Source organism: Aegilops tauschii, chromosome 7, assembly GCF_002575655.3.
Source record: "Aegilops tauschii subsp. strangulata cultivar AL8/78 chromosome 7, Aet v6.0, whole genome shotgun sequence".
In the NCBI taxonomy this organism is placed as follows: Eukaryota; Viridiplantae; Streptophyta; class Magnoliopsida; order Poales; family Poaceae; genus Aegilops; species Aegilops tauschii.
In genome coordinates, this window is record NC_053041.3 from 76974259 (window position 1) to 77045765 (window position 71507).

The 71507-nt window shown below is 46.6% G+C and overlaps 3 protein-coding genes, 1 non-coding gene and 1 pseudogene across 6 annotated transcripts in view; 3 read left to right on the plus strand and 2 right to left on the minus strand.

Annotated features, from left to right (window-relative positions):
* Positions 1 to 1523, minus strand: part of LOC109752977 (ABC transporter C family member 10) — a 10731-nt gene extending 9208 nt beyond the window's left edge. Inside the window, exons 1-3 of the mRNA XM_073504525.1 lie at positions 865 to 1523; positions 564 to 633; positions 1 to 482 (exon numbers count right to left, since the gene is read on the minus strand). The exon at positions 1 to 482 is cut by the window's left edge and continues 903 nt beyond it. Of these exons, the coding sequence (XP_073360626.1) occupies positions 1 to 482; positions 564 to 579 (498 nt within the window). The 5' untranslated portion in view covers positions 580 to 633; positions 865 to 1523. The remainder of the gene's footprint in view (positions 483 to 563; positions 634 to 864) is intronic.
* Positions 1524 to 15040: 13517 nt separating this feature from the next.
* Positions 15041 to 19813, minus strand: LOC109752980 (ABC transporter C family member 10-like). Of its 2 annotated transcripts, XM_073503135.1 has the most exons (6): positions 19009 to 19428; positions 18651 to 18935; positions 16153 to 17585; positions 15519 to 15839; positions 15356 to 15442; positions 15041 to 15231 (listed from the first exon to the last, which is right to left on the minus strand). In XM_073503135.1, the coding sequence occupies exons 1-6, from the start codon at positions 19349 to 19351 to the stop codon at positions 15139 to 15141; spliced, it is 2562 nt and encodes an 853-aa protein (XP_073359236.1). In that variant the 5' UTR covers positions 19352 to 19428; the 3' UTR covers positions 15041 to 15138. The 2 variants fall into 2 exon arrangements, 1 of the variants encoding a protein (XP_073359236.1); XR_005763703.2 differs by lacking the exons at positions 15041 to 15231; positions 15356 to 15442; positions 15519 to 15839; positions 16153 to 17585; positions 19009 to 19428 and adding an exon at positions 19453 to 19813 and having other exon boundaries at positions 18824 to 18935.
* Positions 19814 to 19968: 155 nt separating this feature from the next.
* Positions 19969 to 28010, plus strand: LOC109752976 (ABC transporter C family member 10). 2 transcript variants are annotated; one of them, XM_020311905.3, is made up of 13 exons: positions 19975 to 20249; positions 21023 to 21089; positions 21178 to 22565; positions 22771 to 23091; positions 23167 to 23253; positions 23379 to 23978; positions 24086 to 24250; positions 24734 to 25028; positions 25295 to 25509; positions 25596 to 25901; positions 26462 to 26525; positions 26847 to 27086; positions 27255 to 28010. In XM_020311905.3, the coding sequence occupies exons 2-13, from the start codon at positions 21074 to 21076 to the stop codon at positions 27362 to 27364; spliced, it is 3807 nt and encodes a 1268-aa protein (XP_020167494.1). In that variant the 5' UTR covers positions 19975 to 20249; positions 21023 to 21073; the 3' UTR covers positions 27365 to 28010. The 2 variants fall into 2 exon arrangements, with proteins under 2 accessions (XP_040252624.1, XP_020167494.1); XM_040396690.3 differs by lacking the exons at positions 26462 to 26525; positions 26847 to 27086; positions 27255 to 28010 and having other exon boundaries at positions 19969 to 20249; positions 25601 to 25813.
* A 3390-nt stretch (positions 28011 to 31400) lies between these two features.
* On the plus strand, positions 31401 to 41738 carry LOC109752981 (ABC transporter C family member 10-like; annotated as a pseudogene).
* LOC120970126 (small nucleolar RNA Z247) lies at positions 35122 to 35259 on the plus strand. The gene has a single exon (XR_005764872.1). It is a non-coding gene; the product is annotated as a small nucleolar RNA Z247 (small nucleolar RNA).
* Positions 41739 to 71507: the final 29769 nt, after the last annotated feature.

Consider the following 71507-nt stretch of genomic DNA (forward strand, 5'->3'; position numbering starts at 1 on the left):
CCTCACCTGCAGTCCTAATCTCCGAGTGCGGAAATTCCACTGTCTCTGTGACAGGGATTCACAGAATTTGCAGATGAACATTAACGCAGCTAGCACATAGCCTTCGTGTTTAAAGGTCCCTTTCCCAAGTGATACATTGATGAACGCCTTGAGGATTACTGGGCCAGCAGATAAGGTGAGAACCTTGAGCAAAGCAAAGAATCCTGAGACCAAGATTGCACGCCTGTGACAAGAAACAATAGTCCAGAAGAATGATGGTGTGGCGTGTGATAGCGACTCCTTGCCATTCATCTTCTCCATGACCATCGAGTACTGGTTGCATGCTCGATCTGTGGCACCTAAAAGTGGCATGTCTTTGTCCTCAAGGGGTTTCTTGTAGCCCATCTTCATTAGAGGATTCAACCACCAAAATGACATCTTGCTGAAAAACCCAGCTTTAGCAAAGGGAGTCACCTGAGTCTCAGAATCAGCAACCTCACCGTCTGAAAAAACCAGCTTCAGCAAAGGCAGCAGAAGTGATGCGGCTAGCTATGTAACATGAGGAAGTTGAGGAGAGGATTTACTTGTGAGGGAACCCATCTACGTGCACAATCTCTGTTGCTTCCAAATGGATCAGCTCCTGTTGCAGCCCTGCTGCCAATCATGAACAAGAAACTAGTTAGGACAAAGAACAGATACTCTTTCTTTATGAAGGAGCAGACAAAGAACAGATACTATAAATACTGGCACTGGAGCAACATCAGAGTCCAAATCCCATGAAACTATCCAGAAATTTGAATGTTTGCTCAGAACACAAAGATCACAGTGCCGCATGAGAATCATCATGGAAACCCAAAGCTGAACACGTCGGTCATCATCAAGTACCTTGTTAAGCCAGAGGAGAAGACGCTGCAAGAACTGTTTTCCTTGGCTAGAAAGGATCGACAGGGAAAGCTACAGAGATGCCATTGCTGACCTCTCTAGGCTGCTGCTAGCTGGTGAGTCCGTCCAAGCTTAGGCTGCAGGGTCTGGCGCCGCAAGCTCTTTTATTACTACGAGTACGGCGCTGTTAACGTGCCATATGTTTTGGAATCTCCTGTCGTATGCTGAGAACGTAGCCTGAGTCAAATCTTCTGTACCGGATTCCGGTGGCCTGCCATTTAAATACACGCCGCACCTGTCACCATTACCGCTATTCAGCACATATCTCAAAGTATTAAGTTCATACAAACAGAGTAACACATTAAACAAGATAATATAATGTAGATAGAATAAGATCAATTAATATGAGACCAAACCCCCTCATTTTACCACAAATAGCAACAATACAATACGTGCCTTATCACCCCTCTTGTCACATTGCAAGGTCACCGCAAGATTGAACCTACTACCAAGCACCTCTCCCATTGAATATAAATCAATCTACTTGACCAAAGAAGACAGATAGATCAGATAGAAATACATGGATATTAAATTACACAATCACCGCATGACTCTTGCCTCTCTTCTCCAGCTTCCAGGACGTAAGTACCTTCCAATTTCAAAAAAAAAATCCAAAAGCATCACATATGGGCTAGAGTAATAACTTAGTACCACCACTAGTAGAAAACAGGGCTTTGGTCCAGGCCTGGCCAGCCCATTAGTCCCGGTTCAGTCATGAACCGGGACCCCATGGGGGCATACGCCCCGGTTCGTGAGCTCAGGGGGCCGGCCGGGCCTCATGGGCATTGGTCCCGGTTCGTCTGGACCCTTTGGCCCCGGTTCCAGACACGAACCGGGACCAATGGGCCTCGCTCCTGGCCCACATCCATTGGTCCCGAATCGTGGCTGGAACCGAGACAAAAGGGGGGCCTTTAGTCCCGGTTCCAGCCACGAACCGGGACCATGAGGTGGCTATATTGTTGGGGAACGTAGTATTTCAAAAAAAAATCCTACGATCATGCAAGATCTATCTAGGAGAAGCATAGCAACAAGCGGGGAGAGTGTGTCCACGTACCCTCGTAGAACGAAAGAGGAAGCATTTAGTAACGCGGTTGTAGTCGAATGTCTTCGCGATCCAACCGATCCAAGCACCGAACATACGGCACCTCCGCGTTCAGCACACGTTCAGCTCGATGACGTCCCTCGAGCTCTTGATCCAGTTGAGGCCGAGGGAGAGTTTCATCAGCACGACGGCGTGGTGACGGTGATGATGAAGTTAGCGGCGCGGGGCTTCGCCTAATTAAGCACTGCGACGATATGACCGAGGTGTGTAACTGTGGAGGGGGGCACCGCCCATGGCTAGGAACAATTGATGTGTGTTCTAGGGGTGCCCTCCCCACGTATATAAAGGAGGGAGAGGGAGGGAGGCAGCCTAGGGCGCGCCCAAGTAGGAGAAATCCTACTTGGGCCCCTAGTCCAATTCGGCTCCCCCACCTTACCATATTTGGACAAGGGGGAAAGGAAGGAGGGGGAAGGGGAAGGAAGTAGGAGTCCTACTTCATACTTTCCTTTTCCTCCTCTCCTTTCCCTTTCTCCCCACGTGGCTGGCCCTATAGGGGGCGCACCAGCCCCTTGTGGGCTGGTGTGTTCCCTTACTTGGCCCATTAAGCCCATATCTTTGCCGGGGTTTGCCCGGAACCCCGTCCAGTGACCCGGTATCACCCGGAACACTTCCGATGTCAAAATACCATCGTCCTATATATGAATCTTTACCTCTCGACCATTTCGAGACTCCTCGTCATGTCCGTGATCTCATCCGGGACTCCGAACAAACTTCGGTCATCAAATCACATAACTCATAATACAAATCATCATCGAACGTTAAGCGTGCGTACCCGACGGGTTCGAGAACTATGTAGACATGACCGAGACACATCTCCCGTCAACAACCAATAGCGGAACCTGGATGCTCATATTGGCTCCTACATATTCTACGAATATCTTTATCGGTCAAACCGCATAACAACATACGTTGTTCCCTTTGTCATCGGTGTGTAACTTGCCCGAGATTCGATCGTCGGTATCATCATACCTAGTTCAATCTTGTTACCGGCAAGTCCCTTTACTCGTTCCGTAATGCATCATCCCATGACTAACTCATTAGTCACATTGCTTGCAAGGCTTATAGTAATGTGCATTACCGAGAGGGCCTAGAGATACCTCTCCGATACACGGAGTGACAAATCCTAATCTCGATCTATGCCAACCCAACAAACACCTTCAGAGACATATGTAGAGCATCTTTATAATCACCCAGTTACGTTGTGACGTTTGATAGCACACAAGGTGTTCCTCCGGTATTCGGGAGTTGCATAATCTCATAGTCAGAGGAACATGTATAAGTCATCATGAAAGCAATAGCAATAAAACTAAACGACCATTATGCTAAACTAACAAATGGGTCTTGTCCATCACATCATTCTCTAATGATGTGATCCCGTTCATCAAATCACAACACATGTCTATGGTCAGGAAACATAACCATCTTTGATTAACGAGCTAGTCAAGTAGAGGCATACTAGGGACACTCTGTTTTGTCTATGTATTCACACATGTACTAAGTTTCCGGTTAATACAATTCTAGCATGAATAATAAACATTTAACATGATATAAGGAAATATAAATAACAACTTTATTATTGCCTCTAGGGCATATTTCCTTCAGTCTCCCACTTGCACTAGAGTCAATAATCTAGTTCATATCGCCATGTGATTTAACACCAATAGTTCACATCACCATGTGATTAGTTCACATCGCCATGTGACTAATACCCAAAGGGTTTTACTAGAGTCAATAATCTAGTTCACATTGCTATGTGATTAACACCCAAAGTGTACTAAGGTGTGATCATGTTTTGCTTGTGAGAGAAGCTTAGTCAATGGGTCTGTCACATTCAGAGCCGTATGTATTTTGCAAATTTTTCTATGTCTACAATGCTCTGCATGGAGCTACTCTAGCTAATTGCTCGCACTTTCAATATGCATCCAGATTGAGACTCAGAGTCATCCAGATCGGTGTAAAAGCTTGCATCGGCGTAACTCTTTACGACGAACTCTTTATCACCTCCATAACCGAGAAATATTTCCTTAGTCCTCTAAGGATAATTTTGACTGCTGTCCAGTGATCTACTCCTTGATCACTATTGTACCCTCTTGCCAAACTCATGGTGAGGTACACAATAGGTCTGGTATACAGCATAGAATACTTTATAGAACCTATGACTGAGGCATAGGGAATGACTTTTCATTCTCTTTCTATTTTCTGTCGTGGTCGGGTTTTGAGTCTTACTCAACTTCACACCTTTGCAGCACAGGCAAGAACTCTTTCTTTGACTGTTCCATTTTGAACCACTTCAAAATCTTGTCAAGGTATGCACTCATTGAAAATCTTATCAAGCGTCTTGATCTATCTCTATAGATCTTGATGCCCAATATGTAAGCAGCTTCACCGAGGTCTTTCTTTGAAAAACTCCTTTCAATCACTCATTTATGCTTTCCAGAAAATTCTACATTATTTCCGATCAACAATATGTCATTCACATATACTTATCAGAAATGTTGTAGTGCTCCCACTCACTTTCTTGTAAATACAGGCTTCACCGCAAGACTGTATAAAACTATATGCTTTGATCAACTCATCAAAGTGTATATTCCAACTCTGAGATGCTTGCACCAGTCCATAGATGGATCGCTGGAGCTTGCACACTTTGTTAGCACCTTTAGGATTGATAAAACCTTCTTGTTTTATCATATACAACTCTTCTTTAAGAAATCCATTAAGGAATGCAGTTTTGACATCCATTTGCCAGATTTCATAAAATGTGGCAATTGCTAACATGATTCGGACAGACTTAAGCATCACTACGAGTGAGAAAATCTCATCGTAGTCAACACCTTGAACTTGTCGAAAACTTTTTGCGACAATTCGAGCTTTGTAGATAGTAACACTACTATCAGCGTCCGTCTTCCTCTTGAAGATCCATTTATTCTCAATGGCTCGCCGATCATCGGGAAAGTCAATCGAAGTCCATACTTTGTTCTCATACCTGGATCCCATCTCAGATTTTATGGCCTCAAGCCATTTCGCGGAATCTGGGCTCATCATCGCTTCCTCATAGTTCGTAGCTTTGTCATGGTCCAGTAACATGACTTCCAGAACAGGATTACCATACCACTTGGTGCGGAACATACTCTGGTTGACCTACGAGGTTCGGTAGTAACTTGATCCGAAGTTTCATGATCATCGTCATTAACTTCATCACTAATTGGTGTAGGCATCACTGTAACTGATTTCTGTGATGAACTACTTTCCAATTCAGGAGAAGGTACAATTACCTCATCAAGTTCTACTTTCCTCCCACTCACTTCTTTTGAGAGAAACTCCTTCTGTAGAAAGGATCCATTCTTAGCAACGAATATCTTGCCTTCGGATCTGTGATAGAAGGTGTACCCAACAGTCTCCTTTGGGTATCCTATGAAGACATATTTCTCCGATTTGGGTTCAAGCTTATCAGGTTGAAGCTTTTCCACATAAGCATCGCAGCCCCAAACTTTAAGAAACGACAGCTTAGGTTTCTTGCCAAACCATAGTTCATACAGTGTCGTCTCAAAGGATTTAGATGGTGCCCTATTTAACGCTAATACAGCTGTCTCTAATGCATAACCCCAAAACGATAGTGGTAAATAGGTAAGAGACATCATAAATCGCACCATATCTCATAAAGTAAGGTTACGACGTTCGGACACACCATTACGCTATGGTGTTCCTGGTGGCGTGAGTTGTGAAACAATTCCACAGTTTTAAATGAAGGCCAAACTCGTAACTCAAATATTTGCCTCCGCGATCAGATCGTAGAAACTTTATTTTTTTGTTACGATGATTTTCCACTTCACTCTGATATTCTTTGAACTTTTCAAATGTTTCAGACTTGTGTTTCATCAAGTAGATATACCCACATCTGCTCAAATCATCTGTGAAGGTCAGAAAATAATGATACCCGCCGCGAGCCTCAACACTCATTGGACCGCATACATCGGTATGTATTATTTCCAATAAGTCAGTGGCTCGTTCCATTGTTCCGGAGAACGGAGTCTTAGTCATCTTGCCCATGAGGCATGGTTCGCAAGCATCAAGTGATTCATAATCAAGTGATTCCAAAAGCCCATCAGCATGGAGTTTCTTCATGCGCTTTACACCAATATGACCTAAATGGCAGTGCCACAAATATGTTGCATTATCATTATCAACTTTGCATCTTTTGGCATCAATATTATGAATATGTGTATCACTGCGATCGAGATTCAGTAAACCATTTACACTGGATGTAAGACCATTCATGTCAACAGAACAACGATTATTCTCTGACTTAAAAGAATAACCGTATCGCAATAAACATGATCTAATCACATTCATGCTCAAAGCAAACACCAAATAACATTTATTTAGTTCCAATATTAATCCCGAAAGTAAAGGGAGTGTGCGATGGTGATCTTATCAACCTTGGAATCACTTCCAACACACATCGTCACCTCGCCCTCAACTAGTCTGTGTTCATTTTGTAACTCCTGTTTCAAGTTACTAATCATAGCAACTGAACCAGTATCAAATACCCAGGGGTTACTATGAATACTAGTAAACTACACATCAATAACATGTATATCATATATAGTTTTGTTCACTTTGCCATCCTTCTTATCCGCCAAATACTTGGGGCAGTACCGCTTCCAGTGGCCAGTCCCTTTGCAATAGAAGCACTCAGTCTCAGGCTTAGGTCTAGCTTTGGGCATCTTCATGGGAGTGGCAACTTGCTTGCCATTCTTCTTGAAGTTCCCTTTCTTTCCCTTGCCCTTTTACTTGAAACTAGTGGTCTTGTCAACCATCAACACTTGATGCTTTTTCTTGATTTCTACCTTTGTCGATTTCAGCATCGCGAAGAGCTCGGGGAATTGTTTTCATCATCCCTTGCATATTATAGTTCATCACAAAGTTCCAGTAACTTGGTGACAGTGACTAGAGAACTCTGTCAATCACTATCTTATCTGGAAGATTAACTCTCACTTGATTCAAGCGAGTGTAGTACTCAGATATTCTGAGCACATGCTCACTGGTTGAGCTATTCTCCTCCATCTTGTAGGCAAAGTACTTGTCAGAGGTCTCATACCTCTCGACTCGGGCATGAGTCTGAAATACCAATTTCAGCTCTTGGAACATCTCATATGCTCCGTGACATTTCAAAACATTTTTGAAGTCCCAGTTCTAAGCCGCAAAGCATGGTGCACTAAACTATCAAGTAGTCATCATACCGAGCTTGTCAAACGTTCATAACGTCTGCATCTGCTCCTGCAATAGTTCTGGCACCTAGCAGTGCATCAAGGACATAATTCTTCTTTGCAGCAATGAGGATAATCCTCAGATCACGGGCCTAGTCCGCATCATTGCTACTATCAACTTTCAACTTAGTTTTCTCTAGGAACATATCATAAATAAAACAGGGAAGCTATATGCGAGCAATTGATCTACAACATAGATATGCAAATACTATGAGGACTAAGTTCATGATAAATTTAAGTTCAATTAATCATATTACTTAAGAACTCCCACTTAGATAGACATCCCTCTAGTCATCTAAATGATCACGTGATCCATATCAACTAAACCATGTCCGATCATCACGTGAGATGGAGTAGCTTTCGATGGTGAACATCACTATGTTGATCATATCTACTATATGATTCACGTTCGACCTTTCGGTCTCAGCGTTCCGAGGCCATATCTGCATATGCTAGGCTCGTCAAGTTTAACCCGAGTATTCTGCATGTGCAAAACTGGCTTGCACCCGTTGTATGTGAACATAGAGCTTATCACACCCGATCATCACGTGGTGTCTCAGCACGAAAAACTGTCGCAACGGTGCATACTCAGGGAGAACACTTATACCTTGAAATTTTAGTAAGGGATCATCTCATAATGCTACCGTCGTACTAAGCAAAATAAGATGCATAAAAGATAAACATCACATGCAATCAAAATATGTGACATGATATGGTCATCATCATCTTGTGCCTTTGATCTCCATCTCCAAAGTACCGTCATGATCTCCATCGTCACCGGCATGACACCATGATCTCCATCATCTTGATCTTTATCAACATGTCGTCACACGGTCATCTCACCAACTATTTCTTTTGCAGCTATTGCTATCGCATAGCGATACAGTAAAGCAATTATATGGCGCTTGCATCTTATGCAATAAAGAGACAACCATAAGGCTCCTGCCAGTTGCCGATAACTTTAACAAAACATGATCATCTCATACAACAATTTATATATCATCACGTCTTGACCATATCACATCACAACATGCCCTGCAAAAACAAGTTAGACGTCCTCTACTTTGTTGTTGCAGGTTTTACGTGGCTACTACGGGCTTCTAGCAAGAACCGTTCTTACCTACGCATCAAAACCACAATGATTTTTCGTCAAGTGTGCTGTTTTAACCTTCAACAAGGACCGGGCGTAGTCAAACTTGATTCAACTTAAGTTGGAGAAACTGACACCTGCTATTATCGCCCACAGCTCATTGTGTTCTACTCGTGCATATAACATCTACGTATAGACCTGGCTCGAATGCCACTATTGGGGAACGTAGTATTTCAAAAAAATCCCTACGATCACGCAAGATCTATCTAGGAGAAGCATAGCAACGAGTGGGGAGAGTGTGTCCACATACCCTCGTAGACCGAAAGCAGAAGCGTTTAGTAACGCGGTTGATGTAGTCGAATGTCTTCGCGATCCAACCGATCCAAGCACCGACACTTCCGCGTTCAGCACACATTCAGCTCGATGACGTCCCTCGAGCTCTTGATCCAGTTGAGGCAGAGGGAGAGTTTCGTCAGCACGACGGCATGGTGATGGTGATGATGAAGTTAGCGGCGCAGGGCTTTGCCTAAGCACTACGACGATATGACCGAGGTGTGTAACTGTGGAGGGGGCACCGCACACGGCTAGAAACAATTGATGTGTGTTCTAGCGGTGCCCTCCCCACGTATATAAAGGAGGGAGAGGGAGGGAGGCAGCCTAGGGCGCGCCCAAATAGGAGGAATCCTACTTGGGCCCCTAGTCCAATTCGCCCCCCCTACCACATTTGGACAAGGGGGAAAGGAAGGAGGGGTGAGAGGAAGGAAGTAGGAGTCCTACTTCATACTTTCCTTTTCCTCCTCTCCTTTCCCTTTCTCCACACGCGGCTGGCCTTATAGGGGGCACACCAGCCCCTTGTGGGCTGGTGTGTTCCCTTACTTGGCCCATTAAGCCCATATCTTTGCCGGGGTTTGCCTGGAACCCCTTCCGGTGGCCCGATATCAAGTGGAACACTTCCGGTGTCAAAATACCATCGTCCTATATATGAATCTTTATTTCTCGACCATTTCGAGACTCCTCGTCATGTCCGTGATCTCATCCGGGACTCCGAACAAACTTCGGTCATCAAATCACATAACTCATAATACAAATCGTCATCGAACGTTAAGCATGCGGACCCTATGAGTTTGACAACTATGTAGACATGACCGAGACACATCTCCGGTCAATAACCAATAGCGGAACCTGGATGCTCATATTGGCTCCTACATATTCTACGAATATCTTTATCGGTCAAACCGCAAAACAACATACGTTGTTCCCTTTGTCATCGGTGTGTTACTTGCCCGAGATTCGATCATCGGTATCATCATACCTAGTTCAATCTCGTTACCGGCAAGTCTCTTTACTCGTTCCGTAATGCATCATCCCATGACTAACTCATTAGTCACATTGCTTGCAAGGCTTATAGTGATGTGCATTATCGAGAGGGCCCAGAGATACCTCTCCGATACACGGAGTGACAAATCCTAATCTCGATCTATGCCAACCCAACAAACACCTTCGGAGACATCTGTAGAGCATCTTTATAATCACCCAGTTACGTTGTGACGTTTGATAGCACACAAGGTGTTCCTCCGGTATTCGGGAGTTGCATAATCTCATAGTCAGAGGAACATGTATAAGTCATCATGAAAGCAATAGCAATAAAACTAAATGATCATTATGCTAAGCTAACGAATGGTTCTTGTCCATCACATCATTCTCTAATGATGTGATCCCGTTCATCAAATCACAACACATGTCTATGGTCAGGAAACATAACCATCTTTGATTAACGAGCTAGTCAAGTAGAGGCATACTAGGGACACTCGGTTTTGTCTATGTATTCACACATGTACTAAGTTTCCGGTTAATACAATCCTAGCATGAATAATAAACATTTATCATGATATAAGGAAATATAAATAACAACTTTATTATTGCCTCTAGGGCATATTTCCTTCATATATATACCCCTCGCCCGCGGTCAGAGCACTCCACTGTCTGTTTCTCCGGCCGGCGAGGGGAGAGCTTTGTGGTGCTCTAGCTCACCTCCTATGCACATGAGGTGTTTGATGAAATGCCCGAGCCACACTACTTAAGCTTTCTCCTCTCCAAGCTCGACCTCCTCAAGATTTGTCTAGGTTTAGCGGTCTGTCACGTCCCGTCCCTGTCTTCATCGCCATCGATCGCCTGCGCCGATCTCGTCGCCGGCACCACCATGGTGAGCCTCTTTTTCTTATCTTCTTTCTAAAAGAATTTTTTTTCTTACTTGTATGATTAGATAGATAATTGTCTAATTTTCTTACTTTTATTATTGCTTGTTATTATATAGTGCTTTGGTTTTGGTATCCGCCCCCGTCGGCCCTCGTCCTATCTAGGATTCGGATGTGGTATATATTATCTTTTATAACTATTTGGTTCATTTATTGTTTATGACAATTATGCCGACCAACGTGACATAGATTTTATTTATCTAGGAGGTATGTGAACCGGAAATTCCAACCGACCCTATTGTCAAGAGGTTAAATTTAGTTGAAGAAGAAAACAATTACTTGAAGGAAAAAAATAATAAAAATTAAGGAGGAGAAGATGATATTGGAGTTGCATGTTGCGGATGTCGTCGATGATCATAAGATCAAGATGGATGCAATGCGCTTGAAGATTAGAAAGATTAGAAAATATGCCATTCATACCGAGGCTTGGTATCATTATGTCGTTGGATCAATTGTTACCTTGGTTGCGATTATGATCGCATTTGTTGTTGCATTAAAATATTTTACATAGTTTCAATGTATGGTTTAATTAGATGCTCTGGAGAGCTATATGTTGTTCAATGAGAACTATCTATGTACTTTGGTTTTAATGTGATGATGAACTTCTATTAATTTGGTCACTTATCTATTCATGATGTTCTGTAATGGTTTTTGACACGCTTAATTATATATAATGCACGCAGATGAACCGACAATGGATGTACGGTGACAGACACACCTCCGAGTACATTAAGGGCATGCATAATTTTCTCGAAGTGGCTGAGGCAAACAAGCAGAATGGTTTTATGTGCTATCCATGCCCTATATGTGGGAATACGAAGTCTTACTCTGACCGAAAAATCCTTCACACCCACCTGCTTTATAAGGGTTTCATGCCACACTATAATGTTTGGACCAAGCACGGAGAAATAGGGGTTATGATGGAAGACAGCGAAGAAGAAGAGGACGATGACAACTATGTGCCCCCTGAATACGGTGATGCTAAAACGGGGGAAGCTGAAGATCAAGAGAAACCAGACGATGTGCCCGATGATGATCTCCGCCAGGTCATTGTTGATGCAAGGAGACAACGCGAAAGTCAAAAGGAGAAGCTGAAGTTCGATCGCATGTTAGAGGATCACAAAAAAAGGGTTGTACCCCAATTGCGAAGATGGCAACACAAAGCTCGATACCGTACTGGAATTGCTGCAGTGGAAGGCAGAGAATGTTGTGCCTGACAAAGGATTCGAGAAGCTACTGAAAATATTGAAGAAGAAGCTTCGAAAGGATAATGAATTGCCCGACAGTATGTACGCAACAAAGAAGGTCGTATGCCCTCTAGGATTGAAGGTGCAGAACATACATGCATGCCCCAAATGACTGCATCCTCTTATCGCGGTGCGTACGAGGATTTGAACGCATGCCCGGTATGCGGTGCATTGCGGTATAAGATCAGACGAGATGACCCTGGTGATGTTGACGGCGAGCCCCCCAGGAAGAGGGTTCCTGCCAAGGTGATGTGGTATGCTCCTATAATACCACGGTTGAAACGTCTGTTCAAAAACAAAGAGCATGCCAAGTTGATGCGATGGCATAGAGAGGACCGTAAGAAAGACGGGAAGTTGAGAGCACCCGCTGACGGGTCGTAGTGGAGAAAAATCGAGAGAAAGTACCGGGCTGAGTTTGCAGGTGACCCAAGGAACGTATGGTTTGGTTTAAGCGCGGATGGCATTAATCCTTTCGGGGAGCAGAGCAGCAATCACAGCACCTGGCCCGTGACTCTATGTATGTATGACCTTCCTCCTTGGATGTGCATGAAGCGGAAGTTCATTATGATACCAGTTCTCATCCAAGGCCCTAAGAAACCCGGCAACGACATTGATGCGTACCTAAGGCCATTAGTTGAAGAACTTTTATAGTTGTGGAATGGAAACGGTGTACGTGTTCGGGATGAGCACAAACAGGAGGAATTTAACCTGCATGCGTTGTTGTTTGTAACCATCAATGATTGGCCTGCTCTCAGTAACTTTTCAGGACAGACAAACAAGGGATACCACGCATGCACGCACTGTTTAGCTGACATCAAAAGTATATACCTGGACAAATGCAGGAAGAATGTGTACCTGGGGCATCGTCGATTTCTTCCGACCAACCATCAATGTCGAAAGAAAGGCAAGCATTTCAAAGGCGGGGCAGATCACTGGAAGAAGCCCCGCCATGCGTATCGGTGATCACGTACTTGCTATGGTCAATGATTTACACGTAATCTTTGGAAAGGGTCCCGGCGGACTATTTTGTTTCGAATGACGCTGAGGGACGCGCACCCATGTGGAAGAAGAAATCTATATTTTGGGACCTACCCTACTGGAAAGACCTAGAGGTCCGCTCTTCAATCGACGTGATGCACGTGACGAAGAACCTTTGCGTGAACCTGCTAGGCTTCTTGGGCGTGTATGGGAAGACAAAAGATACACCGAAGGCACGGGAGGACCTACAACATTTGCACGAAAAAGACGGCATGCCTCCAAAGCAGTATGAAGGTCCTGCCAGCTACGCTCTTACTAAAGAAGAGAAGGAAATCTTCTTTGAATGCCTGCTCAGTATGAAGGTCCCGTCTGGCTTCTCGTCGAATATTAAGGGAATAATAAATATGCCAGAGAAAAAGTTCCAGAACCTAAAGTCTCATGACTGCCACGTGATCATGACACAACTGCTTCCGATTGCATTGAGGAGGCTTCTACCGGAAAACGTTCGATTGGCCATTGTGAAGCTATGTGCATTCCTCAATGCAATCTCTCAGAAGGTGATCGATCCAGAAATCCTACCAAGGCTAAGGAGTGATGTGGCGCAATGTCTTCTCAGTTTCGAGCTGGTGTTCCCACCATCCTTCTTCAATATCATGACACATGTCCTAGTTCATCTAGTCGACGAGATTGTCATTCTGGGCCCCGTATTTCTACACAATATGTTCCCCTTTGAGAGGTTCATGGAAGTCCTAAAGAAATATGTCTGTAACCGCGCTAGGCCAGAAGGAAGCATCTCCATGGGCCATCAAACAGAGGATGTCATTGGGTTTTGTGTTGACTTCATTCCTGGCCTTAAGAAGATTGGTCTCCCTCAACCGCGGTATGAGGGGAGACTGACTGAAAAAGGCATGCTTGGAGGGGACTCAATAATATGTAGGGACGGGCATTCTTGGTCTCAAGCACACTACACAGTTCTACAGAACTCTACCTTGGTCAACCGCGGGCCGAAAAGCCCTTTTCGGCCAAACAGTGACCGAAAAGAACCTCTTCGGCCAACACTAGGCCGACGGGTCATAGTTCTGGTTTTTTTGCATTACGTGCTATAGTTTCCGAATTTGCTATAAAAAAACGTCATAGTTTTGAAAAAAAATCTCTGTATTTAGGAAGTAAAAGAAGGAATGTTGCAGGTCAATTGTGGTGGGTGAGTTGGTCAGTGCGTTCAGTGTTCAATCCCGTACTGCTGGGTTAGAATCACTCTGCTGCGTGTGCGCACAGTTCTTTGGGGATTGAACTAACGCGCCTGTTAGGCGCCCGTTTGCGGAATCAGTTTCATCTCAGACAGATCAGAGTGCTTTGTAAGTGTATAAGCAAATAAAAATACTCTATATATTTACATGGCAATATAAATAGGCAGTTCTTAATGTCGAAAGCAAGCTGATTTCCATTTGATCCAACAGAAACCACAGAGAAACATAGTTTAGCCACAGAGAAATAACTTCATACCAATTACCTGCAACCTAATTGCTAAAACTATCATTGGAATGGATACAAACAGAACTTGCCATGTAACAACAGCCAATACCACTAGATTGCTATATGCATTTAAGCTGGAACCAAGGCTAAACAGTAAGGCAAATGGAACATCAAGGTCAACGATACTCAAATCTGAAGAAACCTGCATTAGAAGAAAAAGGGAACGAGTTAATCTATCCTCAGAAGAATCTTTTGGTGTAAAACAGAACAGAAAATAGTTGTATTTGCCATTGGTTTAAGAATTTTTACCCGGCTAAGAACCCGTCCTAGAGGAGTAGAATCAAAAAATGACATTGGTGCATGGAACAATGAATTGAGTAACTGGGAAAATAAGGATCTTGATGTCTGAATCCCAAGAACAACGACTGATAAAGATCTTGATAGCAAGAAAAACATCGAGCAAACTCCGATAATGATGTACACAGAAATTAACTTCAGTGCAGCAACATGAGGATTTTGGACATTAGCAGCCATCCATGCATTTTGTGATATTTGTCCAGCAATGAAAATCATGTGAGAAATGATACAAAAAGATAAATACAGGAATCCTTTGTTCTGGCGCAAGTAAAGCATATAAGGCTTAACACCTGCATCCCCTGTTCCTCTTTCCTCTTTCTTTATCAGTTGATCCGCCAGCGATGGCTTCACAGACTCTGTATGAATACCATCTGCCTCCTTTATTGATACTTCCTTAGATCCTTGAGGGGATATACTGCTATTAAGATCTGAAACACCAATAGTATTTTTATGGGGCATTTACAAGGTCTTTAAATTCGTCACAATCTGCCAATAGATCTTGATAAGGTGCAGACTGAATGACCTCTCCGTCTGATATTAACTGACAAAAAACACCACTATGTTAGATGGCATCAACAAATAAATCAAGCTACTTCCAGATAAATATAAATCATAGGGGCTCAAATGTAATCGTATGTTGACATTTCTCAAGTGGAGAGAGGTACCAAAATGGAGTCAAATACAGGTAGAAAATCCACTTGGTGTGTCACCAAAAGAACAGTCTTGTCTGATAGAGCACCCATGACATATTCCTGTTACAAAGAGATTTGTAAAACAGTTCACACTCTAATAGTAATACTGTCTGCATTTGCTGAATATGATCCTTACATTAAAGAGACTTGTAGCTGTATGGTCATCAACAGCACTGAAAGGATCATCAAGAAGATAGATGTCTGCATTTTGGTATAGTGCACGAGCAAGCTGAACGCGCTGCTTCTGACCACCACTAAGATTTACTCCTCTCTCCCCAATTTGTGTGCAATCTCCATATGGCAACATTTCAAGGTCCTTGACCAACGAGCACCTCACGACTGTGTTGTGGTACCTTTCCCCGTCCATCGGCGATCCAAAGAGAATATTCTCTTGCACGGTTCCTGTTTGGATCCATGCATTCTGAGAAATATATGCTATTTTCCCACAGACTTGCATCTGAAATGTTTATGCAAAGTTCAAGAGTTTGAAATGAAGTTCTTATGAAAAAAATGAATTGATTAACGTAATTCATATTGGCAACATTGTCGAGCATAATTTTCAACAACTTTGCAAACTGAACATGATGCTGATTGATCTACGAATGGAGGGATTCAAGCTTATTTTTGTTAACCGAGATGCAAACGACTAACAAACTGGATTCGAAGCCACCTGTCGTTTGTCAACTGGCTATGTTCTTCATGTCTAAATGTCTCAATTCTTGAATATGACAGATATTTCACTAGACGATGAACTTACTAATAAAACATACCATGCCTTCAGTTCTGAGGACCTCTCCGAGTACAGCAGCCAAAAGCGTCGACTTACCTGAACCTACCTCTCCACATATTGCTATTTTTTCTCCAGCTTTGGCTACCAGATTTATATTCTTTAGAGTTGGTTTTGATGTATTCTCTTCCCATGAGAAGCTACACGAATTCATCGCTATAGGACAATCAATGCCACTATAGTATTTCTTCCTAACTTGTCCATTTAGCTCAGGCGCATCAAGGAACTTTGATATCCGAGTGAAAGCAACCTTAGCTTGTATCACAGCAGCAATAACATCCGGCATCAATATAACAGGGTCTTGCACAAGACGTAGAGTTGCCACAAAGGTGAAAACATTGCTAGCATCAAGAGGGGTTTTCAAAAGATAGCATGTTATAAAGGTCGCCGCTGACACGAAAACAGGAGACGACCAGAACAGGCAACCGTTGTAGGTCCTCCTAAGCTGGAATGCAGACAACCACTTGTACTCAACCTCCCTCAATCCCTCGATGACCTTCTTGAAGTGAGCTTCCCATGCATAAAGTTTCAAGATCTTCATATGAACTAATGACTTAGACATGGCCTTCAATCTCACATCTTGTGCTTCCATAAATTTACTCTGAAATTTGTGTTGCAGTCTGGCCAATGGAACGCTGCACAGTACAGTGATAATAATGACAACTAAAGATGAAATCATTGCAGCACCAACCGCATTGTATAGAATTGCCAGAGCAATGCAGAGCTGAACACTTGTTGCCCATGATTGATGGAACCAGTAAGGGAATTCCCCAATCCGATACGCGTCGACAGTCACATAGTTCATAATTTCTCCAGAAGAGTGCTTCATTTTTGCTGCATTCGATAGCTTTTGTTGTTTCTTATAAATAGCTGCCGATAGGAGTGACCTCACCTGCAGTCCTAATCTCCGAGTGCGGAAATACCACTGTCTCTGTGACAATGATTCACAGCATTTGCAGACGAACATTAACGCAGCGAGCACATAGCCTTCGTGTTTAAAGGTCCCTTTCCCAAGTGAGACATTGATGAATGCCTTGAGAATTATTGGGCCTGTCGATAACGTGAGAACCTTGAGCAAAGCAAAGAAACCAGAGACCAAGATGGCACGCTTGTGAGAAGAAACAATAGTCCAGAAGAATGATGGTGTGTCATGTGACGGCGACTGCTTCTTGCCATTCAGCTTCTCCATGAACATCATGTACTGGTTGCGTGCTCGATCTGTGGTGCCTAGAAGTGGCATGTCTTTGTCCTGAAGGGGTTTCTTGTAGCCCATCTTCATTAGAGGATTCAACCACCAAAATGAGATCTTGCTGAAAAACCCAGCTTTAGCGAATGGAGTCACCTGACTCGCAGAATCAGCTGCCCCACCATCTGAAAAAATCAGCTTCAGCATAGGTAGCGGAAGTGGTGTACTCCCTGCATTCCAAGTTATTGAAAGTTCTAGGTTTGTCCTAAGTCAAACTTACTTAAGTTTCACGAAGTATATAGAAAAATATACCAACATCTACAATACCTAATTAGTTTCGTAAAATTCATCATAAAATATATTTTTCATACTATGTACTTGATGTTGGAGATATTAGCAAATTTTTCGATAAACTTGGTCAAACTTAAGAAGTTTGATTTAAGACAAACAACTTCCAAGTAATTTTAATCAGAGGTAGTAGCTAGCTATGTAACATGAGGAAGTGGAGGAGAGGATTATACTTGTGAAGGAACCCATTGCACTTCAAGGTGGATAAGCTCCTGCTGCAGCCCTGCACCAATTATGAACAAGAAACTGTAGTTAGGACAATGAGCAGATGCCCTTCTTCATGAAGGAGCAGACAAACAGCACATACTACAAATACCGGTACTGGAGCAAACATCAGAAAGTCTGAATGCCATGAAATTATCTAGAGCGACACACGGAAATTTGAACGCTTGCTCGGAACACAAAGATCATAGTGCATCATGAAAATCAAGGAAACCCAAAGCTGAAGGAGAAACTGTACTCGTCAGTGATCATCAACTGTACCTTGTTGAGCCAGAGGAAAAGAAACTACAAGAACTGCTTTGTTTTGCTATAAGAGGGCGCACCCATATTCAACAATTTCCTCAAAGAGAAAAGGCCAGATATCCAAAAACAAATTGCCCAGAATGGCGCCCCTTTTCCCTCTGAAGCGATGGTGCCAGTGTTGAGTGTTAACCTCTCTAGGCTGCTACTAGCTGGTGAGTAGTAGCCCCAAGCTAACAACGTGCCAAATGTTTGGTGTGTACAAGTTCTGTAATCTTCTGTCCGAAAATATTCTGTGATATGTTGAGAATCAAATTTTCTGTAACCAACTCCGGTGTCAGCCGGCCATATTAATATACACCGCACGGCCACCAGATCAATATACTATGCAAACGAAATCACCCAATGCCACATTTTGCAGATCGAAAGGCCTTTCGCCCTGTTCGCTTTCATAGAAACGAAACAACATCCAAGTCCACTCTTACATCCATCAAAATAAAACCAGCCACATGCATAGGCAGAAACAACAAACCCAACAGCCAAAGGCAGAGGTAAATCTGAGCATAACAGCACCGCGTGTTGCCACGGTGGTGATCGGCCCCAGCAGAAGTGTGGTCCTTCATTTCTTCGTTGCCAGCTGAGCTGGGGAGCTTCCACCATCTTTGCTTCCTCCATAAGGGAGCAGGCACTTTTTCCAGGGTCTGCGAGTTCAGTTTGGGACACGACGGTCTCCTGCGTTTGAGTTACCCCGACGGTCGCCGCCACATCACCTGTAAACCAGACCACGGTAATCAAGAAAAAAAAGCATGTCATTACGCAATTTCCGGGTAGTCGACAACATACCAGCAGTAATCGCATTCAAAGCAGCATTATTGGCATTGCTGAGCCAAACTCTAGTCATAGATTCAAAATTAACAAATTCAGAGCATTGAAGGCTGAAGCACATTGAAAATTTCTTTCCACGCCACTTGTAAGTTGTACCACATGACAGCAAGAGAATTGATATTGGTTGGCAGGTCTCTTTCTCACAACACAACAAGCAAGAATCCTCATGCATGTGTTGTCTTCTGATCAGGGTATCACGGCGCGTAAGGAGCTTATTTTTGTGGGATAAAGGCCACACAAAAAGCATGTAACAGCCGGGGGGAAAAACGGGCATATATAACTCCTCCTGGCTAATGCGCATCTTTCTGATTTGGTTCAGTTGTCGGGGTTAAGCCACCGACAATCTTCTCAGGTCTCTCCATTTCAGTAATAATAATAATCGGATGAACACGTTGGTCTTACCCGTAGCGCATCCGGACGGCGTCGGCGCCTCATCCCGCCACTTCTGCACTCGTCTCTGGCGTGGGGAGCGTCGGAGATGCGCTGATGCGTGAACGTCGTGCTCCTCGTCTCACGGTGGCCGCCGCCTCCATCGCTCACCGACCCCGAACTGCACCTAGACTCCGCGCGGGGTAGCGCGACCTAAATGCAGCCAATGCGAGATTGGAAGAGCGGCTACGGCGGCGGAGGGGGAAGACGCGAATCCATAGCAGGAGCAAAATAAAGGGAATAGCTTTTTTTTTATTCGGGGTAAAAAAGAAGGGAAGAGCTCGGTGTACAATCGCGGAGTTGGCCCAAAGAGATGCCGGCCCATGTTGTAGACCAGAAGGCGAAACCAGACCTAATTATTTGTGGGCGAGCGCTTCTTGGGCCTCTCTTCTAAAAAAACTAGCAGCATCAGGCTGACGAGTGGGAGCCACACTTGGGCTGAACCAGACCGACCAGATCTCAAAAAAAAAAAGTTCCTCTTCACGCCACCACCTTCGCTTTTCCCCATTCCCTCGCCGCCGCCGCCGACCCACCTCCCCTGCGCCACCGAAGCCGCACCATGGCCTGCCTCCTCTCTTCTCCCACCACCTTCGACGACTACCTCGTCCGAACCAACCTGCGGCCTCACCCGAGCCCAGGCACTCAAGGCCTGGCCCCGGCTTCTCCGCTGCCGACGTCGCCCCCCTCGTTGCCAAGTTGGTCCGCGCGAGCGCCGCCGATGGATGCTGCTTTAGCTGGCCCAGTTTTGACCCACATCAATGTGGGAAGAGGTGATTGATTCCGTCTGATTATCCAACACGAGTAGAAAAATGTGGCATAGTGTATGTATGTATGTATGTATTATAGTCTGTATTATTTCATATATGGAGGCCACTGCCCGTGGTGTATATTATTAATCTGCTGATAGCTTACTATATTGGTCAGTTGCATAAGGTTTGACTCTCAAGCGTAGATCTCGATCAGCATACCACAGGATATGTTAGAAAACTTGTACACACGCACATCACGTCATCAGGCTGGCTCAAAGTAGCAAGTAGCTGCTTTCCATTATGAGGAGGGGGGGGGGGGGGGGGCATGGAGTACACCATTGTAGTTATAAAAGAGCTTGCGGCGCCGAGCCCTGCAACTTAGCTTGGACAGAGGAGGACGAGGAGGAGGGCGCTGCATACTCACCAGCCTATAGAGAGGTCAACACTGGCGTCATTGCTTCGTTTGTGGCACCAAACAAAATAGTTTTTGTAGTTTCTTGTAGCCAAACAAAACCATACAGTTTTCTTCTTCAGCTTTGGGTTTCCTTTATTTTTATGCGACAATGTGATATTTGTGTTCCGAGCGAGCGTTAAATTTCTGTGCGTGCCTCTAAATAATTTCATGGGATTCGGACTCTGAGGTTGCTCCAGTACCAGTATTTGTACGATCTGTTCTTTGGCTGCTCCTTCATAAAGAAAGAGTATCTGTTCTTTGCCTTCTCCTCTTCATAAAAATGAGTGTATCTCTTCTCTGTCTTAAGTCCTAAATGGTCCCCTGTTCATGATTGGTGCAGGGTTTCAACAGGAGCTTATCCACCTAGGAGCAACACAGATTGCACGCACAGATGGGTTCCCTCACAAGTAAATCCTCTCCTCAAGTTCCTCATGTTACATAGCAGCTACCGTACATCACTACTGCTACACCTTTGCTAACGGTGGTTTTTTTCAGGCGGTGAGGTAGCTGACTCTGAGAGTCAGGTGACTCCCTTTGCTAAAGCTGGGTTTTTCAGCAAGATGTCATTTTGGTGGTTGAATCCTCTAATGAAGATGGGCTACAAGAAACCCCTTCAGGACAAAGACATGCCACTTCTAGGCGCCACAGATCGAGCACACAACCAGTACTCAGTGTTCATGGAGAAGCTGAATGCCAAGAAGCGGCCGCCTTCACACGCCGCACCATCATTCTTCTGGACTATTGTTTCCTGTCACATGCATGCCATCTTGGCCTCGGGCTTCTTTGCTTTGCTCAAGGTTCTCACTGTAACTGCTGGCCCAGTAATTCTCAAGGCATTCATCAATGTATCAGTTGGGAAAGGGAACTTTAAACATGAAGGCTATGTGCTCGCTGCGTTGCTGTTTGTCTGCAAATGCTGTGAATCGTTGTCACAGAGACAGTGGTATTTCCGCACTAGGAGATTAGGACTGCAGGTGAGGTCACTCCTGTCAGCGGCTATATATAAGAAACAACAGAAGCTATCAAATGCAGCAAAAATGAAGCACTCTTCTGGAAATATTATGAACTATGTGATCGTCGATGCGTATCGGATTGGGGAATCCCCATACTGGTTCCATCAAACATGGACAACAAGTGTTCAGCTTTGCATTTCACTGGTAATTCTATACGATGCGGTTGGCGCTGCAATGATTTCATCTTTGGTTGTCATTGTTATGACCGTACTGTCCAATGTTCCATTGGCCAGACTGCAACACAAATCTAAGAGTAAACTTATGGAAGCACAAGATGTGAGATTGAAGGCCATGTCTGAGTCATTAGTTCATATGAAGGTCTTGAAACTTTATGCATGGGAATCTCACTTCAAGAAGGTCATCGAGGGGTTGAGAAAGGTTGAGTACAAGTGGTTGTCAGCATTCCAGCTTAGGAGGGCATACAACATTTTCATGTTCTTGTCTTCACCCGTTCTGGTTTCGGCAGCGACCTTTCTGACATGCTATCTTTTGAAAATCCCCCTTAATGCTAGCAGTGTCTTCACCTTTGTGGCAACTCTACATCTTGTGCAAGACCCAATAAGGTTAGTACCAGAAGTTATTGCAGCTGTGATACAGGCTAAGGTTGCGTTCACTCGGATATCAAAGTTCCTTGATGCACCTGAGCTAAACGGGCAAGTTAGGAAGAAATTTTGTGTTGGCATTGATTACCCTATAGCGATGAATTCGTGTAGCTTCTCGTGGGATGAGAGAACATCAAAACAAACTCTAAAGAATATAAATCTGATAGTCAAAGGTGGAGAAAAGATTGCGATTTGTGGAGAGGTAGGATCAGGAAAGTCGACACTTTTGGCTGCTGTACTCGGAGAGGTCCCCAAAATTGAAGGCATGGTATGGTTTCTTTTACTAACTTCATATGTTAATGAAATAGATGCCATATTCGGAGAGAAATATATCCTGTTGACAAGCATCATGTTCGGTTCGAAATTTATGAAAATTATGCTCAACTATATTTGCTAACATGAAGTATGTTAATCAATTCATTTTTTCATAACAGCCTTATATCAAATTCATGATCTTTGCATAAACTTTCCAGATCCAAGTCTGCGGGAAAATGGCATATGTTTCTCAGAATGCATGGATCCAATCAGGAACTGTGCAAGAAAATATTCTCTTTGGATCACCGATGGACGGGGAAAGATACCACAACACAATTGCGAGGTGCTCGTTGGTCAAGGACCTTGAAACGTTGCCATATGGAGATTGTACCCAAATTGGGGAGAGAGGCATAAATCTTAGTGGTGGTCAGAAGCAACGCGTCCAGCTTGCTCGTGCACTATACCAAAATGCAGACATCTATCTTCTTGATGACCCTTTCAGTGCTGTTGATGCCCATACAGCCACAAGTCTCTTCAATGTAAGGATCATATCAGCAGATGCAGATTGTATTTCTATTTGATTGTGAACTGTTTTACAAAGCTCTTTGTAACAGGAATATGTCATGAGTGCTCTATCAGACAAGACCGTACTTTTGGTGACGCACCAAGTGGATTTTTTACCCGTATTTGACTCAATTTTGGTACCTCTCTCCACTTCGAAGAAGTCACCATATGCTGATATACGAGCCTCTATGATCTATATTTATCTGTAATTAGATTTATTTATTTGTTGATGTCATCTAAATCTACTGATGATTCTTGGCAGTTAATGTCAGATGGAGAGGTTATCCGGTCTGCACCTTATCAAGATCTATTGGCAGATTGTGAAGAATTTAAAGACCTTGTAAATGCCCATAAAGATACTACTGGTGTTTCGGATCTTAATAACAATATACCCACTCAAAGACCTGAGGAAGTATCAATAAAGGAGAAACATGATATTTGTGGAAGTAGATATACAGAGTCTGTGAAGCTATCACCGGCAGATCAACTGATCAAGAAAGAGGAAAGAGAAACAGGGGATGCAGGTGTTAAGCCTTATATGCTTTACCTGCGCCAGAACAAAGGCCTCCTGTATTTCTCTTTGTGTATGATTTCCTACACAATGTTTGTAGCTGGGCAAATATTACAGAATTCGTGGATGGCTGCTAATGTCCAAAATCCTCGTGTCAGTACACTGAAGTTAATTTCTGTCTACATTATTATCGGAGTTTGCACAATGTTCTTCTTGCTATTAAGATCTTTTGTGGTTGTTGTTCTTGGGATCCAGACATCAAGATCCTTATTTTCCCAATTGCTCAATTCATTGTTCCGTGCACCAATGTCCTTTTTTGATTCTACTCCTCTTGGAAGGGTTCTTAGCCGGGTAAGAATTATTAATAGAATGGTAAATACAATATATTTCCGTTCCGTGTTACACCCAAGGATTTTTCTCACGATAGATTAACTCGTTCCCTTTTTCTTCTACTGCAGGTCTCTTTAGATTTGAGTATTGTTGACCTTGATGTTCCATTTTCCTTTGCGTTTAGTCTTGGTGCGAGCTTAAGTGCATTTAGCAATCTAGGGGTATTGGTTGCTATTACATGGCAAGTTCTGTTTGTATCCGTGCCAGTGATAGTTTTGGCAATTTGGTTGCAGGTAATTGGTATGACTTTGTTCTTTGTGGCTAAGGGCAACTCCAACGCGGATCACATGAACGGTCCGGGCAGTTTTAGCCATCCAACGCTAGTCACCAAATATCCGCGGACGTACGAATTTTCTAACTGCGGGAGCTTTGGGGGAGTCCGGATGTCTGCCTGACCCACTGTTAGTTGGTCCACATCTCCCACAGCCCATGTCCACTCATCTCTTTTTCCTCTCCGTCTGCCTGGCCCAGTCATAGCCCACTGTCCGGATTTGGTGACTACGGTTGGATGGATGGCCTGTTTGCGGGCATGTTTGGACGTGTCCGCGGTCATTTGATGATGTCCATTAGGTGATCCGCGTTGGAGTTGCCCTAAGCCTCATGTCTATGGTTATTCGATTTCAACCACCAATTGATGTTCTGTGCTGCTATTTTTGTCCTACAGTTTTGCATTAGATGTTCTCATTAACCGAAACCTGTTGTGTTTGGTCATGCAGAGGTACTATCTTGCCTCAGCCAAGGAATTGATGCGGATCAATGGTACTACCAAGTCTGATCTAGCAAATCACTTAGGTGAATCGATTTCAGGGGCTATAACAATAAGGGCCTTTGAGGAAGAAGATCGTTTCTTTGCTAAAAATTTGGATCTTGTTGACAAGAATGCCAGTCCATATTTCTGTAATTTTGCAGCAACTGAATGGTTGATTCAACGTCTGGAGATACTGAGCACTGCAGTTCTTTCTTTTTCTGCCTTCATCATGGCCCTCCTTCCTCAAGGAACCTTTAGCCCTGGTAAGCAATTGTATGAACACCATGGTGCTTCAGATATTTGAACAAAGTTGAGTAGTCAGCATTGCTTGCATCTGATTTGCAAAAAGTATGATCTTAGATGCATTCACATGTAAATGTTGCTACCTTTTCAGTGACTTCTGACTGAATTTTAATGCTCATGTGCCGAAGTTAACTAAATAAAGTATTTGATACTTTACAGATGTACAGTTTATGAATATTAATATTGCAAATAGTAGAATTAATTCCTTGTTTTCATACCTGCACAGGTTTTGTGGGAATGGCATTGTCCTATGGTCTTTCCCTAAATTTTGCGTTTGTTGTCTCTATTGAAATGCAATGCAAACTTGCGAATCAAATAATCTCGGTGGAACGGGTGAACCAGTACATGGACATACAAAGTGAAGCAGCAGAAGTTGTTGAAGAAAATCGACCGTTATCAGATTGGCCCCAAAATGGCAATGTGGATATTAGGGATTTGAAGGTAATCAGATGTAAATATTTGCAAGGTAAAAAATAAATCCTATTAACACTTCTAACAGATGTATGCAATTGATTTTCATCTGACAGATCAGGTATAGGAAAGATGCTCCCCTTGTACTACATGGAATCACTTGCAGGCTTGAAGGTGGAGACAAGATTGGTATAGTTGGTCGAACGGGAAGTGGCAAGACAACGTTAATTGGTGCATTGTTTCGTCTTGTTGAACCCGCCGAAGGGAGAATAATTATAGACTCTGTGGACATCAGCACGATAGGCTTGCATGACCTGCGTTCGCATTTGGGTATCATTCCACAAGATCCAACACTTTTTCAGGGTACAGTAAGATACAATCTAGATCCCCTTGGGAAATTCTCAGATCAACAAATATGGGAGGTAAGATGTACACATCTATGTTGCTTTTTCTCATCTTACACAATGATCAGATAAGATAATGATGAAAAGGTATCACACTGAGAGAACCTGATGTGTGTTTATTGGTTAATCATGAGTTAGTCCTCGCAGTACTGTTGCAGTTCAGTTACTTTGATATATACCTTAGATTTCAGAAAGTTCAGCACATTATCAAATTGGGGCGAAAAGTGAATTAGAGGAATCTCAAAAGACAAGTTGCCTTTCTCATAAAAAAGGTAGACTGGCTAAGAGGAACTAGATAAATTTTCATTGATCGAAGTAATAAGTGTTGAAGTATATGTGGATTGCCCAACCTTGTTCATCAGTTTAGACTTTTGGTTCTAGTGGTTGGTTCATGAAACTTAATAATAAGCACACAAATTCGAGTTCAGAACTCAAACACATTGGTTTAACGCCTGGTAGGATTGTACAGCACACACCTCCCACCAACTGATTGCTTAGGTCCCACTTTCTCATTTTGTGGCGCATGAACATTTCAAAATTAATACTAAAGTGGTTGTTTCGTTATTATTGTGCTGCAGGTTCTTGACAAATGTCAACTTCTTGAAGCTGTCCAGGAGAAGGAACAGGGACTGGATTCACATGGTAGGAAACTTCACTTTCATCTATAATTTCTTTTCTGGACTTCCTTTATCGAAACTAATAACATGGGCAAACAGAAACTTGCTCTAATCATTTCAGAAACTGAAATAGGTGTGATAACACATGTGCCACTAAATATGTCTACTGTTATTAGTCCTAGGCGTATTCTCCACGAATAGAGGAGGGTGCAGGCCCAAGTACTTCGGACCCATCAATGGATTATCTCCAACAATGAATCGGAATCTTAATGGCTCTCATATTTTTGCTAGCATGATGTTTGGAACTATCTCATTCATGATACTGATCAAGATCTTATCTTCATAGTTGTGGAAGACGGGTCGAACTGGAGTATGGGTCAAAGGCAGCTCTTCTGTCTGGGACGCGCACTTTTGAGAAGATGCCGCATCTTAGTTCTGGATGAAGCGACAGCCTCCATAGACAATGCAACAGATGCTATCCTTCAGAAAACGATCCGGACAGAATTCAAATATTGCACCGTTATTACAGTTGCACACCGTATACCAACAGTTATGGACTGCGATATGGTACTTGCAATGAGCGACGGTATGTTGCTCTTATCCGGCAACTTATAAGAAATATAGTGACATGTTTGTAGAACTCATCGTCCTATTGACCCGAACTAATCAATATGAAATATTTGAATTATACTTGGAACCAAATTTTTATTGTGGATCTTTCCCATACTAATGAGGTATATATGAACACTTCCAGGGAGAGTAGTGGAGTATGACAAACCTATAAAGCTCATGGAAACTGAAGGATCTCTCTTCCGCAATCTGGTCAACGAGTACTGGTCATACACATCGAACGGAAATATTTAGAAGAGACTGCCAATTTTTATGTTTAGCTGCTGCAGCTTTCCAAGAGATAAAAGATAAATCAGCCTTTTGAAAATAATGATACTCTATGCTACCTCAGAGGTATCCATCTGTTTGGAATAGGAATTAAAGACGGTACTATCTGTTGTTATTGTCTGGAGATTTCTTTTGCTATGTATTGGTACCAGAAATTCTGTGCAATACATTGTGGACTGCCGCTGCTCTTTGGAATTGGTGAAGCTGAACATAGTAAATCCCTGAAGATTTCCGCGCTCCAGTAATCAAACCCTGAAGATTTCCCCGCTATCTGCAACCTCTGCCTGCGATACAAGTTGAGCATATGTGTTTTGCTGACAGTGTTATGGCCGAGTCGTTTGTTGATTAGCAAGTTTATGCTGAATGCATTGGCTTTATGATTGAGGTTCAAGATTATGCAATGTAAAGAACTGCCTTTGTGTTGGTTTCATTTTTGGATATGCTTCGATGTATTTCATCAATGGGAAGCAGCTTTGCTTTGCGTTTGTGTTAAGAACCGCCTTTTATGTTGCGACTGGCATAACGGGCCGCGAGTTCCTACAGAGCCACAAAGAATAGTTGAAACTGTATTTGGTGTATCCCTATTGGCCCATGAGGCCCAGTCCCATTTCTATCAAGTGACTCTGATGATCTTGGAGGGCACAAGTGTGTCTGCCCCAGCGCGCCGCAGCTCACCATCGAGCTGTTGCTGGTATGTCTCCTCTCACAGCATGGTATCGACCGGGTCATCGGCGCGGACGTGTGTGGAGTGGCAGCTGTGCGACGGGACGATGGCGGCTGGCTGGTTCCGGCGAGAAGGTGGAGCTGCGGTTGCTGCTGATAAGGAGAGGAGTAGGTGGAGCTGAGCGGTTGCTGCGTGCAGCAGAGGTATGAGGCGGTGCCGTTGCTGCTACTAGAAATAATACTAGCAGCATCACATCAGGCTGACGAGTGGGAGTCACACTTGGGCTGAACCAGATCACACAGTTCATCTTCCTCGCTTTTCCCCCATTCCTTCGCCTCGCCGGCGGCGGCTCCGACCCACCTCCCCTCTCCGCCTCCCAAGCTGCATCATGGCCTGCCTCTTCTCTTCTCCCACCACCATACCGCCTCCTTCGATGACTACCTCGTCCGAACCTGCATGCGGCCTCACCTGAGCCCAGGCCCTCAAGGCCCGGCCTCGGCTTCTCCACCGCCGACGTCAGCTGCCCTCGTCGCCAAGTTCCTCTGCACCAGCGCCGCTGATGGATGGATGGATGGATGGGTGCTTCACTAGCAGGTTCTGTTTTGATGGGTGGCTGTTAAGAGTTGACCTGGTGGATGCTGCTTCGTCTCTGTGCAATGGAACAGGAGTACATAATGTGGCATGTGAGGTGATTCCTTGTGCAATCTGCATAGTCCTATATTAATATGGAGGCCACTACGCGTGGTGTATATTGATACCACCGGAATCATCTACAGAAGATTTGATTCTCAAGCTGCGATCTCAACGTATCACAGGAGATTACAAAACTTGCACACACGAACATATCGAGTCCGCACGTTGTCAGCGACGTCCTCGAGGTCGCGGTAATAGAAGAGCTTGCGGCGCCAAGCCCTGCAGCTTATATAGCTTGGACGGACAAGCTCGGGGGGTTCTTCGGGGACAACTCAAGACCAGATTTTTTTCCCCCTCCCGCGGCTCCCGCGTCGTCCTCCTAGGGCGACTCAGGGGCGACTAGGGTTTCCCCCCGCGCCGCCACCCCCTCCAGCCCCTCCTCCCCTTGCCGCCACCAGAGGTACGCCTGCCTAGGAGGCTGCCGATGAAGGTGGCGGCGAGGCTCTCCGTCGCTTCGTCCCTTGGCGAAGGACCCCGGACGCCGGGGCGGCGGCCCCGGACGGCGAGGCGGCGCTACCTTCACGGCAGGTGGCGGGCGCAGGATGCGGCGGACGGCCTCCTCGGCAGCTTGGGCAGCGAGGAGCCGGCAGGAGGTGGTCGTGGCGTGGGCTTCTTCCACTCTAGATCTGAAGGTCGGGTCTCTCTCCTCCTCTGCTCCACTCCCTCCTCTGGCCGTGTCAGATCTGTTGCTTTGGCAAGTAGATCCGGTGCCGGCGGGGTGACGGTGGTATATGACTGCGTCTGGGGTAATCCCTTGGCCGGTTCTCTGGCCACGGCGGCGACGGTGCGCGCGCGTGGTTTTCTCCCTGGAGGCGCCGCTGAGGACCTGCTCTATCCACCCCCGTCCCAGATCCCGGGTGAAAGCTCAAAACCCGTCCCGGGGTTGGGCGGCGGCGGCGCCCTGCGCGCCGTTCTCTCCTTGGAGACGCCGCCTGGGGCTCTCTGGTTCTTCGGGAGAGTGGCAGTGAGATTGGAGAGCGCTCGTCGGCGGCGAGCCCAAGGGGTGATTTTTTTGTGTAGGGTGTGCGTTCCTGCAGGTGTATGCCTCGACGGAGTCTTGCTCTGTGGCGGCAAGGTCGTGGCTGTGCCATGTTCGGAGGGGGATAGGGTTCCCCGTCCTGTGGACAGCCGTGACGCCCACCGCAGATGCCTCTCCCCTTGTGCGGTCACTGGAGCGACTCCTAGTGCTTCCACTTTTCGCCCCAGGTGCTCTGTTGTGCTTCTTCGACGATCCTCCTGGCAGCTTTCCTTCCGTTTCTCGGTGTCCAAGGAAGGGGGCAGTGCAGCGGATGTGGTGTGTCTTCGGTGTGGCGAGGACCGATTGCGTGCTTGCTCAGATGTGTCGGCCGACGCTTGCTCTAGCTCTCGGGTGAGCTCCCAACGATCCGATGGTACGGCGCCTTCAAGCCTAGGCGAGAGGATAGGGTTCCTCTTCGGCGTTGGAAGACAAGTGTTTGTTTTTGCCCGATGCTACATGGTCAGGCGACCCTCGGTGCTTCCATGCTACTGATTGCTCCTCGATGCTTCTTTGTTTTCCTGTATCTGGTCCCGGGGTGCAGCAGGCTTCGACATTACTTGCAGGATTTTCTCGTGTGTTGTCTTGGTGTGCAGTAGTGTGCGTTGCGTTGTTAGCTGCTCAGCCAGCTCTCATGTATCTTTCGGTCGCTCATGCTTGGTGGCCTTGTGTAATCCTGGCCGGTTGATGGCTTTGTTAATTCAAAGCCGGGCTCTTCTTGAGCCTTCGTTCCAAAAAAACAACAAGCTCGGGGCAAGGAGGAGGAGGGCGCCGAGTCCTTTGTGCACAGGTATATATATCTCAGTTAGTTTGAAGCATAAGCAGATTCATTAATCTGAAGTCAGTACTGCCGACTCTTCCATAGTGATTGATCTACTGCTTGAGATGTAGTGGAAACTATCTAATGCTCTGGTGTTACCTTATTCATGTTGGAATATGTTCATTTTGGGGTGATTTAGAGCCATAAAATGTTTATCTATGTTCATCAGGTTGTTGTCATGTGGTCATGTCATGGCTGAGGATTTTGTCCTGATTTTCTTTTCAGTGTGCCCTAGTGATGTAATCCTGCATGTTTTGTTGATTAGACATGTTCTGGTAATGAAACATATTCTTGAATTATAGTGATCATGAAAGTTATCATGTATTATTTGGGTCGGACCGTATCGCACAATGGGACATGGGGCCAGAGTCACTCCTAGACCATTGGGTTGGCCCCATATCCCTGTGTAGATTATAGGGGCCACCAGGGACCAGGTCTGGGCCGGAGCGGGCCGGCTCATTCCCAACTTGAGGCGCTACTACCGGCCCATTGCTTCATAGGTTAGGTTTCAATACGGGCGCAATTTGTTGCTTTTCCTGTCGATCTTTCTTAGCCAAACAAAACAGTGCAGTTTTCTTCTTCAGCTTTGGGTTTCTTTTATTTTTATGTGGCAATGTGATCTTTGTGTTCCGAGCGAGCGTTCAAATTTCTGCGCGTCCCCTCTAGATAATTTCATGGGATTTGGATTTTGGACTCTGAGGCTGCTCTTGTACCAGTATTTGTAGTATCTGTTCCTCGTCTGCTCCTTCATAGAGAAAGAGTATCTGTTCTCTGTCCTCAGTCCTAACTAGTTCTCTGTTCATGGTTGGTGCACGGCTGCAACAGGAGCTTGTCCACCTGGGAGCAACAGAGATTGCGCACACAGATGGGTTCCCTCACAGGTAAATCCTCTCTTCAATTTCCTCATCTTACATAGCTAGCCGCATCACTTCTGCTACCTTTGCTAAAGCTATTATTTTTTCAGACGAAGAGGTAGCTGATTCTGAGAGTCAGGTGACTCCCTTTGCTAAGGCTGGGGTTTTCAGCAAGATGTCATTTTGGTGGTTGAATCCTCTAATGAAGATGGGCTACAAGAAACCCCTTGAGGACAAAGACATGCCACTTCTAGGCGCCACAGATCGAGCATGCAACCAGTACTCGATGTTCATGGAGAAGCTGAATGGAAAGAAGCAGTCGTCGTCACACGCCACACCATCATTCTTCTGGACTATTGTTTCCTGTCACAGGCGTGCCATCTTGGTCTCGGGTTTCTTTGCTTTGCTCAGGGTTCTTGCCGTATCAACAGGCCCAATTATTCTCAAGGCATTCATCAATGTATCACTTGGGAAAGGGACCTTTAAACACGAAGGTTATGTGCTTGCTGCGTTACTATTCATCTGCAAATGCTGTGAATCTTTGTCACAGAGACAGTGGTATTTCCGCACTCGGAGATTAGGATTGCAGGTGAGGTCACTCCTGTCAGCAGCTATTTATAAGAAACAACAGAAGCTATCAAATGCAGCAAAAATGAAGCACTCTTCTGGAAACATTATAAACTATGTGACCGTCGATGCATATCGGATTGGAGAATCCCCATACTGGTTCCATCAAACATGGACAACAAGTGTTCAGCTTTGCATTGCTCTGGCAATTCTATACAATGCGGTTGGTGCTGCAATGATTTCATCTTTGGTTGTCATCATTCTGACCGTACTGTGCAACGTTCCATTGGCTAGACTGCAACACAAATGTAAGACTAAACTTATGGAAGCACAAGATGTGAGATTGAAAGCCATGTCTGAGTCATTAGTTCATATGAAGATCTTGAAACTTTATGCTTGGGAAGTTCACTTCAAGAAGGTCATCGAGGGGCTGAGAAAGGTTGAGTACAAGTTGTTGTCAGCATTTCAGCTTATGAGGGCATACAACAGTTTCATGTTCTGGTCTTCACCTGTTTTGGTTTCGGCAGCGACCTTTCTGACATGCTATCTTTTGAAAATCCCTCTTGATGCTAGCAATGTCTTCACCTTTGTGGCAACTCTACGTCTTGTGCAAGAACCAATAAGGTTAGTACCAGAAGTTATTGCCGTTGTGATACAAGCTAAGGTTGCGTTCACTTGGATATCAAAGTTCCTTGATGCACCTGAGCTAAACGGGCAAGTTAGGAAAAAATACTTTGTTGGCATTGATTACCGTATAGAGATGAATCTGTGTAGCTTCTCGTGGGACGAGAACACATCAAAACCAACTCTAAAGAATATAAATCTGATTGTCAAAGGTGGAGAAAAGATTGCGATTTGTGGAGAGGTAGGATCAGGAAAGTCGACGCTTTTGGCTGCTGTACTCGGAGAGGTACCAAAAACTGAAGGCATGGTATGGTTTTTTACTAACTTCATATGTTAAAGAAATAGCTGCCACATCCATGTTATGTTGACAACTGCATCATGTTTGGTTTGCAATTTATGAAAATTATGCTTGACAATATTTTCCAACATGAAGTATGTTGAATTCATTTTTTCATAACAGCTTTATATAAAATTAATGATCTTTGCATAAAATTTCCAGATCCAACTCTGCGGAAAGATAGCATATATTTCTCAGAATGCATGGATCCAATCAGGAACTGTGCGAGACAATATTCTCTTTGGATCATCGATGGATGAGGAAAAATACCACAACACACTCATGAGGTGTTCGTTGGTCAAGGATCTTGAAATGTTGCCATATGGAGATTGCACTCAAATTGGGGAGAGAGGAGTAAATCTTAGTGGTGGTCAGAAGCAGCGCGTCCAGCTTGCTCGTGCACTATACCAAAATGCAGACATCTATCTTCTTGATGACCCTTTCAGTGCTGTTGATGCCCATACAGCCACAAGTCTTTTCAATGTAAGGATCATATCAGCAGATGCAGATTCTATTTCTATTTGATCGTGAACTGTTTTACAAAGCTCTTTCTAACAGGAATATGTCATGAGTGCTCTATCAGAGAAGACTGTTCTTTTGGTGACGCACCAAGTGGATTTTCTACCCATATTTGACTCCATTTTGGTACCTCTCTCCACTTCAAAGAATTAGGTATTTATCTGTAATTAGCTTTATTTAATTTTTGATGTCATCTAAAACTATTGATGATTCTTGGCAGTTTATGTCACATGGAGAGGTTATTCGGTCTGCACCTTATCAAGACCTATTGGTAGATTGTGAAGAATTTAAAGACCTTGTAAGTGCCCATAAAGATATTATTGGAGTTTCGGATCTTAATAACAGCAAACCCACTCAAAGACCTAAGGAAGTATCAATAACGGAGACACTTGATATTCATCGAAGTAGATATACAGAGTCTGGGAAGCTATCGCCGGCAGATCAACTGATCAAGAAAGAGGAAAGAGAAACAGGGGGTGCAGGTGCTAAGCCTTATATGCTTTACCTGCGCCAGAACAAAGGCCTCCTTTATTTCTCGTTGTCAATGATTGCCCACACATTTTTTGTAGCTGGGCAAATATTACAGAATTGGTGGATGGCTGCTAATGTCCAGAATCCTCATGTTAGTGCGCTGAAGTTAATTTCCGTGTACATTATTACCGGAGTTTGCACAATGTTCTTCTTGCTATCAAGATATTTGCTGGTCGTGGTTCTTGGGATCCAGACATCAAGATCCATATTTTCCCAGTTGCTCAATTCATTGTTCCATGCACCAATGTCCTTTTTTGACTCTACTCCTCTAGGAAGGGTTCTTAGCCGGGTAAGAATTCTCAATGAATGGAATGTTAAACAGCGTTGCTATGGTGTCAAGGTGGTTCGGTTCAACCATATATTCTGGTGCAACCGCATAGACTAGATAGATATTCTCTGTAACAATATTCTCCTTCTAGTTTATCCCTTGTACTCCAAGTAGCTTATCCCTTGTATCTCAAGTTTCTATCCCAACAACTTGTACGCTATCAGGGAGTTGCGCCCCTGTCTTTATAACATGCAGCCGTCGCCCTGAACCGGGTACGACGTTTCCCACATGGTAATCAGAGCCTAACTCTTCCATTACATCTAGGTTTTCTCTCCTCCACCGAAACCTCCTACCATGGCTTCCTCCAGCGCCTCCAACCCTACCCTCTCTGGCCAAGTCACCGAGCGTCTCACACGCACCAACTACATCCTATGGCGTGCCCAGATCACGCCTCAACTCCGCGGTGCTGGCTTCTTCGGGTACGTGGACCGGAGCATGGCGGAGCCAGCCAAGGTCGTCGTCTCCAAGGACAAGGATGGCAAGGAGGAGACCACCCCGAATCCTCTACATCAACTTTGGATCAGGGAAGACCAGCAGGTACTGGGTTATCTTCTGAATAATCTGTCCAAAGAAGTACTCGTACAGGTGACCGCGATCACCCACGCGCATGAGCTGTGGATGGCGTTGGCGAGGATGTTCTCGTCAACCTCGATGTCCCGCATCAACAACATCCGCGCCGCCCTCACAAACGCACAGAAGGGGACGCAATCGGTGGCCACGTACTTTGCGCACATGCGCTCTCTCGCCGACGAGCTTGCAGCGGCGGAGTGGCCACTTCGGGATGACGAGCTGATCTCCTACATCCTCAACGGCCTCGACATGGACTACCAGCCGCTGGTCTCTGCCCTTGACGCCTGCACCACCCCGGTCACCCTTGATGAATTGTTTGCTCAGATGAGTAACTTTGATCAAAGGGTGGCTTTGTTCCAAGGGGCAGGGACCGGAGGCGGCTTCAAGTCTTCGGCAAACATCGCCACCCGCGGCCGCGGCGGTGGCGGCTCTCGCTACCGTGGACCCCCTCACCACAAGGGCAAGAGCTCTGGCGGGGGCAACAGCGGCGGCCAGAACGGCAACAACATGCGCGGCGGCGGCCGGCCCTCCTCCAACAACAACAGGGGCCGGCGCACCAGCTCCTCCAACAGCAACAGATCGCGCCCGGACGCTGTTCGATGCCAAATCTGTGGTAACCTGGGACACTCAGCTAAAGATTGCTGGTACCGGTTTGAGGATGATGACGATGCATCGTCCCAAGATGAAAAAGTGGCCGGGGCAGCTGAAGCCTCATATGGTGTTGACACGAACTGGTACGTCGACAGCGGAGCCACGAACCACATCACCGGTGAGCTGGAAAAGGTGACCATGCGCGAGAAGTATCGCGGCCAAGATCATATCCACACTGCTAGTGGAGAAGGTATGAAGATTGGTCACATTGGTCATTCTGTTATTAAAACCCCTCCTAGAAAAATTCATCTCAGAATTTTTTTGCATGTTCCTAGTGCTTCCAAGAGTCTTCTTTCCGTTCATCGCATTGCCATTGATAATCATGTCTTTCTTGAATTTCACCCCTTGTTCTTTTTGATCAAGGATCAGGCCACGAGGAGGGTGCTATATCGAGGTAGATGTGTTCGCGGGCTTTACCCATTGATTCCGGAGATTCGAAGATTCAATAAACAAGTTTTTAGTGGCACCAAAGTCTCATCTACACGGTGGCACGATCGATTAGGACATGCATCTTTTTCTTTAGTTGAGCGTCTGCTTAGAAAAAATAAGCTCCCATATGTTGGAGAGCGTGATGTTGAAACAATTTGTGATTCCTGCCAGAGAGCTAAAAGCCATCAGTTTCCTTATCCTATTTCTACAAGTATTCCTACCAAGCCTTTGCAACTTATTTTTTCTGATGTGTGGGGACCTGCTCCCTCCTCTGTTAGTAGACATACATACTACGTGAGTTTCATTGACGACTATAGCAAATTTACCTGGATCTATCTTCTTAAGAAAAGATCCGATGTATGCCAAGTTTTCCTTAATTTCCAAGCTTTAGTTGAAAGGAAATTCGACACCAAAATCATAGCCCTCCAATCTGATTGGGGTGGCGAATACGAGAAGCTAAACTCCTTTTTTCAAAAACTTGGCATATCTCATCACGTGTCGTGTCCTCATGCCCATCAACAGAATGGGTCTGTTGAACGCAAACACAGACACATTGTCGACGTTGGTTTTTCCCTTCTTGCTAGCGCCTCCATGCCCTTAAAATTTTGGGACGAGGCCTTTCTCACAGCAGTTCATATCATTAATATGCTACCTAGTCGTGTTAGCAACAATGAAACTCCCACTGAAAGGCTCCTCCACACCAAACTAGACTACACTTCTCTCCGTGTGTTTGGATGCGCCTGTTGGCCCAATCTTCGTCCTTACAATGATCGAAAACTCAGCTTTAGGTCCAAACAATGTGTGTTCATTGGCTATAGTGCTCAACACAAAGGCGTCAAGTGCCTTGATGTTTCAACCGGACGCGTCTATATTTCACGAGATGTTCTTTTTGATGAAACAAAATTTCCCTTTGCCACCCTTCATCCCAATGCCGGTGCCTTACTTCGTCAAGAAATTCTTCTCTTACCACCTAGTCTTACCGGTCTAGATCAAGGGGGAAATAACTGTAATGATCATGTGATGACTAATCCTCATAACCGTGCACTTGAGCTTTGTGATGATGCAGATGGCAATGGTGCAGAACATGGCGAAGGAATCACAGAGAATGGTGAAGAAATCAACCCAAACAGCCCACATTTCATGTGTCACACAGCGGGGAACAGATCTTCATCGGGATTGGAGCTCCAGCAGCGTGGCAGCAAATCTGCCCCGGGATTTGTGTCGCAGCAGGGCGCCAGCGCGCCAGATCCCGTGTCGCCCGCCAGGCGTGGCGACAGCGACCCAGCGGCGGCCACGCGGCTCGCCTCAACTGGGCCAGAAGCGGCGTCCGGCCCGCACCAATCCCTGGAGGCCACGCGGCAGGAGCCCTCGGCCCGCTGGCCCGCGGGCGGACCCCGCCACTACATACGCCGCCAGCTGGGCGCGCGCTCCGGCGCGGATTCGTCCCAGCCCACGACAGGCGTGTGATCCGAGGCGGATCCGGTCAAGCCCGTGGTCTCCACGCGGTCTGGATCTTCTGCGCCTCTCGTCACGGCTTCAGCATCACCCGTCGCCACAGAAGATCCCGCTGACACAGCTGCTGGCGCGGCTGGTGCGTCGGGAGCGCCAGGGAGATCTGCCTCGGGATTGTCTGGTCCAGAGGCTAGATCTTCTGTGGTCGCCAACGACGCCGCCTCTTCTGATCAACCTCGTACACGGCTACAGAAGGGAGTAATTCAACCCGTCAATTATAAACAAATAACTAAGTTTGGCTTAGCGTGTACCACAGGTGAACCTGGTACGCTTGATGAAGCTCTCGGGGATACACGCTGGAAAAAGGCCATGGAAGAGGAATACATGACACTTCAGAAAAATAAGACGTGGCATCTTGTGTCTCCACGGCGAGGTAAAAATTTGATTGATTGTAAGTGGGTTTATAGGATCAAAAGAAAGTCCGATGGAACCATAGATCGCTACAAAGCCAGACTTGTTGCAAAAGGCTTCAAACAGCGATATGGCATAGACTATGAGGACACCTTCAGTCCAGTGGTTAAGGCTGCTACTATTCGTCTTGTACTGTCTATTGCTGTTTCCAGGGGATGGAGTCTCAGACAACTAGATGTACAGAACGCGTTCCTTCATGGTGTTCTGAAAGAGGAAGTATACATGAAACAACCTCCTGGTTTTGAGAACAAGGATAAACCCTTTCATGTGTGTAAGCTTGATAACGCTCTATATGGACTGAAGCAAGCTCCCAGGGCATGGTATTCTCATCTCAGTCAGAAACTACAAGCACTTGGTTTTGTTCCTTCAAAATCTGATACATCTCTATTCATCTATAATAAGTTAAAAACATCTATTTTTGTTCTTATCTATGTTGATGATATTATTGTCACAAGTTCATCTAATGAAGCAGTAACGGGATCGTTGAAAGACCTAAGTGCCGAGTTTGCTCTTAAAGATCTGGGAGACTTACATTTTTTCCTAGGGATTGAGGTAAAGAAAACTGAAGATGGTCTTCATCTCTCTCAAGAAAAGTATGCTGCTGATTTGGTAAGAAGAGCTGGCTTGCAAGGATGTAAAGCCTCCCCAACTCCTTTATCTAGCACAGAAAAATTGTCACTTGAAGAGGGAGATCTCTTGGGTCAAGAGGATAGTACTAGATATAGAAGTCTAGTAGGCGCACTTCAGTACCTCACCTTAACAAGGCCAGATATATCTTTTGCAGTCAACAAAGTATGCCAATTTCTTCATGCACCCACTACTGTTCATTTGACTGCTGCCAAGCGCATAGTGAGATATGTGAAAAATACTATGAGTCTTGGTCTTACATTCACCAAATCTTCATCAACTCTTGTCAGTGCTTTTTCTGACTCTGATTGGGCAGGATGCATAGATGACAGACGATCCACTGGTGGATTTGCAGTTTTCTTTGGACCAAATCTTATATCATGGTGTGTAAAGAAACAGGCTACTGTATCACGATCTAGCACTGAAGCTGAGTATAAAGCATTAGCAAATGCCACTGCTGAGATTATCTGGGTTCAGTCCATGTTGAGAGAGCTGGGTGTGAAGCACACCAAAACTCCATGTTTATGGTGTGACAATCTGGGTGCTACTTATCTGTCTGCTAACCCAGTTTTTCATGCCAGGACAAAACACATTAAGATAGATTTCCATTTTGTCAGAGAAAGAGTTGCAAGGAGACAATTGGATATCCGCTTTGTGCATTCACGAGATCAGGTTGCAGATGGCTTCACAAAAGCATTGCCTATGAATTTTTTTGAAGAATTCAAGCGTAATCTCAACTTGACCAAGTTGTGATTAAGGGAGGGTGTTAAACATCGTTGCTATGGTGTCAAGGTGGTTCGGTTCAACCATATATTCTCGTGCAACCGCATAGACTAGATAGATATTCTCTGTAACAATATTCTCCTTCTAGTTTATCCCTTGTACTCCAAGTAGCTTATCCCTTGTATCTCAAGTTTCTATCCCAACAACTTGTACGCTATCAGGGAGCTGCGCCCCTGTCTTTATAACACGCAGCCGTCGACCTGAACCGGGTACGACGTTTCCCACATGGAAAATACATTAAATTTCAGTTAGGTGTTACACCAGAGGTATTTCTTACGATAGATTAACTCGTTCTCTTTTTCTTCTACTACAGGTCTCTTCAGATTTGAGTATCATTGACCTTGATTTTCCATTTGCCTTTGCGCTTAGCCTTGGTGGCAGCCTAATTGCATATAGCAATCTAGGGGTATTGGTTGTTATTACATGGCAAGTTCTGTTCATAGCCGTACCAATGATAGTTTTGGCAATTTGGTTGCAGGTAATTGATTTGACTTTTTTTCTTTGTGGCTAAGGCTCATGTGTAAGATTATTCCATTTCAATCACCAATTGATGTTCTGTGCTGCTATTTTAGTCCGAGAGTGAATGAGCCTACAGTTTTGCATTAAGTGTTCTCATTAACCGAAACCTGTTATGTTTGGTCATGCAGAGGTACTATCTTGCCTCGGCCAAGGAATTGATGCGGATCAATGGTACCACCAAGTCTGCTCTAGCAAATCACTTGGGTGAATCGATTTCAGGGGCTATAACAATAAGGGCCTTTGAGGAAGAACATCGTTTCTTTGCTAAAAAATTGGATCTTGTTGACAGGAATGCTAGTCTATATTTCTATAATTTTGCAGCAACTGAATGGTTGATTCAACGTCTGGAGATAATGAGCGCCGTAGTTCTTTCTTTTTCTGCCTTGGTCATGGCCCTTCTTCCTCAAGGAACCTTTGGCCCTGGTAAGCAATTATATGAACACCATGATGATTGAAATATTTGGACAAAATTGAGTAGCCAACTCATTCTATGGCCATCGCTTGTATCTGATTTGCAAAAGGTGTTCGATCTTTGATGCATTGACACGTAAATGTTGGTACCTTTTCATTGACTCCTCCACTCATAAATAGATGTCGTTTCACACATGACATGGGTGTCTGGCAAACTTATTTGAACTGTACTTTTATATGTATATATATGTTTGTAGAAAACTAGAAGAGAGTTATAGTATGAAAATAATATTGATGAAAAATCTAATGATAGTATTTTGACCTACGAGTGCCAATACTTTTTACTTATATAATACTCCCTCTGTCCCAAAATAAGTGTCACTGATTTAGTACAAAAATAAGTGTCACTGATTTAGTACAAAGTTAGTACAACTTTGTTATAAATCAGTGACACTTATTTTGGGACAGAGGGAGTTATTGTCAAAGTTATAAATTTTCGACTGAATGTGTTCTATAACGCCTTGTATATATGAACTGAGGTAATAATATTTATTGTTCCAAGAAAAATACATTTGCTGCATTCTGCCAGGTAAAATAAGGTGAATATAAAACACCATACGTTCTCATGCTACCACTTGTTCTGATGATTTTATGTATAGGCTTGTATCTTTTATGAAGACGCAGTTTTAGTCCTAATGCTCATGTGTCGAAATTAACTAAATAAAGTATTTGATACTATCATAGTAGAATTAATTCCAAGGGCATTAATATTACAAATAGTAGAACTAATTCCTCGCTTTGGTGCCTTCACAGGTTTTGTAGGAATGGCATTGTCCTATGGTCTTTCCTTAAACATTATGTTTGTTGCCTCTATTCAATTCCAATGCAACCTTGGGAATCAAATAATATCAGTCGAACGGGTGAAACAGTACATGCACATACAAAGTGAAGCAACAGAAGTTGTGAAGAAAATCGACCGTTACCAGATTGGCCCCAAAATGGCAATGTGGAGATTAGGGATTTGAAGGTAATCTGACATAAATATTTACATGCACACCTTACAAGGTAAAAAATTGTATTAACTCTTCTTACAAATGTATGCAATTGATTTTCATTTGACAGATCAGGTATAGGATAGATCTTCCACTTGTACTAGATGGAATCACTTGCAAGTTTGAAGGTGGAGATAAGATTGATATAGTTGGTCGAACAGGAAGTGGGAAGACAACCTTTATTGATGCATTGTTTCGTCTTGTTGAACCTGCCGAAGGGAAAGTAATTATTGACTATGTGGGTATCACTATGATAGGCTTACATGATCTGCGTTCATGTTTGGGTATCATCCCACAAGATCCAACACTTTTTCAGGGTACAATAAGATACAATCTAGATCCTCTTGGGCAATTCTTAGATGAACAAATATGGGAGGTAAGATTATACACAACTAACAATGTTGACTTTTCTCATCTTACCTAATGATAAGATAAGATTATGATGACATTACCGAAAGAGTTATATTATGTTCCATGTATAGTCCCTTGGCTCCTAGGAAATACAAGTTGCATATTTACTAACATGGTATTTTTTTTTCTTTTTTTCGAAAAGGCGGGACTCCCCGGCCTCTGCATCAGAACGATGCATATGGCCACTTAGATAAATAAAATTGGTTCAACAATGTCGTAGAGTCATAAAACAAAATAAAGTCGAGCTCACATAGACCTCGATGCTAAAACAGAAAAAGGCCATAAAGCCACAACCGGCTGGCATAATAAAGATAGGTAAACTAATTGCCTATCCTATTACATGACCGCCATCCAATCCGGTTGAAGATATCCCGCGCTACCATCTCCCACCGGACAGATCCAGTAACCAAACACTCCCTGGCCTCCGTCGGAGTGAGTAAGGACCACATACGGATCAGCGCCGTAGCACGGAATACAACCTGCAAAAAATGAATAGTAGTTATTCTGTTAAAAGCCAAATCATTTCTGCAGTTCCAAATTCCCCATAACAACGCACAAACTCCTACACGAATGTGTCTAGCTGTAACGGACTCTATCCCATCCAGCCACGTTCCAAATAACGACCCGACCGAACTCGGAGGAGTAATGTTAAAGGCAATTTGCACAGAGCACCACAAAATTCTCGCCAACGGGCACTCAAAGAAGAGATGCTTAATGGTCTCATCCCGATCACAGAAACTACACCTAGTAGATCCTGTCCAATGGCGCTTAACCAAGTTGTCCTTTGTTAGAATGACCTGCTTATGGACAAACCACATAAACACTTTAATTTTCAAAGGAACTTTGACTTTCCAAACATGTTTGGAGCTAGGAATGACACTCAAGTTAATAACATCGATGTACATCGACTTAACGGTAAATTGTCCAGACCTAGTAAGTTTCCAACACAACTGATCGGGCTGATGATGTAGCTGGACCTCCATCAGTCTACGCACCAGATGAAGCCAAGCTTCCCATCTATCACCAACAAGCACCCTCCTAAACTGGATACTAAGGGGAATGGCCTGCATAATCGTTGCCACTAGCGCATCACGGTGATGGACAATACGATACAGAGTTGGGTACTGTAATGCCAAAGGTGTATCACCAAGCCAAGTGTCCTCCCAGAAGCGAGTATTGTTGCCATCTCCGACAATAAACTTTGTTCTATTAAAGAAGGCTGCCTTAACTCTCATAAGCCCCTTCCAAAATGGCGAATCAGTTGGTCTCACTGTCACCTGTGACAAAGTTTTGGATTGCAGATACTTGTTACGTAGAATCTGTGCCCAAGTCGCATCAGTCTCAACTGATAGCTTATATAGCCACTTACTAAGCAGGCATCTGTTCTTGACCTCAAGATTCTCGATACCCAACCCCCCTTGATCCTTAGGACGACAAATAACATCCCACTTGGCGAGTCTATACTTTCTCTTAAGATCATCACTCTGCCAAAAAAATCTTGATCGATAGAAGTCCAGCCTTTTCCTAACCCCAACTGGAACCTCAAAGAAAGATAGGAGGAACATCGGCATACTTGTGAGCACCGAATTAATAAGAATTAACCGGACTCCATAAGACATAAGTTTGCCCTTCCAGCAACTAAGTTTCTTTTCGAACCGATCTTCGATACATTTCCACTCTCTGTTCGTGAGCTTACGATGATGAATGGGTATACCTAGGTAAGTAAAAGGTAAAGCCCCTAATTCACATCCAAACAATTGCCTATAAGCCTCTTGTTCCTCCTTGGCTCTACCAAAGCAGAACAGCTCGCTTTTATGAAAGTTAATCTTTAAACCGGACAATTGTTCAAATAAACACAACACCAGCTTCATGTTTCTCGCTTTTGCCAAGTCATGCTCCATAAAGATGATTATATCATCAGCGTACAGCAAAATGGACACACCCCCATCAACTAGGTTAGGCACCAAGCCACCTACCTGACCGGCGTCCTTTGCCCTTCCTATGAGAATTGCCAACATATCAACCACAATGTTGAACAAAATAGGGGACATTGGATCTCCTTGCCTCAGACCTTTGTGTGTCTGGAAATAATGCCATATATCATCATTTACTTTAATTCCAACACTACCTTTTTGCGTAAAGGATTCTACCTGGCGTCGCCAAGCCTCATCAAAACCCTTCATGCGTAAGGCCTGTTGAAGGAACGGCCATTTGACTTTGTCATACGCTTTTTCGAAATCCACTTTGAAAACAACCCCATCCAGCTTTTTCGTGTGGATTTCATGGAGCGTTTCATGAAGGACCACAACCCCCTCAAGGATGTTCCTGTCCGGCATGAAGGCAGTTTGGGTAGGCTGCACAACAGCATGCACGATCTGTGAGAGCCTATTGGTCCTGACCTTGGTGAAAATTTTGAAACTAACATTAAGAAGACAGATTGGCCTGAATTGCTCAATTCTCACAGCCTCTGTTTTCTTAGGAAGAAAGTTGATCGTTCCAAAATTTAGCTGAAAAAGATGAAGCTGTCCAGCAAACAGATCATTGAACAAAGGCAACAAATCCCCTTTAATGATATGCCAGCATTTCTTATAGAACTCCGCTGGAAATCCATCTGGGCCCGGCGCTTTGTTATTTTTCATTTGCGAAACGGCCTCAAGTACCTCTTTCTCGGAGAAAGGAGCCGTCAGAATATCATTCTCCACAGCTGTGAGCTGAGGAACATCCTCAACCCTGGACTCATCCAGAGACACACAGTTATTCTCTGGAGGGCCAAACAACTGCTTATAGTACTAACATGGTATTAGAGCCCTAGTTCTTTTTTGTATGGTCAACTCGTGCTTGATCCTCTCGCGCACCGTCGCTTCCTCGTCTTCGATGGCTATGCTGCTGGCTGCGTCAGTTCTCTTCTGTGGCTGCTTCCTCTCTTCCTGCCCCTACTCAACCAACTCCGCCCAACCTGCTGAAAGATCGTGGATGTCGCCTAGGGGGGGGGGTGAATAGGCGCTTTAAAATAATTACGGTTTAGGCTTGAACAAATGCGGAATAAACCTAGCGGTTAAATTGACAAGCACAAAACCTACAACAACTAGGCTCACCTATGTGCACCAACAACTTATGCTAAGCAAGATAAACAACTAAGTGATAGCAAGATATATGACAAGAAACAATAAGGCTATCACAAAGTAAAGTGCATAAGTAAAGGGTTCGGGTAAGAGATAACCGAGGCACGCGGAGACGACGATGTATCCCGAAGTTCACACCCTTGCGGATGCTAATCTCCGTTTGGAGCGGTGTGGAGGCACAATGCTCCCCAAGAAGCCACTAGGGCCACCGTAATCTCCTCACGCCCTCGCACAATGCAAGATGCCATGATTCCACTAAGGGACCCTTGAGGGCGGTCACCGAACCCGTACAAATGGCAACCCTTGGGGGCGGTCACCGAACCCGTACACTTTGGCAACCCTTGGGGGCGGTCACCGGAACCCGTCAAATTGCTCGGGGCGATCTCCACAACCTAATTGGAGACCCCGAAGCTTGCCCAGAGCTTTACACCACAATGATTGAGCTCCGAACACTACCAACCGTCTAGGGCGCCCAAGCACCCAAGAGGAACAAGCTCAAGGGCACCAAGCACCCAAGAGTAATAAGCTTCTCAACTTGTAACTTCCACGTATCACCGTGGAGAACTCAAACCGATGCACCAAATGCAATGGCAAGGGCACACGGAGTGCCCAAGTCCTTCACTCTCAAATCCCACCGAAGCAACTAATGCTAGGGAGGAAAAAGAGAGGAAGAACGAGAAGGAGAACACCAAGAACTCCAAGATCTAGATCCAATGGGTTCCCCTCACATAGAGGAGAAAGTGATTGGTAGAAATGTGGATCTAGATCTCCTCTCTCTTTTCCCTCAAAAACTAGCAAGAATCCATGGAGGGATTGAGAGTTAGCAAGCTCGAAGAAGGTCAACAATGGGGGAAGAACACGAGCTCAAAGGATAAAGTTCATTGGGGAAGAAGACCCCCTTATATAGTGGGGGGAACAATCCAACCTTATATAGCAGAGAGCGGTACTACCGCTTGGCCAGCGGTACTACCTCTTGGCCAGCGCTACTACCGCTTGCCCCTATAAGCGGTACTACCGCTCCCCCTCGCGGTACTGCCGATGGGCCCAGAGCGGTACTACCGCGGTGGCAGGGCGGTACTACCGCAAACGAGCGGTACTACGGCCCCCCACTGCTGCGGCTAGTACTGTAAAACCCGACACGAAAAAGACCCCTCGAATCGAGGCGGTACTAGCACGAGACCGCAGCGGTACTACGGCTGGGGGCTACCAGCGGTACTACCGCTCTGGAGCGGTACTACCGCTCTAGAGCGGTACTACCGCTTGTAGCACCCAAGCGGTACTACCGCTAGGAAACCAAAACTGCCATAACTTCTGCATATGAGCTCCGAATTGAGCAAACTCAAGCTTGTTGGATAGAGGAAGACGAGTAGCATCAAAAAGCACTGACAAGAGTTGATGAAGATTTGGTGAATGTAAGACCAAGACTCATAGTATCAATGTTGGCTCAGCAGTTTTAATGTTGGAGAAAAATTGTCGTTTCATCCCTCTCAAACAGAAACTTGGGCGGCTTAAGCGCCATTGCAGTGACATGGGGGAGCTCATGGCGGCCCTTGCCAAGTATGCCGACTCTGATGGTACCAAGGATGCCGAGTCTTATGATGAAAGGACAGACAAGGGAAAGAAGAGTAGCGGCATGAAAGGGTAGCAACACAACCTGGCCAGTCAGGGTGGCAATGGTAAACGCAGAGCTGAAGGGAATCTAGACTTCGTGGCCAACACTGGTGCACGGAATAATTATCAGCGTCGCAAGGGGAGGCTGGCTCAGTCTGGAGGGGGAGAAATCGACCTCGAAGCAATAATGAATCAACTGTGCCCGAGGCACGGAACACAGGAGAGGCCATCTAAACATCTGTGGAAAGATTGTTTTATCATGAAGGAGTTCAAGAAATCCCATCTTTTCCAGAATAACCATGGCCCGAATGGTGGTTCGGGATCCGGTTCTCACGGTCCGGGTCATGGAGGTGGCGGTTCAAATTCCGGTTTTCAAGGCCAAGGCAATGAGGGTGGTTACAACCAACAGAATAATCAGGGAATCAGCAGCAGTCTGATTATCAGAGCAATCCGAAGCAATTGAATAGTGGGCAGTACCACGTCTTCACCACAAGCTTGTGTAAGCGGGATCAGAAGCTTCATAAAAGGGCAGTGAACGCGGTTGAGCCGGCGGTCCCTCGTTATCTGCGATGGTCCGAACACCCCATTCTCTGGAGCCGTGAGGATCACCCGCCCCGGGTTGATAATCCGGGTCACTTGGCGTTGGTGGTGGCACCTCAGGTTGGAGGATACAAATTCACTAAGGTGCTCATGGATCGAGGCAGCAGCATCAACATCCTTTACTATGAAACTTTCTGTCGCATGGGATTGAGTGACAAAAATCTTAAGCCGTCGAACACTGTTTTTCACGGTGTGGTGCCTGGTAAGTCGGCCTATCCGGTTGGTAAAATATCTCTAGAGGTTGCTTTTGGAGATGAGTATGATTCCAGATCAGAGACGTTGACCTTTGAAGTAGTTAAAATCAAGAGCCCTTATCATACTATGTTTGGGCGGCCGGCTTATGCTAAGTTCATGGCAAGGCCTTGTTATGTTTATTTGCAACTGAAGATGCCAGGTCACAAGGGCACCATAACAGTGCATGGGAGTCGCAAGGTAGCCTTGGAGTGTGAAGAAGGCGATGCTGCTTATGCTGAGTCTGTTTGTGCAACAGAGGAGTTGAAGTTTTACAAGGACAATGTTGACCCGGCTGATATGACATATTTGAAGAAGCCAACCACAGAGCATGACCCGTTGAAATTTAAGTCGGCAGACGACACCAAGCTAGTTGACTTTGTTCCAGGCGACTCATCCAAGCAGTTCAGCATCAGTGCTAATCTGGATTCAAAATAGGAAAGCGCGCTCATCGAGTTCATCCGTGAGAACCGGGGCATATTTGCATGGAAGCCTTCAGACATGCCAGGTGTACCGAGGGAACTCACTGAGCACACTCTCAATATTGATCCAAAGTTTAAACCAGTCAAGCAATTACTTCGCCGTTTTAATGAAGAGAGGCGTAAGGTTATTGGTGAGGAGGTCGCCCGGCTCTTGGCGGCTGGGTTCATTGTTGAAGTTTTTCATCCTGAGTGGTTGGCTAACCCGGTGCTGGTGCTTAAGAAAAATGGCACCTGGTGCATGTGTGTGGATTATACGAACTTAAACAAGGCTTGTCGGGCTGATCCCGTTGCTCTCCCTCGTATTGATCAGATTATTGACGCTACGGCGGGTTGTGAGCGTTTGAGTTTTTTGGATGCTTATTCTGGTTATCATCAGATCAAGATGGCAGTCAAAGACCAGGAGAAGACAACTTTCATTACTCCGTTTGGAGCCTTCTGCTATGTGTCTATGCCTTTTGGGCTCAAGAGTGCCCAGGCGACTTACCAACGGTGTGTGCAAAATTGCCTTCGTAATCAAATCGGGCATAATGTTCATGCTTATGTGGATGATATTGTGGTGAAGTCCAGGAAGAAGGAGACCCTGATTGATGATTTGAAGGAGACCTTTGACAATCTCCGGGTTTATAAGATGATGCTTAACCCGGACAAGTGTGTTTTTGGTGTACCAGCTGGTAAGCTTTTGGGTTTTCTGGTTTCAGAACGGGCATTGAGGCTAACCTGGAGAAGATAAAGGCTATCACCTCTCTGGCTAAGCCGGCGTGTATCAATGATGTTCAACGTTTGGCAGGTCGTATTGCGGCCTTACGCCGGTTCATAAGTGTAACGCCCACGATGCGGCTATATCTCCCACGTGTCGAGGCACGACTTAGAGGCATAACCGCATAGCGGTTTTGTCGCAAGAAGGGTCATCTTCACACAATCCCATGTAATGAACAAGAATGGGATAAAGAGTTGGCTTACAATCGCCACTTCACACATTACATGAATATAAATCATACATCATCCAAAATACAATCATATATAGACCGACTACGGTCAAAATCCAGATGAAAATAAGACAACCCCAAATGCTAGATCCCCGATCGTCCCAACTGGGCTCCACTACTGATCATCAGGAAAAGACACATTGTAACGACCACGTTCCTCGTCGAACTCCCACTTGAGATCGACCCCATCATCTGCACTGGCATCGTCGGCACCTGCAACTGTTTTGGTAGAATCTGTGAGTCACGGGGACTCAGCAATCTCACACCCGCGAGATCAAGACTATTTAAGCTTATAGGAAAGGAAGGTGTAGTGAGGTGGAGCTGCAGCGGCAATAAGCATATATGGTGGCTAACTTGCGCAAATGAGAGCGAGAAGAGAAGCAACGGAACGGACGTCATCTAGCAATGACCAAGAAGTGCTCCTGAACACCTACTTACGTCAAGCATAACTCAGACCGTGTTCACTTCCCGGACTCCGCCGAGAAGAGACCATCACGACTACACACGCAGTTGATGTATTTTAATTGGGTCATCTGACAAGTTATGTACAACCGGACATTAACAAATTCCCATCTACCTCATAACCGCGGGCACGGCTTTCGAAAGATAATACCCTGCAGGGGTGTCCCAACTTAGCCCATCATAAGCTCTCACGATCAACGAAGGATAAACCTTCTCCCGGAAAGACCCGATCAGTCTCGGAATCCCGGTTTACAAGACAATGGTAAAACAAGACCAGCAAAGCCGCCCGAATGTGCCGACAAATCCCGATAGGAGCTGCACATATCTCGTTCTCAGGGCACACCGGATGAACACTACGTACAGCTAAAACCAATCCTCGAGTTTCCCCAAGGTGGCGCTGCAAGTGGCTCTAGTTTGGACCAGCACTCAGTGGAACACTGGCCCGGGGGTTTAAATAAAGATGACCCTCGGGCTCGCGAAAACCCGGGGGAAAAAAAGGCTTAGGCGGCAAATGGAAAAACCAAAGTTGGGCCTTGCTGGAGGAGTTTTATTCAAGGCGAACTGTCAAGGGGGTCCCATAAATCACCCGACCGCGTAAGGAACGCAAACTCAAGGAACATAATCCCGGTATATCAGTAACTAGGGCGGCAAGAGTGGAACAAAACACCAGGCATAAGGCCGAGCCTTCCACCCTTTACCAAATATATAGATGCATTAATTAAATAAGAGATATTGTGATATCCCAACATATCCATGTTCCGACATGGAACCAACTTCAACTTCACCTGCAACTAGCAACGCTATAAGAGGGGCTGAGCAAAAGCGGTAACTTAGCCAAACAACGGTTTGCTAGGAAAGGATGGTTAGGGGCTGACATGGAAAAAATGGGAGGCATGAAGTAGCATGTGATAGGTAGCGGAGCATGGCAATAGAGCGAACAACTAGCAAAGCAAAGATAGAAGTGATTTCGAGGGGTGGTCATCTTGCCTGCAAGGTTCTCAGAGTTGTCGAAAGCTTGATCCTCGTAAGCATACTCAACAGGTTCCTCGTTCACGAACTTGTCTCCCGGCTCTACCCAAGACAAGAACACAAACAAACGGAACCACAATCAACAACGAGAAATGCACAAGCAACATGATGCAAAACATGTATGATATGCAAGATATGATATGCGATGCATATGCGTGCTCCGGAAGGAAAATGATGAACAAGGCAGTAACTTGGCAAACCAAGCATGCCACTGGAAAGATGAGATGATTTCGGTCGAAATCGATATAAAGATCACCGGAAACGGATGCACGGTTTGCAAATGGCAAGCAAAACAATAATGACACGAATCTGCGATTAACAGCATGATAGCACTTAAAATGCAACAAGCAACAATGCTACAGCACCCCAACATAGCAACAAAGCATATGTCAGTAATCTACAGGAGATGCTTGACAAAAGATGAACACTGAGCTACGGCTAGATCACAACATATCAAGCTCAAACAAGCATGGCAAAAGTGCAAAAGATAACAGGTTCACAGACTTAATGAAAAACTGGACATGGCAGAAATCAGCATCAGGTAGCAATATTCAGAGCACGAAATCAACATGCTACAGGAACTTAACATAGCAAAACAAGGCATGGAAGTGTTCTACTAAATGCATATGTCAAAAGTCCCTTACTGACCATAAGACAAAAAGGATCAGAAGATATGATGGCAAGCATGTAAACATAGCAAGTTTCGTTAACAGGTTTCAGACTTGGCAGAAAACAGAGCATGGCAGAAATAATAATATGTAGGCCTCTTTGTGAGCTTGATGCACTCACTACAGAGCAATGCATGACAAACTAGCATACCTACAGCCAGATGTAATGTTTATGAAGCTATCCATGGCAAGAACAAAAGCATAGCATTATGTATCAACTACAATAAGCTTGGCAAAATTGCATATCATGTTAAGAATCTGCCAGAAATATTTTATAGCACAAGTAGAGCAAGATTGAGTCATGCTATGGCACTCCATAATTGCAAACAATTGCAGGAATGGATCATTACAACTATAGCTACAAAACATCCTTACTGAACATCCCCAAAATATGCATGGATCTCTCTGTAGCATCAAGTTTACATGGCAACAAAATAACAGCAGACAAAGACTTGGAGAAATCACTAAGTCCCTGAAATCAGAAACATTACGGGGCCTACTTTGCATGCTTGTGCTAGTCACCATAGAGAACACAAAAATACATGGACTATACCACTGGAAAGATGGCATGGCATACTTCAAAACACATGTAGAGCTCATGCCCATAAGATGCACAGATTAAATGATACAAAAATGACAAATCTCTAAGTTCTGATAAGAACCAGCAGATAACAGCAACTAGCCCTCTTCCAACAGATATTTGGGCATCAATATGACCTCTAATGAACATGGTGCAGTTGAACAAAATGAAGAGCATCACGAGGCGAACAATTTGATATATTACACACGCGAATCGGAGCTACATGCAAGACGTTATGCAACTATGAACAGAGGCATATGCAGTAAAAAATCAAAGACTTGGAGAAAAAAACGGGGTTCGAGGAAAATATCGGATCGAGCAACGGGCCGGCGACTCGGGCTCGGGTGCTCGCCGGGGCGGCGGTGCGGCTCGCCGGCGGGAGGAGAGGAGAGGCCGGAGAGGGGCGAGGCGACGGCGGGGAGGGCCGGCGGATGGCGGCGGAGTGCGGCGGCAGAGTGCGGCGGCGGAGCGGCGGCGCGAGCGCGGCGGGGCGGCGGGGCCACGGCGAGGAGAAGGCAGCGGAGCACGGGCGCGGTGGAGGCGGCAGGCGCGGGGCGCGGGGCCCGACGGCGGCGCGGGAGGAGGCGTCCGGTCGCGGAGAGGAAATTGTCTAGGGTTTGATATGTGATTCGTTTTCGGGGGAGATGCAAATAAATAGGTAGAGGGAGCTAGGAGACTCCAAATGAGGTGCGGTTTTCGCCCACACGATCGTGATCGAACGACCTAGAATATGGAAGAGAGTTTGGTGGGTTTTGGGCTGGTTTTAGAGGGGGTTTTGCTGGACAATCAAATGGACTTTGCGGATGCCCGGTTAACCGTTGGAGTACCAAACGACCTCCAAATGGAACGAAACTTGACCGGTGGTCTCCGGGTGGTATTTTAAGGCCACTTGACAAGCCTCGGTCCATTCCGAGAAAGTTTGACACCCGCACACGAAAGTGAACAAGAGGGATGCGCCGGAGGAGATAGGAGCGCCGGATTGCAAAACGGACAACGGGGAAAATGCTCGGATGCATGAGATGAACACGTATGCAAATGCAATGCACATGATGACATGATATGAAAATGCATGACATGAAAAAATGCAAAATGACAGACAAAACCCGACCACGGAGGGAATATCATAACACATAGCTGAAAATGGCAAGAGTCGGAGTTACAAATATGGCAAGTTACATGCGGGGTGTTACAACACTCCACCACTACGAGAGGATCTCGTCCCGAGATCTAGGACTGAAAGAACTCCGGATATTCGGAACGGAGATGGTCCTCGCGTTCCCAGGTGGCTTCCTGGTCGGAATGGTGCGACCACTTCACTTTCAGGAATTTGATTGACTTGTTGCGAGTCTTGCGCTCAGTTTCTTCAAGAATAGCAACGGGGTGCTCATGATAAGACAAATCTTCTTGGAGGTCAATCTCTTCGAAGTTGATAGAGCGCTCAGGCGTCTTGAAGCACTTGCGGAGCTGTGACATGTGGAACACATCGTGCACGTTCGCAAAGTTGGAAGGAAGCTCAAGTTGATAGGCGAGGTCGCCTCTTTTGCCAATGATCTTGAAAGGACCCACGTATCTAGGGGCAAGCTTCCCTTTGATACCGAAGCGACGAGTGCCTTTCATTGGAGAGACGCGGAGGTAGACATGGTCTCCGATCTCGAAAGCCAAATCACGATGCTTACTATCATAGTAACTCTTCTGGCGCGATTGCGCGGCTTTGAGATTATCACGGATGACTTTACACATTTCTTCAGCTTCAGTGATTAAGTCATTGCCAAGAAGTTGGCGTTCACCAGTCTCTGACCAATTGAGAGGAGTACGACACTTTCTGCCATAGAGAATCTCGAACGGGGCCTTGCCCGAACTCGCTTGGAAGCTGTTGTTGTAGGAGAATTCAGCATATGGAAGACAATCTTCCCATTTCATGCCAAAGGAAATGACACAAGCCCTGAGCATATCTTCAAGAATTTGATTGACTCGCTCGACTTGGCCACTAGTTTGAGGGTGGAAAGCTGTGCTGAAGCGAATGTTTGTGCCCATGGCCTTCTGGAAGGAGTCCCAGAACTTAGAGGTAAAGATGCTTCCACGATTAGAAAAAATCAATTGTGGAATGCCGTGCAAGGAGACAATTCTGGAGGTGTAAAGCTCTGCCAGCTGAGCTGCTGTGATGGATTCTTTGATTGGGAGGAAATGAGCCACTTTAGAGAGCTTGTCGATGACAACGAAGATAGCATCATTTCCGCGCTTGGACTTTGGAAAACCAGTCACGAAGTCCATTTCGATATGATCAAATTTCCACTCTGGGATAGCAAGAGGTTGGAGGAGACTAGCTGGTCGTTGGTGTTCTGCTTTCACTCTTCGGCAGACATCACATTCATTCACGAATTGAGAAATTTCTCGCTTCATTCGAGTCCACCAATACGACTGCTTGAGGTCATGATACATCTTCGTACTTCCAGGATGAATGGATAGGAGAGAATTGTGTGCCTCGTTCATAATGACATTCCTTAGATCACCTTTAGGAACCACAATCCGGTCCTCGAAGAATAAAGTGTCTCTGTCATCAATGCGATAGCACTTGTATTTGGAAAGACCCTTGTCGATACCATGTTTCACCTTCACCATGGCATCAAGGAGTTGTGCCTCACGAATTTGATCTTCCAAAGTAGGAGATACTATGAGGTTGGCAAGAAAGCCTTGAGGAACAACTTGGAGATTCAGCTTTCGGAAATCTTCACAAAGATCCGGTTGGAAAGGTGTCGTGGAATTGTCACGGCAGATGTCCTCGAGCTAGGACTTAGTCGTAGAGCCATCGCAACCAGGAAGCTTGAAGGGGTTAATGTGGGACAAGGGACACGAGGGTTTATACTGGTTCGGCCCCTTACGGTGAAGGTAAAAGCCTACGTCCAGTTGAGGTGGTATTGATTAGGGTTACGATCACCAGGAAGCTAAAACTGCTATGCCCGGCTCTCAATGAGATTGCTCTTCTCCCTAAACCGTTGCCGGGTCGTCCCTTTATATAGGGAGGCTGACGCCCAGCAGCCCTCAGAGTCCCGGCCGGCTCATAAGAGCGTCCGGCTCGGACTCTTAATCATACTTGCCTTGTACTACAAGTTCTACCATAATAACGATTGTAACTACGGGCCTTAAGCCATACCCGGGTCTTAAGCCCATCTCTGGCCCACCGTCTTCAAGCTTGGCTCCGGGCTTCTGGTAATGACCATTAGAGTAACCTGGCCCCTCCTGGCGGGTGACTATAAGGTCTATATCCTCAACATTAGGCCCCAGATTGATTTGAGCCGGCTCATGTCAATCTTCAACTCTTTCGTCAGAAAAAGTCTCCGGCTTACCTTTCATGTGAGGCCATAACCCGGCGTGACGTCATCCTCTGGACTTCGGATAATCCGCCGTGACGTCATCTTCCATTAAGCCCGTTTTTTACTCCACCGGATCCGCAACGGATCTTTGCTTTACTGTCATTCCGAAAATCGAGGCGTCGTGGGGGGAGATAACCACGCCGTGGTCTCCTTGAATCTCGCGCCCACTTATGAACCTGCCTTATAAATAGGCCGGCCCGACGGGCTCTCAGCCATTTCCTCTCCATCTTCTTCCTCGTGCCATCGCTCCTCTGCCCGAGCTCTGCTACTGCCGCCGCCGTCGTCTCGCCTCCGGTCTTCGTCAACCTTGGCCGCTGCATCACCCTGATTCGGACCAGATAAACAACGGCGATCTCTGCTCTTCTCCAGCTCCGGTAAGTTCTCACTACCCCGTAGAGTAGATCTGCAGTAGGGTTCAAATAGTTCGTCCGTGTTCTTCGCCATTGTCCGCAAGCTTCGGTAGTTCTCATAGTTACTGCCTTTATTGATCTTTAGCCTTGTATAGAACGAGTGCAGCAGTTGTCTAGGACTCATTTCAAATGCCCGTAGACCTCTTTCTACTGCATAAAGGCTTCGTTCGAGCCCAAGAACATCCACTCGTCTGTTTCTAGGTCTACAAAATTTTCATTTCACCCGACCATTTTGATCCAAAAAAGTTACTGCAATATGTGAAACCTGTTTTACCACACTTAGTGAAAACTGCAACCATTGAATCTTGGCGGCTTATAATTCCGGTTTAAAGAAACCACGCGCCGTAGAATCTTCCGACTTAAAGAAAACCATGCGTCGTAGAATCCTCCGGCTTAGCTGAGTATATATCATTAGTCCCCTTCATAAGCCGCCGCCTTAGTTTTGAACTGTAGATCTTCGGCTTATAATTAACCCGGACATTTTTCCTTTTTGTCATAGACCGCCAACTTTCACCATGCCTCCCAAGGCTCCCATCACTTGCAACTGGATGAGGTCCAACGTCACCAACGAGACCCTAGCCAATTTTGTTAAGTCCGGATATCTGCTTAACAAGAAAATCATGTCCTACCGTGCCCCTGACCCGTCAGAAGAGATACCTCATCCAAAGGACGGGGAGGTAGTGATTTTCGCAGATCATATGGGCCGGGGCTTCGCACCGCCCGGCTCAAAGTTTTTTAGGGACGTGCTCAACTTCTTCGACTTGCGGCCTCAAGATATAGGACCCAACTCCGTATCCAACATCTGCAATTTTCAAGTCTTCTGCGAGGTTTACCTTGGAGAAGAACCTAGTCTGCTGCTCTTCAGAGAGCTTTTTTACTTGAACCGCCAGAATGAGTGCGCCAACGGGCCAAGTCTGGAGTTAGGTGGCATTTCCATCCAGCGGCGTAGGGACTGTCTTTTCCCCTACGCAGAGCCGCCGAGCCACCCCAAGGACTGGAACATGACTTGGTTCTACTGCCAAGATACGTCCCCGGCTGATGAAAGCCCGCTGCCCGGCTTTCGCCCAACACGTCTGGAGCCGACTCACCCGCTGTCGGACAAGCTGACTCAAGCGGAGCGCCAGCCCCTGCTTCCTACTATCAACAAAATCAAGGCCCTCCTGGGCAACGGTCTGAACGGAATCGACCTGGTCCGGGTCTGGATCTCATGGCGGGTGATCCCATTGAGCCGCCGCCCCGGCTTAATGTGTGAGTACACCGGGCGAAAGGATGACCCTCAGAGGCACAGCCGCAATGATCTTCCAGAAGACGTTGCAGAGGAGGAGACCAAGGCTCTTTTAAACGAGAGTCTGGCAGATTGCGGAAGGACCGGGTTAGCCCCTTTCTGCAAGACCAATCCAGCCCCAGCGGTAAACCGCTGACTTTAACTTTTTATCTTCGTCTGCATATAACCTTCATCTGAACCGTTTTAAGAATTCATCATTGTATTTTTCAGGCTGATGATAAGTTCTGGCGGGTCAAATATGACCATGAGGCGGCCAAGAAAGCCAGGAAGGCGAAGAAAGCCGCCAAGAAAGCTGCCCCTCGCAAAAAAGGAAACAGGCCTACCGCTTCGGAGCTGATGCAATTAAGTGACAGCTCCGAGTCAGAGGTAACCCCTAAACCTTTAAATTCTTGCTGTATCTGTTGTCTGTTGCTGTCCGCCTTATCAACACTTGCTTACTGACAGGATGACACCGGCGCCAGTAACCCGGTAGTTGAAGAGGTAATGTCACTTTCCTCCGACTCGGAGCCCTTGCCACAGCTGAAAGTCCGAAGGGTAACCCGGAAAGTAAGCTTTTCACATCCTTTAGCTTACCAAGACCCTCAATTTATTTTGAAGCGACAGGTTCACGAAAGCCGGCGTCACACCCGGACCAACAAGGACACCGATCTCTCCGCCGGGTTACCCGACGCCACAAGGAAGCGTCGAACTGAGGTTTTTTCTCACTTGTACCCTTTTCATCCGTTGGCGGGTGTTATCCGTCAGCCACTCAATTCTTCTGACTCCAATTATCAGGAGACCTCCCCTTCTTCGGGCGATTCAATGCAGTCGAGTCTTCCGACTTTCAAGACCGCGCCCGGGTAATGACAACCATCTTACATTATATTTGTCTGTACTTATTCTTTGTGTGCTTAACACTTCTGTCCTTTCAGTGCCCAGGCAAAGCTCACCAAAAGAGCAAAGAAGACCAGATCAGCCGGAGTGCCGGATTTGCCTGAACCGGAGGTGACGGCTCAAGAACCGCCAGCTGCCTCCGCCCCCGAAGCCACCACTCCAATGGACACGGCACCTGAAGCCACTGCCCCAACTACCAAGGCAACAACCGAAGCTTCGGTTAACCCGGAGGCCTTCGGCTCAGCTCCACCAGCAGACGACCCGGACGTGGTAATCACCCGGACGGAGTTTGTTGAGCCGGGGAGACCGACCGTGTTGGCCAAGTGCACCGCCAAGGGGGAGTTGCTGCAGCCCCACCGGGTGAATCTGGACCTCTCCAACTACGCCAACCTGAGCATTGGAGAGCTCGTCTCTGGCTACATCAGCCAAGTACAGAAGAGCCGGGACGCCGAGGTCGCCATGGTAAACCAGATCCAGCAAAAATCTGAGGTATCCTTCTGCTATCTTCTTAATTACTGCATAGTTACCTTTGCCATGCTAGCCCCCAAGTCGACGACTTATGATTTGAATATGTTGTAGACTTAGGTTCCGGCTTACTCCATTGAGCCGGCAGTATGCAGATAGATACGTTCAATATGCATTAGCCCCCAAGTGCCAAGTGTCTTTGCTTGGAAAGTGCTTGGGACTTATATAGTAACTGCTCATGTCATAACCCGGAAATTTATACAGGCTGTTGGCAAGAAACTAGAGGCGGACCTTGCGGATCTCAAGAGCCGGCTGAAGACGCAGGAGATGGAGACCCGGAAGGCAAACGCCAAGTTTGTATCTAGCATCACCGCTCAAGAGAAACTGAAGACAGAATTTGATGCTGAGCGGAAAGCCTGGGTTGAAGAGAAGGCCGCACTGGTGACCCGGGCGGAGCAGGCGGAGAAGGCTCTCTCTGAGAAGACCGCCGAGCTCTCCGGCCTAAAGCGCCAGGTTTCCCAAATGGTGGCCGCCATCTTCGGTAAGTCGCCTCACCGGCTTTCATTAATGTTAGAATGTTTATATCTCATGATTCATCCTTGTCGCCGACTTACTTGATTCTGTTAAACAGGTCCCAGAAGTGCCAACCTCAACCAGAGCATGGTCACCAAGCTAAAGGCCGTGTATACCCTGGTGGAGCAGCTCTACACCGGGTCACAGCGTGCCTTAGCTGTGGTGGCCCTATCCAACGAGGTGCCGACTCACCTGGCAGAAGTCCTGCGCCGGCTCGCCGTTCTGCCTCAGCGGATCCAAGAGCTGCGACGGGCTTCTGCGAGAGCCGGAGCGATCGCCGCGCTGAGCCGGGCCAAGGCATTCCTGCCGGAGTTAGACCGGGCGGACATCGCCCTTGGCTATCCAAGCCTGAAGGAAGACGGCTCAACTTTCGATCAGAAGGACTTCGCGGCGTGCGTGAACGCTGTACGCCCGGTGGCCACCCTCATCGGGAATGACACAGATCTGACCAAGTACCAGCCGGGTTATGATGCGGAGAATCAGAGGATTCCAACCCCTCGCTATGAAGCCCTCAACCTGATCCCGCCGGCTCGTCAGCACACCTTCGCCCCGGAGATTGACCCGGCCGGGTTAATTGACGAGGAAGCCCAGTTCGAGGCTCTCAGCGACATCGACTGGAAGTCATCAACCTTCCAGGTCTTGGGATCAGCCGGAGGAGAGGACAAGAACGAGCCGGAGACTTCCACTCAGCGGGCATCGTAACTCGGCTGTCGGTTTACCAAACAATGCTCCACCCTTGTTAGATTCGATGAGTGTTGTAATAAAGTAGGTGCAACAGTCTATCTCTGCCGTGCCATCGTGCACATATTGAATGCCAAGGTCTTTTGAAGTTGTCTCTTTGATGTCTCTCCGGGTCATAATCATCCCTTTGTTTTTCTCAACCTCAAAGAGGTGCCTTTAAGTATCCTGGATATAAAGGAAAATCACAAGTCTCGAGGCGGCTTACCGCCCTGAGAATCAGGTGTTTCGGATAGATAACCCGGAATATGAATAAAAAAAGACTGGTCCTCAGTTATATCCTTAACACAGTCGTAATAACACCCTTAGCGGCCTGTAAGCATACTTCCGGTTTAGATAACCCGGGTAACAAGGTTGGTAAGGTAACTCCGAGTTACCTGTCTTAATGACACCCATGGTGTTCAACTAACACTGTAAACCAAAGTTAAGCCGGCAAAGTGAGACCCGGCCGTACACACCTTGACATAATCAGAATAAACTTGTGATAGAACATAAGAACTTAGGGGCTTTCAGTTCGAATATGACCAGAAACCCGGCCCAAAGGGGTTAAGCTAAGATTCGGATACGATCACATAGCCCCCAGTGGGTGTGGCGATGCCAATCAAGAGGGTACCGACAGCTATGTTCTCTTTGGTTCGAATACGACCCATGTTTGAATAGGAAGCCCCCAAGTGTTTTCAAGAATTGTTTAACGACGCTGATTTGAATACGATCCACGTCGGTTCTCAGAGGGGTTAAACTATGATTCAAATATGACCAAAGGTAACTTCCCAATGAGCTCGGCACCTTGCCAATCAAATGGGTATCGACAGCTATGTTCTCTTTGGTTCGAATACGACCCATGTTTGAACAGGAAGCCCCCAAGTGACCTTACTGTTTATGGCTAGATTCGAATACGATCATAAGCCGGATCCTCCTTTAAGTCATCATGTAATCTTGTAATAAAAACAACACGTGCATATTTGGAGGAGAAAAAAGGACAGAGGTCCTGCTTTATTGCTTATCATAATATATATATGGCTAAGAGAAATATGTACACCACGAGAGCCGGTGGCTCAGGTGTAGTAAGGCCGAAGCTGAGCTATGTTCCACGGCCGACGGGTCTCCTCCTCCGACTTACATGAATCTTTGTGCTCCCGAATGTCAATGAGGTAATATGACCCGTTGTGCAAGTTCTTGCTGACCACAAAGGGCCCTTCCCAAGGCGGGGATAACTTATGTGCATCTGTTTGATCCTGGATGAGTCGGAGCACAAGGTCGCCTTCCTGGAAGACCCGGGATTTGACCCGGCGGCTATCATAACGGCGCAGATCCTGTTGGTAAATCGCTGAACGGGCTACTGCCACATCACGCTGTTCGTCCAACAAGTCAAGAGCATCTTGGCGCACCTGTTCATTATCCGTCTCAACATAAGCCGCCACGCGAGGTGAGTCGTGACGGATGTCACTGGGAGGACCGCTTCTGCTCCATAAACCATGAAGAAAGGCGTGAAGCCTGTAGACCTGTTAGGAGTACTGTTGATGCTCCATAAGACGGAGGGCAACTCCTCCACCCAACAACCCGGCGTCCGTTGCAAAGGGACCAAAAGCCGGGGCTTGATGCCCTTCAGAATCTCCTGGTTAGCTCTCTCAGCTTGACCATTGGATTGAGGATGAGCCACTGAGGAAACATCAAGTCGGATATGCTCTCGTTGACAAAACTCTTCCATGGCGCCTTTGGAGAGATTGGTGCCATTGTAAGTTATGATACTGTGCGGAAAACCAAAGCGGAAAATCACCTTTTTCATAAATTGAACCGCCGTGGCTGCATCGCACTTGCTAACTGGCTCAGCTTCCACCCACTTTGTGAACTTATCAACCGCCACCAAGAGGTGGGTCTTCTTATCCTTGGACCTTTTAAAAGGCCCAACCATATCAAGCCCCCAGACCGCAAAGGGCGAAGTGATTGGGATCATCCTCAGCTCCTGAGCCGGCACATGAGCCCGTCGTGCGAACCTCTGGCAACCATCACATTTACTGACCAAGTCCTCTGCATCAGCATGAGCCGTCAACCAATAAAAACCATGACGAAAAGCCTTGGCCACAAGGGACTTTGAGCCGGCGTGATGGCCACAATCCCCTTCATGGATCTCACGCAAGATCTCTTGACCTTCCTCAGGGGAGACACAACGCTGAAATGCTCCGGTAACACTGCGATGATGCAACTCGCCATCAATAACAATCATTGACTTGGCCCGCCGGGTTATTTGCCTGGCCAAAGTTTCATCCTCAGGCAACTCACCCCGGGTCATGTAAGCCAGATATGGCATTGTCCAGTCTGGTATAATATGGAGAGCCGCCACCAGTCGTGCCTCCGGGTCAGGGACAGCCAAGTCTTCCTCCGTAGGCAACTTAACCAAAGGGCTATACAGGACATCCAGGAAAGTGTTAGGCGGCACCGGCTTTCGCTGAGAGCCTAGCCGGCTTACGGCATCAGCCGCCTCGTTCTTCCCGCGATCAATGTGTTCTACTTGGTAGCCCTGAAAGTGCCCAGCAATGGCATCAACTTCGCGGCGATAAGCCGCCATTAGAGGGTCCTTAGAGTCCCACTTGCCTGATACTTGTTGAGCCACCAAGTCTGAATCACCGAAGCATCGTACCCGGCTCAAACTCATTTCCTTAGCAATCCGAAGACCGTGGAGCAAGGCCTCGTACTCAGCCGCATTGTTAGTGCAAGGAAACATCAACTGCAGCACGTAATGGAACTTGTCACCCTTAGGGGAAGCCAGTACAACGCCAGCCCCCGAGCCTTCCAACTGCTTGGACCCATCGAAGTGAATAGTCCAATATGTGTTATCCGGCTTTTGCTTAGGCACTTGTGACTCTGTCCAATCATTGATGAAATCTACCAGGGCCTGAGATTTAACAACAGTGCGTGGCACATATTTGAGACCATGAGGTCCAAGTTCTATAGCCCACTTAGAAATTCTCCCTGTGGCCTCTCTGTTTTGGATGATGTCACCAAGGGGGGCAGAACTGACCACAGTGATGGGATGACCCTGAAAATAATGCTTAAGTTTCCGGCTCGCCATGAACACGCCATATGTCGTGGAATTGTCACGGCAGATGTCCTCGGGTTAGGACTTAGTCGTGGAGCCATCGCAATTGGGAAGCTTGAAGGGGTTAAGTGGGACAAGGAACACGAGGGTTTATACTGGTTCGGCCCCTTACGGTGAAGGTAAAAGCCTACGTCCAGTTGAGGTGGTATTAATCAGGGTTTCGATAACCAGGGAGCTAAACAGCTATGCCCGGCTCTCGATCCGATTGTTGTCGCCCCTAAACCGCTGCCGGGTCGTCCCTTTCTATAGGGAGGTTGGCACCCAGCGGCCCTTAGAGTCCCGGCCGGCTCATAAGAGTGTCCGGCTCGGACTCTAAACAATACTTGCCTTACACTACAAGTCTACTATAACAATGATGATAACTATGGGCAATAAGCCATCGCCGGGTCTCAGCCCATCTCTGGCCCATTATCTTGAAACTTAGCTCCGGGCTTCTGGCAATGACCCTTAGTGTAACCCGGCCCTCCTGGCGGGTGACTCCCAGGTCTATATCCTCAACATTAGGCCCCAGATTGACTTGAGCCGGCTCGTGTCAATCTTCAACTCTGCCGACAGAAAAATCTCCGGCTTACCGTTCGTGTGAAGGCCATAACCCGGAGTGACGTCATTCTCCGGACTCCGGATAATCCGCCGTGACGTCATCCTCCATTAAGTCCTTTTTTACTCCGCGAGATCCGCAACGGATCTCTGCTTTTACTGTCTTTGCGAAAATCGAGGCGCCGTGAGGGGGAGATAACCACGCCGTGGTCTCCTTGAATCTCGCGCCCACTTATGACTTACCTTATAAATAGGCCGGCCCGGCACTCTCTTCTCACACTCTCCTTCTTCTTCCTCGCGCTGTCGTTCCTCTGCCCGAGCTTCTGCCGCCGCCGCCACCGTCGCGCCCCTGATCTTCATCGACCCGGCCGCTGCATCACCCTGACCCGGACCAGATAACGGCGGCGACCTTCGCTCTTCCTCAACTCCGGTGAGTCTTCTCTGCCTTGCTAGAACAGATCTGTGGTAGGGTTCCTCCCGTTCTTCGTGTTCGTCACCTTTGCCCAGAAACTCGGCAGTCCTCATCACCACTGTAGTCGGTTGATCTTTATCCTTGCGTAAAACCACTGCGGTAGACGTTCGGAACTCATTTCATCTGCAAGAAATCCTCTTTTTACTGCATAAGAACTGTGTTCAACCTCAAGAACTTCTCCTGCCTCTGTTTTTTAGGTCTAGAAAATTTTCTCTGCTCCGACTATTTTGATCCAAAAAAAGTTACGGTAGTATGTGAAACCTGTTTACCACACTTAGTAAAAACGCAACCATTGAATCTCGGCGGCTTACATGTCCGGTTTAAAGAGAACCATGCTCTGTAAAATCCTCCGACTTAACTGCAGTAAGCCGTAGATGACCAACTTAACCTGAAAGCCCCGACAGCTTAGATAACCCACCATATCAATATATATCATTTGTCCCCTTCATAAGCCGTCACTGTAGTTTGAATGATAATCCCCGGCTTATAATTAACCCGGACACTTTTCTCTTCCTCATAGACCACCAACCGTCACCATGCCTCCCAAGGCTCCCATCACTTGCAACTAGATGAAATCCAACGTCACCGAAGAGACCCTGGCCAACTTTGTTAAGTCCGGATATCTGCCCAAGAAGGAAGTGATGTCCTACCGTGCCCCTGACCCGTCCGAAGAAAGACCTCAGCCGAGGGACGGGGAGGTAGTGATCTTTGCAGACCATATGAGCCGGGGCTTCGCACCGCCCGGCTCAAAATTCTTCCGGGACGTGCTCAACTTCTTTGACCTTCGGCCTCAGGATATAGGACCCAATTCCATATCCAACATCTGCAACTTCCAAGTTTTTTGTGAAGTATATCTTGGAGAAGAGCCGAGTCTGCTGCTCTTCAGAGAGCTGTTTTATTTGAACCGCCAAACTGAGTGCGCAAACGGTCCAAGTCTAGAGTTAGGCGGCATCTCCATCCAACAGCGCAGGGACTGTCTATTTCCTTACGCAGAACCGCCAAGTCACCCCAAGGACTGGAACATGACTTGGTTCTACTGCCAAGACACGTCCCTGGCTGATGAGAGCCTGCTGCCCGGCTTTCGCCCAACGCGCCTGGAGCCGACTCATCTGCTATCCGACAAGCTGACTGCCGCGGAACGCCAGCCTCTGCTTCCAACGATCAATAAGATCAAGGCCCTGCTAGGCAACGGTCTGAACGGAATAGACCTGGTCCGGGTCTGGATCTCATGGCGGGTGATCCCATTGAGCCGCCGCCCCGGCTTAATGTGTGAGTACACCGGGCGAAAGGATGACTCGCAGAGGCACAGTCGCAACGACCTTCCAGAAGACGTTGCCGAAGAAGAGACCAAGGCTCTATTAAACGAGAGCCTGGCAGACTGTGGAAGAACCGGGCTAGCCCCGTTCTGCAAGACCAATCCAGCCCCAGCGGTAAGCCGCTGACTTTAACCTTTCCATTTTTTTTTACCTGTCATCTTACTAAGAACTCATTACTGTATTTCTCAGGCTGCTGATAAATTCTGGCGGGTCAAGTATGACCATGAGGCGGCCAAGAAGGCCAGGAAGGCGAAGAAAGCCGCCAAGAGAGCCGCCCCTCGCAAAAAGGGAAACAGACCCACTGCTTCGGAGCTGCTGCAATTAAGCGATAGCTCCGAGTCAGAGGTAACCCTTAAACCTTTAAACTCTTGCCATATTTATTGTTTGCTGCTGTCCACTTTACCATCATTTTACTTATTGACAGGATGACACCGGCGCCAGTAACCCGGTGATTGAAGAGGTAACATTACTCCCCTCCTACTCGGAGCCTTTGCCACAGCCGAAAGTCCGAAGGGTAACCCGGAAAGTAAGCTTTTCTCATCCATTAGCTCATCAAGACCCTCAATTTCTTTTGAAGCAGCAGGTTCACGAAAGCCGGCGTCTCACCCGGGCCTGCAAGGACACCGACCTCTCCGCTGGGTTACCCGACGCGACAAGGAAACGCCGCACCGAGGTCTTTTCTCACTTGTACCCTTTTCATCCGTTGGCGGGTGTTATCCGTCAACCGCTATATTCTTCTGACTCCAATTACCAGGAGACCTCCCCTTCTTCTGGTGACTCCATGCAGTCAAGTCTGCCGGCCTTCAAAACTCCACCCGAGTAATAACAATCACCTTACATTACCTGTCTGTATTTACTCTTTGTATGCCTAACACTTCTGTCTTTTCAGTGCCCAGGCAAAGCTCACCAAAAGAGCAAAGAAGACCAGGTCAGCCGGAGTGCCGGACTTGCCTTAGCTGGAGACGACGGCTCAAGATCCGCCAGCCGCCTCCGAGGCCACCATTCCCATGGATATGGCGCCTGAAGCCCCTGCCCCGACCACCAAGACAACGACCGAAGCGTCAGCTAATCCGGAGGCCTCCGGCTCAACCCCACCGGTTAACGACCCGGACGTGGTAATTACCCGGACGGAGTATGTTGAGCCGGGGAGGCCGACCGCACTGGCCCAATGCTCCGCGAAGGGGGAGCTGCTGCGACCCCACCGGGCGAATCTGGATCTCTCGGGCTACCCCGATTTGAGCATTGGAGAGCTCGTTTCTGGCTACATCAGCCAGGTTCACAAGAGCCGGGACGCGGAGATCGCCATGGTCAATCAGATCCAACAAAAGTCTGAGGTAACCTTCTGCTGTCTTCTTATTTTCCGCATAGTGATCCTTGTCATGCTAGCCCCCAAGTCTATAACTTATACTTGGCATATGTTGTAGACTTAGAGTCCGGCTTACTTAATTGAACCGGCAGTACATAGATAGACACGTTCAATATGCATTAGCCCCCAAGTGCCAAGTGTCTTTGCTTGGAAAGTGCTTGGGACTTATATAATGACTGTTTAATAACCCGGAAATATATACAGGCTACTGGCAAGAAATTTGAGTCGGACCTTGCGGGTCTCAAGAGCCGGTTAAAAACTCAAGAGATGGAGACCCGGAAGGCGAATGCCAAGTTTGTCTCCAGCATCGCCGCTCAGGAGAAATTGAAGACTGAATTCGACGCTGAGCAGAAGGCCTGGGCTGAGGAGAAAGCCGCACTGGTGACCCGGGCAGAACAGGCGGAGAAGGCCCTCACTGAGAAGACCGCTGAGCTCTCCGGTCTAAAGCACCAGGTTTCCCAAATGGTGGCTGCTATCTTCGGTAAGTCGCCTCACCGGCTTTCATCAAGTCTGCACATGTTACGATTCACCCTTGTCACCGGCTTACCTGACCTTTATTAAACAGGTCCCAGGAGTGCCAACCTCAACCAGAGCGTGGTCACCAAGCTAAAGGCCGTGTACACCCTGGTGGAACAACTCTACACCGGGTCACAGCGCGCCTTAGCTGTGGTGGCCCTATCCAATGAGGTGCCAACCCATCTGGCTGAAGTCCTGCGCCGGCTCGCAGTTTTGCCACAGCGAATCCAAGAGCTACGTCGAGCCTCCGCAAGATCCGGAGCAATTGCCGCGCTGAGCCGGGCCAAAGCCTTCTTGCCGGAGCTAGACCCGGCAGACATCGCCCTGGGTTACCCCAGCCTGAAGGAAGACGGCTCCACCTTCGACCAGAAGGATTTCGCGGCATGCGTGAAGGCTGTACGCCCGGTGGCCACCATCATCGGGAACGACACCGACTTAACCAAGTATCAGCCGGGGTACAACGCGGAGAATCAGAGGATTCCAACCCCTCGCTATGAAGCTCTTAGTCTGATTCCTCCGGCTCGCCAACACGCCTACGCCCCCGAGATTGACCCGGCCGGGTTAATTGACGAAGAAGCTCAGTTCGAAGCTCTCAGCGGCATCAACTGGAAATCGTCGACCTTCGAAGCCTTGGGATCAGCCGGAGCAGAAGATGAGCCGGGGACTTCGACTCAGCAGGCGTCATAAACCGGCTAGCGGCTCACCAAACAACGCTCCACCCTTGAAACTTTGAAAGATTTTTGTAATAGAATAAGTGCAACAATTTATCTCTGCCGTGCCATCGTGCACGTAATGAATGCTGAAATCCTTTGAAGTCATTCTTTTGATGCTCCTCCGGGTCATAATTATCCTTCGTGCTTCTCAACCTTTAAAAAAGTACCTTCAAGCATCTGCATAGAAAGGTAAATCACAAGTCTCAAGACGGCTTACCACCCTCCGGATTAAATGACCCGGGTAGCATGGTTGGTATCTTAACTCTAATGGACTTGTCTTGATGACATCCAGGATGTTCAATTAACAAGATAACTCCAAAATTAAGGGGCTTCCAGTTCGAATACGACCAGAGACCTGGCCCGAAAGGGGTTTAAGCCAAGATTCGGATACGATCATATAGCCCCCAATGGGTGTGGCGATGCCAATCAAGAGGGTACCGACAGCTATGTTCTCTTGGGTTCGAATACGACCCATGTTTGAACAGGAAGCCCCCAAGTGATTCTGAAAATTGTTTAACGACGCTGATTCGAATACGATCCACGTCGGTTCTCAGAGGGGTTACACTATGATTCAAATATGACCAAAGGCAACCTCCCAATGAGCTCGGCACTTTGCCAATCAAATGGGTATCGACAGCTATGTTCTCTTTGGTTCGAATACAACCCATGTTTGAACAGGAAGCCCCCAAGTGATCTTACTGCTTACGGCTAGACTCAAATGCGATCATAAGCCGGATCCTCCTTTCAAATTAGTATGACACGTATATTTGGAGGAGAAAAAAGGACAGAGGTCCTGCTTTATTGCTTATCATAATATATATATGTCTGAGATAAATATGTACACCACAAGAGCCGGTAGCTCAAGTGTAATAAGGCCGAAGCTGAGCGATATTCCACGGCCGACGGGTCTCCTCCTCAGATTTACGCGAATCTTTACGCTCCCGAACATCAATGAGGTAATATGACCCGTTGTGCAAGTTCTTACTGACCACAAAGGGCCCTTCCCAAGGTGGGGATAATTTGTGTGCATCTGTTTGATCCTGGATGAGCCGGAGCACAAGGTCGCCTTCCTGGAAGACCCGGGTTTTGACCCGGCGGCTATGATAACGGCGCAGGTCTTGTTGGTAAATCGCTGAACGGGCTGCTGCCACATCACGCTGTTCATCCAACAAGTCCAGAGCAACTTGGCGCGCCTGTTCATTGTCCGTCTCAACATAAGCCGCCACACGAGGTGAATCATGACGGATGTCGCTAGGGAGGACCGCTTCTGCCCCATAAACCATGAAGAAAGGCGTGAAGCCAGTAGACCTGTTAGGAGTAGTGTTGATGCTCCATAAGACGGAGGGCAACTCCTCCACCCAACAACCCGGCGTCCGTTGCAAAGGGACCAAAAGCCAGGGTTTGATGCCCTTCAGAATCTCCTGGTTAGCTCTCTCAGCTTGACCATTGGACTGGGGATGAGCCACTGAAGAAACATCAAGCCGGATACGCTCTCGTTGACAAAACTCCTCCATAGCGCCTTTGGACAGATTAGTGCCATTGTCTGTTATGATGCTGTGCGGAAAGCCGAAGCGGAAGATCACCTTTTTCATAAATTGAACCGCCGTGGCTGCATCACACTTGCTAACTGGCTCAGCTTCCACCCACTTCGTGAATTTGTCCACTGCCACCAAGAGGTGGGTCTTCTTATCCTTGGACCGTTTAAAAGGCCCGACCATATCAAGCCCCCAGACCGCAAAGGGCCAAGTGATCGGGATCATCCTCAATTCCTGAGCCGGCACATGAGCCCGTCGGGAGAACCTCTGACAACCATCACACTTACTGACCAAGTCCTCCGCATCAGCGTGAGCCGTCAACCAATAAAAACCATGACGGAATGCCTTGGCCACAAGGGATTTTGAGCCGGCATGATGGCCGCAATCCCCTTCATGGATCTCGCGCAAGATCTCTTGACCTTCCTCAGGGGAAATACAACGCTGAAATACCCCTGAAACACTGCGATGATGCAACTCGCCGTTGATAACAATCATTGACTTGGCCCGCCGGATTATTTGCCTTGCCAAAGTTTCATCCTCAGGCAACTGTCCCCGGGTTATATAAACCAAGTACGGCATTGTCCAGTCTGGTATGACATGAAGAATCGCCACCAGTCGTGCCTCCGGGTCAGGGATAGCCAAGTCCTCCTCTGTAGGCAACTTAACCGAAGGGTTATATAGGACATCCAGGAAAGTGTTAGGCGGCACCGGCTTTCGCTGAGAGCCGAGCCGGCTTAAAGCATCAGCCGCCTCATTCTTCCTGCGGTCAATGTGCTCCACTTGATATCCCTGAAAGTGCCCAGCAATGGCATCAACCTCGCGGCGATAAGCCGCCATGAGGTGATCCTTAGAATCCCAAGTGCCTGATACTTGTTGAACCACCAAATCTGAGTCCCCAAAGCACCGTACCCGGCTTAAGCTCATCTCCTTAGCCACCCGAAGACCGTGGAGTAAGGCCTCGTATTCAGCCGCATTGTTCGTGCAAGGAAACATCAATTGTAGCACATACTGGAACTTGTCACCCCTAGGGGAAGCCAATACAACACCAGCCCCCGAGCCCTCCAGCTGCCTGGACCCATCAAAGTGAATAGTCCAATAGGTGTTATCCGGCTTCTGCTCAGGCACTTGCGACTCTGTCCAATCATTAATAAAATCCACCAAAGCCTGAGACTTAACAGCAGTGCGTGGCACATATTTGAGGCCATGAGGCCCAAGCTCAATAGCCCACTTAGCAATTCTCCCTGTAGCCTCTCGGTTCTGGATAATATCCCCAAGAGGGGCAGAACTGACCACAGTGATGGGATGACCCTGAAAATAATGCTTGAGTTTCCGGCTCACCATGAACACACCATATACAAGCTTCTGCCAGTGCGGGTATCGCTGCTTGGACTCAATAAGCACCTCACTGACATAATAAACCGGCCGCTGAACCGGATGCTCCTTACCCGTCTCCTTACGCTCCACCACCATAGCCACACTGACGGCTCGTGTGTTTGCCGCCACATACAGTAGCAAGGGCTCCTTATCAACCGGAGCAGCAAGGACGGGGGGCTCTGCCAGTTGCTTTTCAAATCCTCGAAGGCGGTATTAGCTGCATCATTCCAGACAAAGTTATCCGTTTTCTTCATCAACTGATATAAGGGCATAGCCTTCTCACCCAAGCGGCTTATGAACCGGCTTAAAGCAGCGATGCGACCTGCCAAACGCTGAACATCATTTATACATGCCGGCTTAGCTAGAGAAGTGATAGCTTTGATCTTCTCCGGGTTAGCTTCAATTCCTCTGTCAGAAACCAAGAAGCCCAATAGCTTGCCCGCAGGAACACCAACAACACATTTGGCCGGGTTAAGCATCATCTTGTAGACCCGGAGATTATCGAAGGTTTCCCTTAAGTCATCTATCAGGGTTTCCTCCTTGATGGACTTAACCACAATATCGTCCACGTAAGCGTGAACATTGCGCCCGATCTGTTTATGGAGACAATTCTGTACACAACGCTGGTAAGTCGCCTGCGCACACTTGAGCCCAAAGGGCATAGAGACATAGCAGAAGGCTCCAAAGGGAGTGATGAACGCCGTCTTCTCCTAGTCCTTAACTGCCATCTTAATCTGATGATACCCGGAATAGGCATCCAAGAAACTTAAGCATGCACAACCTGCCGTAGCATCAATGATCTGATCAATACGGGGGAGAGCAAAAGGATCAGCCGGACACGCCTTGTTCAAGTCCGTGTAGTCCACACACATCCGCCAGGTGCCGTTCTTCTTAAGTACAAGCACCGGGTTAGCCAACCACTCTGGGTGAAAAACCTCAACAATGAACCCGGCCGCCAAAAGTCGGGCCACTTCTTCACCAATAGCCTTCCGCCTCTCTTCGTTAAACCGTCGAAGGAACTGTCTGACCGGCTTAAATTTTGGATCAACATTGAGAGTGTGCTCAGCGAGTTCTCTAGGTACACCTGGCATGTCAGAAGGTTTCCATGCGAAGATGTCCCTATTCTCACGGATGAACTCGATGAGCGCGCCTTCCTATTTCGGGTCCAGATTTGCACTGATGCTGAACTTCTGAGACGAGTCACCTGGAACAAAATCAACAAGTTTAGTCTCATCAGCTGATTTAAACTTCATTGCTGGTTCATTCTCCGTGGTTGGCTTTTTCAGAGAGGTCATATCTGTTGGGTCAACATTGTCTTTATAAAATTTCAACTCTTCTGTGGCACAAACAGACTCTGCATAAGCCGCGTC

Coding starts and splice junctions, on each gene's coding strand:
- LOC109752976 (XM_020311905.3), top strand. Junction 23,092..23,166: donor CAGCCACAAGTCTCTTCAAT/GTAAGGATCATA, acceptor TCTTTGTAACAG/GAATATGTCATGAGTGCTCT. Junction 26,526..26,846: donor ACAGGGACTGGATTCACATG/GTAGGAAACTTC, acceptor TTATCTTCATAG/TTGTGGAAGACGGGTCGAAC.
- LOC109752980 (XM_073503135.1), bottom strand. CDS start 19,351: ATGCGCATTAGCCAGGAGGAGTTATATATGCCCGTTTTTCCCCCCGGC. Junction 18,936..19,008: donor TTTGAATGCGATTACTGCTG/GTATGTTGTCGA, acceptor TCTGGTTTACAG/GTGATGTGGCGGCGACCGTC. Junction 15,232..15,355: donor CTGTATTTGACTCCATTTTG/GTACCTCTCTCC, acceptor GTTTTTTGTCAG/TTAATATCAGACGGAGAGGT.